Below are 68,619 nucleotides of genomic sequence, written 5' to 3'. Positions count from 1 at the left end.
GGGTAATGAGAATGAATGTAGGGGTACAAAGTAAAATTTCCTCATAATATTTTAACAATCAAACAATAAAATAATAATAAAAATGTAGAATAATGAGGATAAATGTAGGGGTACAAAGTAAAATTTCCTCATATTTAATATTTTAACAACCAAACAATAAAATAATAATAAAAATGTAAAATAATGAGGATAAATGTAGGGGTACAAAGTAAAATTTCCTTCCTCATATTTAATATTTTAACAACCAAATAATAAAATAATAATAAAAATGTAGACTAATGATAATAAATGTAGGGGTACAAACTAAAATTTCCTCATATTTAACATTTTAACAACCAAACAATAAAATAATAATAAAAATGTAGAGTAATGAGGATAAATGTAGGGGTACAAAGTAAAATTTCCTCATATTTAACATTTTAACAACCAAACAGTAAAAATTATCCGATAGATTTAAAATAAAAAAAATAAAAAAATGTCACCTAAGTCAACCACGTCATTAAAAATAATAATAATAAATTAAAAAAAAGTTGTCACGTCAATAATTCTCTGATGATTGGATTTCTTGAGGGGTAAAATAGGGGAATCTTCATATGTTTGGGGGCGAATTCAAACTTTTCTTTTTACAAGATTTTTTTCAAACCTCGCTCATATGATAGGGGACAAAATAGCTATTATCCTTATAAAAAGTGACCTAAAAAATCTAACAATGAATTATCTTAATACTCCGTCCAAATAAAATAATTTAAAAAACAATAAATTTTAATTGAATAATTTAAATTATTTTGAATTTTAAATTCAATTAAAATTTTCAATTACCTCGTCCAAACACACTCTATTTTTTCGTTAATAAATAAAAAGGAACACCATCATATCTCAACAACTTAAATATAGAGATAAGTTAAATATAGAGATAACAAGTTAAAAACTTAAAATTCTTTACCTACATAAATATTAGAATGATTTGGATTACTCAAACTTTCTGTTATAGCGGCAACTGAAAATGATTATAGAGTTTTGCAAACTAGCCTTTTCTTTTTTAGGTGTCCCTTGGTGCTGGTAGGCCAGTTGCCACATAGTTGAGAAACTTAATCCCTTGAGAAACCAAACCCCTTCAGTTATAATCAAGACTTTGCAGTTTAACCCAATGAAAGCAAATTAACACACATCTAAATTGAGTTAATTAGTGTATGAAGCCAAAAAAAAAAAGTTTGGTAGATTCTCAATCCAACTTCTATATCTCTAAATATGTTAAAATACCTTTCTGAAAGCTTGTTTTAGACAATGAGATATATTATTTGAATACCAAAATTTAGAACCATATATCAACAATATATTAATGTTTCTATACCTCTCCTACTTTTTTATTTCATATATTAATAAGAATTTTAAAAATACACTAATATATCATAAATTAAAATTACAAAATAACACATTTTTAAACATATTTTTGAGTGTAAAAATATCATTTCTCCTAGCTCAAAACAAAACAAAAATTATATTAAACTTTAGTTATCCTACACACATTAATGATTGAAGTTGTTGTCTCGATATGTATTTGTCATATTTTTCATATTTCAGTTCATATTTACGATAATATTATCAAATCAAAGAGAGAAAATATATTTTGAGATTGGCAAAAATTAGAACGTAAAAAAAAAAAAGAAGAAATTGACGAAGGATGCCAGAGCCAGGTTCTAGCAGACCAACAATGATCCTCGGGCAGTGGGTTTGGTTTGGGCGGTTCACATGTATTGAGATTGCCAAAAATTAGAACGTCCGTTAACAGAGTTGATGTGGCATTGCCAGCGTGGAAAGACGCTGACATGGATGCCATGTGGCATTTGATCCCCATTTTAATTTTTTTATATATTTTATTTATAGTGACAGACATTTTGTCGCAAAATTCGCCGCTAACATGAACATCATATAGAAGCCCAGAATTTGTAGCTAATTCACAACTAATTTGTAGCTATTTATTTTTTACTTGAGATGAATTAAATATGATTTTTTTTACGAGTCAATTTTCTATAAAACGGAAACAAGGAAAACATTATCATATGATTGAGTTTTAAGCTATTATTTTGCAAGGAGTTATATCATAACATATATAAAATATCTGCAAACTTTCATTTCATTTCGAATAAGTCTCGATTTATTTTGATTTTTTTGATCAAAACACATATATGTGTTTCGATCGAAAATTCAAAATAGATCAAGACCTATGTTAAATATCGTGAAACTTTGCAGATAATTTTTATGTGTTATCATCTAATTCATTGCAAAATATTAGCTAAAAAAAACCATATTCTAATATTGCGTTGTTTCAATTTCGTGGAATACTGGTGCTTAAAAAATTCTTATTTAATTAACCTCATGCAAAAAAATATCAATTTTTGTGGGAGAGATCCTTATAATTTGATACACTAATGTGAAAAAAAAATTAAACCATGTCAGAAATTTTACAATCAATAGGATTAAATTTCTCATTTCGTCACTTGGAAAAAAAATACATTTATATGTGTTTCGATCAAAAAATTAAAATAAATCGGGAGTTATTCGAAATACCATGAAAATTTACATATATTTTATATATGTTATGATATAACTCATTGAAAAATAATAGCCTAAAAATAAATCATATGCTAACGTTTTCCTTGTTTCCGTTTTAAAGAAAATCGACTAGTAAAAAAAATTCATATTTAATTCATCTCAAGTAAAAAAAAAAATTGTGAGAGATATCCTTAAAATGTGATAAACTTTATTAGAAAAAAAATCATGAAAAAAATAAATTCTAGGTCATAAAAATGATGTCTTTGAATTGACTACAAATTAGTTATGGATTAGCTACAAATTATGGGTTTTTATATGATGTTCAAGTTAGCGAAGGATTTTGCGACATAATGTTTGTCGCTATAAATAAAATTTATATAAAAAATATAAAATGGGGACCAAATGTCACGTGGCATCCATGTCAGCATCTTTGCCACGTTGGCAGTGCCACGTGACAGTGTTCCGTCAGCTCTGTTAACGAACATTAGCAGGAGAGACCAAAACTGTGGATGAAAAATTTTAGAGGGACTATCTTTGAAGGAAATATTTAGAGGGATTAAAAACGAAATCTGAAATATTTAGAGGGACCATAAAGTTTATTAACCTTAATAATAATGTTAATTTCGTTGATAGTAAAGATGTGTGGGATGTATATAGATATATATCATATCTATCCAATTATAAGGAACAATACTATTAGATAGCACATAAATTGTCCATCTAAAATATTTGAAGCATTAAATAATAACATTAAATTAAACAAAAATGATCAAATCAGAAAAAATAAAGAGAACAAAATCCAAATATAACTACAAAAAACCAACAATATAACCCATCACATAGAAGAAGGCATATACTAGATCTCAACCTGTTTGAATTACCATAAACATAAACATAAACATAAACATAGTCTTTCAAAAGAAGTACCAAGAACATTCCACCACAAGAGGTGGGCCAAAATATCAAACCACTAAATGATTCTTCAACCAAATGAGAAAAGTACAATAAATAGTATTTAGTGATGGAGTTCTGTCACTAATGCAATGATTTTTTGTCACAAATAAATTTAGTGACGGATTTTGTGACATCCATAAATTTGTATTAACTTTCAATGTCACAAAATTTTAGTGAGAGAATTTTCATTCCATCACAAATAGTAATGGAATAAAGCCTCCACTAATTTTATTAAAGTCTAGTAGAAAATACCTCTGAAACATTGAGAGATGTGTCTTGACAGGTGTATGCATTAGTTTTTTTGAAAGGGAGGAAACCTTACAAAGAGAAAATAAATACAGGTGACACAAAGAGTGTCAAGAAATAAAAAGCAAATAACAGAAAGCTAAAAAATCATGGAGAGATAAACCCCATAGAAGGAAGCAAGGAACGCCTAGCTAACAACAAGAAGTACCAAAATGGAAGAAAAAAACAAGGCTCGCAAGCACTAAATAAATGACCAACATAAAACAGACTAGAGCTCTAATTGCCAGAGTCACCATCAACAGAACATAAGAACTACTAGCAACACTGAAACCACTAGCACCAAAGGAGAAAGCCACATCAGTTGAACTGTTATTGGCTAAGGGACAAGACAAAACTCTAAATCCATTCAGCAAAGGTGGGGGGTTTTAAAGTCGAGCTATTGAAAAACCAAGTCCAAGCCAAAAAATGATCTTATCCTCCACCTATTTCATGATGGTTAATGAACCATAAAATATTTTATCTTTCTACACTAACCAGATAGTCCACACCATTACATGTCAAATTATGGAAAAATCTCCCCTAGACTTAGACCTCACACCTAAAGAGATAAAAAAACTAAAATAAGTCATCCATCTTTCTTGGAATAGCCATCTGAACCCCTAAACACCTCATACCAATCACTAGAAGTTATGCTACAAGTAACAAATAAGTGATAATCTAATTCAAGGCAATGCCCACAAAAAGTACAAGAAATCCCCCTATAACAGTAATGTCATTATGTTTAAAAATATTTTATTTAGGCAGAAATCTATCATGCAGGAGTTGCCAAGAAAAAACCACAACCTTAGAGGGAGTCTAACTATCTCAAATAAAAGGAAGAATTGGATTACCTCTATATATATGGACCTCTGAAAAAGGTCAGAGTCCAACTTGGATTTGATAAGCAGACACGACAGAGAACACACCATCTCTAAAGTATCTCCACAACCATCTATCTCTCTCCACATTGAACTATAGCTCTTGTAGGAACATGATGAATTCTGAGACCGAAATTTCCTCATGGACGAAGAAATGTCTCCTCCAGCCTAAATCCCAAGAGATCTCCCTATCTTCCTGTCTCCAAATATCACTCACAATATATAACGCCCCGCTTTTATTTAATTAATTTTCATAATTGATTTGTATGATTGGATGTGTTTGTTGTTGGTTTGTTGTGTTCGGAGTGCCCTAGTGTGTAGGGTGATAGCCTTGGAATCATGAAATTTAAGGTGTTTGGGGTGTTTGAGCAATAAAGTAGAGGCTGAGGATGGTAGGAGTAGAACTAGTATTAATAAATAATTAGAATTATTTTAATTATTTATATAGTATTATAGGGAATATTATTTAAGTAAATAATTAGTTGGAATAATGATTATTTTATTTAATTAAATTAATATTTAGTGGGATAAAATTTATCTTCATTATTTGGGATAAATTATAGTAATATTATAATAAGGAAAAGAGGGGGAATAGGGAGAGAAAAATTGTCAGTACGTGAAAAAGAGGAAAAAGGAGAAAGCAGAGTTGAGGCATAAAAGAAAGAGAAACTTCATTAGAGAAGCTTCGAAACTCAACAATTCAGGTAAGGGTGAGAATCTCTCTCATGTATGGGTTGTATGATAACATGTAGGTGTGGGTTTTAGTCACTATAGGATTGTATTTCTCTTTTCGATGTTCCGAGCAATAAATGCTATTATGTTGTAGTGTAATGAATATGTGAATGGTGTATGGTTATATGATGTGTTGTTACAATACTAACGTTGAATGCTTGTAACACATGAATATATGACCAGTGACTGTTTTGGTGTGGTACATTGGTTAAGATGAATGTCATTGTACGTATTGTTGTTGCATGTCATCCATAAATCATGCAGCATGGTGTTTGGACGATGGTCCGCTTTTGGTGAGCCTCAATCCTATGGTGGGATTGGGTGCGAGTAGCTGGTTCTAGGTGAGAATTGGTGAAGCGTTACCTATGGTAATGGTGACGATTTTTGGTGTGCTTTGATCCTGTGGTGGAGACCAGGAGCAAAACAACCTGGGAGTTCAGTTTTGGTACCATATGCATAGAGTTTGGTCTCATTGCATTATATTGTGTGTGTGTGTGTGTGTATATATTGTGTTATGTTGTTTGGAGTGTGTAGAGAGAAAATTGTTGGTTGGATAATCATATATGTAATATTGGTATGCTTACATATTATTATGCAATTCCATTATATGATTGTGATTTCTCACCCCTTTTGTTTGAATGTTGCCTCCACATGGGTAACGTGCATATACTCAGGAGTATAGGCGTGGAAGTTAGAGGAAGAGGTTACTCTTCCTTATGCGTGTGTTGAGCCGGTGTCTACTATGATATGTAACACTGAGGGAGAACACTTATTTTGTTTATGTTGGGAGGAAACTATATGTATACCTTTGTTGGATAGTTTTTATGTTTGATAATTATGTATGATCATGGTGGTTATAACTCATGTTTGATAAGTAAAACTATTTGTTGTTGATGTTTTCTGCTGCTAATAAAATATTGAAGTTCAGACTTGAATGTGTTTGGAATTATGTTTTAATTTTTATACATGTGTGTTACATATCCTGTTGTATGAGCTACTCGAAGATGAATGTAGCATCCTCATTATTTAGAGGTTCTAAATTACTTTGAATTTTATTTATAAATTACGCTATGGAATATAGGGTGTTACATGGTGGTACTAGAGCAGGTTGGTATATCCGTCCAAGTTGTTGAGTCTATGGAGTGTGACCGTTGAATATTGTCGGGGTCGAGGTAGTTTCTGCTAACCATTATTTGTTGTTATTATCGTGAAACAGGAAATGGTTAGAAGAAATATTGTTGTGATTGCTGCTGCTTTGTAGGTTGTCGCTTAGGCTGTGCAGAATCAGCCTAATGCTTGTGAGAACGATGAGTTCCATAATCTGGGAAATTTTCAAAGGAACAACCCGCCTACTTTTAAGGGTATGTATGATCCTGATGGATCGCAGACTTGGCTCAAAGAGATTGAGAGGATCTTCTGTGAGATAGACTATTCTGAAACTCGTAAGGTACGGTTTGGCACGCATATGCTGGCTGAGGAGGCTGATATTTGGTGGATCAATGTCCGTCAAGTGCTAGAAACTTCAGGAAAAATGATTACTTGGGTTGTGTTTTGTAGAGAATTTATGAGGAAATACTTTTTGGAATATGTTCGCGAGAAGAAGGCGATTGAATATCTAGAGCTGAAACAAGGGAGTTCATCTGTTACTGAGTATGTTGTCAAGTTCATGGAATTGGTGAAGTTCTATCCTCATTACAGTAAGGCAACTGCTGATTTCCCAAAGTGTATCAAGTTTAAGAATGGTTTGCGTTTGGAGATCAAGCAAGCTATTGGTTATCAACAGACCCGCAAGTTTCCATAGTTGGTGAATAGCTGTAGAATCTTCGAGGAAGATAGTATGGCTAAGTCAGCTCACTATAAGAGTATGAGCGAGAAGAGAGGGAAACAACATCTGAACCATGAGAAGCCTCATAGTGCTCTAATTGAAAAAGGTAAACAGAGGGTTGTTGATGCTAAGAGGCCAAGTGGGGGAGGTGCTCTTGCTCCTCTTAAATGTTTTAGGTGTGGTGAGTCGGGTCATCGTGCCAATGATTGTAAGAGTGATACGAAGAAGTATTTTCGACGTGGAAAGACAAGACACCTGGTTGCTGATTGCAAGGATTATGTGGTGACTTACTACAATTGTGGTGAACCTGGACACATCAGTACACGGTGTCAGAAGCTCAAGCAAGCTCAATCCCGGGAGAATGTGTTTGCTTTGTCAGGAACTCAGACTTTCAGTGACGACAGGTTGATTTAAGGTATATGTTTCATTCTTAATTACTATTACTGATAATGATACTACACGCTCATTTATTTTTTTGAATCAAACTGCATATATTAAAAGCCAACCAAAGGCAAAAGAGCAAGAACAGATACACGCTCATTTATTGCTGCTGATTGTGTAAAAAAATTGGATCTTATAACGTCCTCCATGGTGTATAAGTGGACACCCATAGTAATTTTTACAAACAAAACAGTAAGCAAGTAAATTTTATGTGAGATTTCAGTGAATTGCATGGCATATAATTTTTATTTGACAAGTATTAGTATTGTGGAAATTTTAAAAGTTAGAGCACCATTTTCCCCTTATAACAAATTCAAGAAATCCAACATTATAAAATGTATGTTCAGATCTAAATTTGTTTTTACAATTTTTTAAATTAAGACACTTTCAATTCACTTTTAAATTTAGAGAATTTCTTCGTAGACCCCTCAACTTTTTTGTCATCTGTGGCAAAAATTTAGAAATGCGTTTTTAAAATTATTTTTTTCTGAAAAAAGACTGATTTCGGAAGTGCTCTTCCGAAAACATTTTATTTTTAGGAAAAAAAATGGGTTTTCGGAGATGCACTTCGGAAATATACTTCCGAAATATTCCAAGGGGTGAATTCAGAAGTGCATCTCCAAAGTCACATTGTTTTTGAAAAAAAGAGTGTTTTCGGAAATGTATCTCCGAAAATACCTTTTTTTTCTAAAATTAAAGTGTTTTCGGAAATGCACTTCCGAAATCAACTTTTTTTTTCAGAAAAAAAATTATTTCAAAGATGCATTTCTGAAATATAGACGTATTTTAGGGTTTTCAGCGGGGATTCTCGCTCCCCATAAGGAATCTATCAAGAAATTCTCTAAATTTATAAGTAAACAAGTTTTCAATGGTATCATAAGTTCATAACGCATACGGATAAACAGAAATGGTTATGCATTTCAAATTATTTCATTTGTTAATATTAATATAGTGAGTTTACCTATATGAATTTCATTTATCTTTATTTTCACAGTAAACCAAATCATTTTGCATGCATGTATTTTTTCCTTAAGAATTTGATCATTTATCACTTCAATTTTTTTTATTTCCTCTTCAGTAAAAGTTTAGTTAACAACCTTTTACTTGAATTCCTTATATATTTCGTAATAAAATACTCCCTCCGTTCCTTTTTAATGGTTACATTTTAACTTTTTACACATACCAAAAAAATTAATAATAATTGCTACTTTTTAAGCTATAATTTTTCTTTTGTCTATAATATCCTTAATTTTTAATCATTTTAATATATTTTTTTCTCTTTCATAATAATTAGTTAGGGGCAATTTTGAAAAAAACTATAATGATTATTACATTGAAATTTGAAAGTAACAATTAAATTGAAGCAATTTTTTTTCATAAAAGTGACAATTATAAAAAAACAGAGGGAGTATTTCATTACAAAATATTTGAACCGATACTTAACAAAAATCTTTATAAAGTCAATCTCCTTATATTTGAACCGATACTTAACAAAAAATCTTTATTTGACCAATCATCACATTAATTTGAACTGATGTTAACAAAAAAAATTATAAAGTCAATCTCCTTATATTATGCGACATATTCGTTCACTTGCGGTCATGTCAAACAACTTCGCCATTTCTAGTGAAAGGTGGTGCATAATTGTTTGCTAATGAATTCAAATCATTTGGATAGAAGAATGATCTTGAATTGAAACTTGTACAACTTGTGATTGGGGAAATCGACACAACATATTCTTCTGAATTCTTCTTTTTCAAAGAATGTTTTGCAGTCTACTTTGAAATATAATTTAAGGCAAATGTTTTAACTAGTAATTTACATAGTATTCGTCAAGTGGAAAATTGATTTTTTTTTTTTTTGTGGTTGTGAAATAAATAAATAATATCAATTACTTGTATAAGTAGTATGCCACAAACATCACGCTGGTGAAGCAAGAAGTGAGCGCTAGCAAAGTTTATGCATCATGTAAGTGTAACTCTACTATCAAAATTTACAACCAAAAAGTGAGATGAGATATTGAAACTTTTAAATCTAGGGAACATTTTGGGTGAAATAGTTTTAAGAACCATGTGGTATATGCTTTTCTAATCTCCCAACCCGCAAACAACGTAGAATTCATTTCCAGTTTAGCTTTGTGCATTGTTCTCCTAGAATTGTGACATAAAGAATTTTTTTTTACAAAAATAATATAATTCAGTTCAATACCAAATATGTTCGGACTGTCCACAGTCCAACGATATTGGTTCAATTCAGAAGTCCAATGTAGTTAAAGACCCTCTTTCAGTCGGTGAACAAGTAAACCTCCACACCAAAATGTCGCACCAAAACAATGTCTCGTTTTTATCTCAACCAATGATAATCATCATATGGTCTTATACATTCCACATCGAATCAGTGACGGTTCTAACCATTCATTATATAAACATGATTTATATTAACATTTTTAACCTAAATGAAACATGAAGCGCTTGAAACCAAAAGACGGTTGAAAAAAAAAATTCTCTATGAAGAATTGCATGAGCATAAAATTATCTAGGTTCAAGGTTTATTTTCTTAAATATTAATTTGAGCAAAAAATTATATATTTGAATTTTTTTTTAATTATCTTCTCATCAGAAACAAATGCATGCAAGATCCGTATAGAATAATTTTGCACCCAACATTTGATCTTCCCTAAGATTCAATAATTCGAAGATCTAAAATCTAGATCTTTAGGGAATTTGATTTTTATCTTGATCTCTAGGAAATTTGATTTTTATTTTTATTTTAATATTTTTTGTAAACAATGTAATATTTTGGTAAACAGTGTAACAAGTTTTTAAAAATAAATAAATTATCTTATCCCTCGGTTTTCTAAATAAACTGAGATATTAGATACGCTAGTTTTGAAAATGATAAAAGTGTTGTTGTTGAGGATCGAACCCATGTGCGCATAATTTTACCCTTCGTTTTTTAAATCATCGAGGTGTTAAGTGACAAATTTTTATGACGCCCTTCGTTACCTCATTTCTTTAGCCGAAGTTAAATGTATTTCGCGTTTGAGGTGTTATGTGTTTTTTATAGTAGTGCATTCATCCCAACAACCTCTCCCTCCACCTTCATTTCAATCTTATGTATCAAAGTTGTCGCATAACCTCCAACAACTCTAAGGAACGCTATGAATGCATGGTGCTAGCAAATTCGTGAGTAGTCTCTACAACTTAGTACAACAAAAAAATATGAATCTCCTCAACAAGAGGCTCCTCCACATATAAAAGAACTAGTAGAAAATTCCTTCTCATATCGCAACTCATCTAGAGGGGTTGCAATACGGTCACTACGGAGCTACCCGAGGGCCACTCTTATCGATGTTGCGTCATAGCCAAAAAGAGTACCACAATTTCCAAACAGACATCATGATTGTCACCATGTCCACAATTCTCCTCCTCATGAATCTTGGGGAAATTGTTGAAGCCACACGCTACCTCCGGACCGCCATTCTAGGAAGTCTCCCTTTGTTCATAGCACAGAGACGTCGGCCAAATATCATGGTTGTTCTTAATGGGATCCATCAAAATAAAAAGGAGATACTTATAGAATACATTGACAAGTTTACTAAGGCAACTGTTGAGGTAGGTAGGAGTAAACGATGACCTAAAGTGTTAGATTTTTCATAAAAGGGACGAGGGTGGATTATATGTTCTAAAATAACTAAGTTGAAGGCGTATGAAGCATGAGTGACCTCCTTACTCTAGCACAACCATATATTAACGATAATAATGAAAATATGCATCGTGAAGACGTAGAGTATGAGAGAGTTACATTGATTATGAGAGCAACTCAAAAATAAATTATTCTACTTAATAACTCATTATAAATTGTAAATTTTACTAATCCAATTGTCTAATAAAAAGTTCTTAGCAAGTATATCAACTTTATAAATACTTATAAATTTTAAATTTATTTGATATGTCATTAATTTCAAAAATGTATAATAATATTTTTAAAATATAGGTAAATATTGATTGTTACATTATATATCTATAAATTTAAAATTTATGAAAAACTTTATTGTTTGATAATTAATATATTTTGATAATAATAAATGGTTGAATTAGTAAAACGTCAAATGGTCTAATTCTACTTAATTTTGATGGGACTAACTCATTTCTTTTCTTTTTTTCTAAGTGGACTAACTCATTTCTAAACTTAAGTAAACTTGAAAAAGGGAGTTAGGATCCTCACCATTCCACCTATTCCATGTGTTATTTAGTTGAGGTAGATCTTGTGCCTTTCCTTAGAGCATCTCCAATGGTGTAACCCATTTTTGGGTTCTTTATGGGTCCCACTAGCCATATCATCTTAAAATAATTTTTATAATTTTTATTTTAATTGTATAATTCTAAAAAGTTATTATTGGGCCCACAACTTTACCTCATAAACTAATTTGATTGGGTACTACAATTTTTTCTTAGAGCATCTCCAATGGTGCAACCTATTTTTGGGTTCTTTATGGGTCCCACTAGCCACATCATCTTAAAATAATTTTTATAATTTTTATTTTAATTGTATAATTCTAAAAAGTTATTATTGAGCCCACAACTTTATCTCATAAACTAATTTGATTGGGTACCACAATTTTTTCATAGTTGCATTGCAATGCAATGGTACTATGATGTGGCATGTCTAGGTGGAGAACTTATTAGAAGGAACTACCATTGGAGATGGTCTTAGTTGCATTGCAATGCAATGGTACTATGATGTGGCATGTCTAGGTGGAGAACTCAAAAGAAAATACCACCATTGAAGATGCTCTTAAGGATTATGGACTTGACGCAAAATAGCAACCATTTTATGCGTATAGGTATTGATTTGACAGAAATGTTTTTGTGTATTTATATAGATAGAGAGAGTGTGTTGATGATCTTTTACGCCACTCATACTTACAAGTTACATCATCGTTAAGAAAAAAAATATAATTAATAAAAATCAATAATAAAATGGGCATTTTTCACTTAAGGCACCAATATCATATCGTACACGCTACACTTTCATTTTCTAGCTTCACATATACAGAACATGTGATTTTTGAAACAATTTTAACATAATTACTAATTTCTTTTATTGTAATATGTACACTTTTTTATATAAAATTTGTCTAATATACATTTGATCACGTAATCATTGCTCATATAATTTATGTTTTCGTGAAAAATATTCGATCTAGTCATTACTAGTTAAAGGGGCTTTCACATGTGAGTTTTGGATATTGATTTCAGAAGCTTAATGTTTAAGATTTTCTTTTTATGTTGAATCACTTTTTTATACATAAAGACGTCATAAATATGGCATGAGAAAAAAATTGATGCCATGAAATTTTGGTACTTTAAAGAAATATTTCTTTATTGACAAAAAAAACATTTCTGTATTTATTTAGTCTCTAAAAATGTTCAAGGACAAACTATTGTTATTTTATATTTAAAATGGAATTTAGAGTGTATTTGGATGGGACAATTAATAATTTTAAGGAAATTTAAAATTCTAAGCAATTCAAATAATTCAATTGAAAATCATTCAATTTTAAATTCATTTGTTTGGATGAAGTATTAAAATGATTCATTGTTAAATTTTTTGGTCATTTTCATCAATTTAAAAATTTTTGGGCCAAATTTAAAATATGAAAAATAGGGACTAATTTACAATTTTTGAAAAATTTAAGGGACCATTTTGTAAATTTGGAAAATTATTAGGATTTATTTGCAATTTTATGAAAAAATTTGGGATAAATTTATAATTTTAACAAAATATAAGAATCATTTTGCAAAATTTTAAAAAATTAATAATAAACAATTTAACACACAAGTTATGGAGCAATTTCAAATTCTTTACTTTTTGGTGTCATTTGAAATTCTTTAAATTTAACTTAAATAAAATATTTCTTAAAGTTATATCATTTTAACAATTCTCCATATTTTTCATCCAAACAATGAATATTGGTCAAATTATTTTTAATTCCCTCAAAAAATTATTTTCCCTCATTAAAATACTTCATCCAGACACACTCTAAGAGTTAGAATGAATTAGACAGAATCTATTACTCATCATCACATTGTTTCAGCTTTTTTCTAAAAGTAAATTTTATAATATTAAATGTTTTTGTCGAAAAAAAATATGTACAATTTTGACTATAATTTAATTTTTAATATCTATATTTATGCTATTGCAGGTCAAATTAATCATTAAATTAATTCTAAAAAATAGTTTAAAATAACATTTTTATTTAAAAAAAGGTTTTATAAGAATTATTTTTAAATATATAAAAAAGAAATATTTTTTTAAAAGGTAAAACAAACAAGTTCATATCTCTAAATCTTAATCTACAAAACCTATCAATTAATTGCTTACAAATATCAAATTTAATTATTAGGAACTCAATTTAAGGTATATTTAATTGCTTACAAATATCAAATTTAATTATTAGGAACTCAATTTAAGGTATATGAAAATAAATTTAATTGAAATATACTGACGGTTTAAAAAGTCTTACCTGTGAATGAATTTCCATTGTTGATTTGTTAAAATTATTAGAGTTTTATTTCAATTTCTATTAAATCTATATTTATAATAGTGACAAGTGCTGACACTAATATAGTCATAAGATTTTGAAATTAAACCCAAGAATTTGTTTGCAAGTATTGTAGCCTTGTAGGGTATTTCAAAAGATAAAGCAACTTAAAAATTGTTGGAAACTGTTTAACCCTATCACACTCAACTCAACTTTCCAAACACTATAAATTCAATCCTTTTCTTCATTCTTTCATCCAAAAACAAACCAACATGGCATCATCATCATCATCCTTAAACTTCCTCAAAATGTGTCTGTCTTTCCCAATGTTGTTGTTCTTCCTCTTCTCCATTTCACCTTCATTCTCATCTCCAACTGCATCATCCTTGGGAAACTTACAAGCAGAAAATCTCATAAGAGGACTTAATCTTTTTCCAAAAGATTCCATTAACACACCACAGAATGATCCTCATAATGCTCCTGGAAATATCGTCGAGAAGAAGTTCACTTTTCCTGGTTTTTCTCATTCTGGTCTTTCTGTTGATGAACTCGGTCATCATGCAGGGTATTATCGTCTTCCTAATACCAAAGCCGCAAGGTAAATATTTTTTACATTGTCATCCCGTGTCATAATATCAATGTCTGCATCGACATGTTTCCGTTGAACAATTTGTTCTATGAATTGCAGGATGTTCTATTTTTTCTTCGAATCTCGGAACAAGAAAGACGACCCTGTTGTTATATGGTTAACCGGAGGTCCAGGATGCAGTAGTGAAATTGCTATGTTTTATGAAAATGGTCCTTTTCAGTTTTCCAAGAACCTGTCCCTTGTTTGGAATGAATATGGATGGGATAAGGTACCTATTATTTCTCACTTACTATGAAGTATTGACACCAGGACTATTTTGAAAAAACGAATAAAGTAATCGGACACATTTTTGTTCAGAGGTGTTGGTGCTGCAGAAGTCACTCATATATGCATTTTTTTTCTCTCTTTTGTAGGCATCAAATATTTTATTTGTAGACCAACCAACTGGAACAGGTTTCAGCTATACCACCGATGATACCGACATTCGTCACGACGAAGACGGTGTTAGCAATGATCTGTACGACTTCTTGCAGGTAATGCGATTTGCTCAATAATTAAAGAAAATAACCTCTTTTTGAACTAATCTCATAACAAGATCGACTAAATTTTACAATGACAGGCATTTTTCAAGGAACATCCTCAGTTCACTAAGAACGACTTTTATATTACCGGAGAATCGTATGCTGGACATTACATTCCAGCTTTTGCATCAAGGGTTCACCAAGGAAACAAAGCAAAAGAAGGAATTCATATAAATCTTAAGGTATTATTATTATTATTATTATTATTATTATTATTATTATTATTATTATTATTATTATTATTATTACATTGTCATATAATGTAATAATATCAATATAATGTAAACTAATTGGTAACCCTTTTGAAATAAACAGGGTTTTGCTATTGGTAATGGATTAACCAATCCTGAAATTCAGTACAAGGCATATACAGATTTTGCATTAGACAACGGATTAATTAATAAATTTGAACATGACAGAATCAATAAGTTGGTTCCACCATGTCAAAAAGCTATAGAGGCTTGTGGTATAACATTTTGAATTCTCTTTTTCCCTTTCTCAGTCATAAATTATACTAACTTGTTGCGCAAGTCACGTGTTATTTTTCTTCATTGACACTCTTACTTTGGACTTGATTTGTTAGGGACTAAAGGCGGAGAAGCGTGCATGACTGCAAGGAGAATTTGCAGTGGCATATTCAATGACATCATGGAAATCGCCGGCAACATTAATGTATGATATCGAAAGAGAAAAGGTACTATAAATAAAAAAGAAGTTTGATTTCACTAATGTGTTTTGTTATTTGAACTGCAGTACTATGACATTAGAAAACAATGTGAGGGAAGTCTTTGTTATGACTTCTCCAATGTGGAGACATTCTTGAACATGGATACAGTCAGAAAAGCTTTAGGTGTTGGGGACTTGGAATTTGTTTCTTGTAGTAGCACAGTATACAGTGCCATGATGGAGGATTGGATGAAAAATCTTGAAGTTGGTATTCCTGCTCTTCTTGAGGATGGAATCAAGTTGCTTGTGTATGCTGGAGAAGAAGATCTCATTTGCAATTGGCTTGGTAAATTCAATTAACTTTTTGGTCTTAACGCCTTCGGTTCATAGGAAATGGCTCGACTTGAACTCAGACTCTTTTGATCGATTCGTCCTTAACTGAAGCTCTTCAATTAAGCTCAGATGATTTTGAACCAAAATTGCTGGTTAGAATAATAAATGTGCTTTTAATTTGGTAGGGAATTCAAGGTGGGTTGATGCCATGGAGTGGTCAGGTCAAAAAGAATTTGAGAAGTCTCCTATAACACCATATTTGGTTGATAGAAAAGAATCGGGAAGTCTGAAAACCCATGGACCTCTTGCTTTCCTCAAGGTTTGTGTTTAAGGATGTATTCATACATGTATGCAAATGTTTAGGCAACACTAACACTTCAGATTAAAAATGTGTTTGGTGTTCGACAAATGTCGGTGCCTTGAAGCTATAGATTCACTTGTGCCTAACTCTCTTTTTTGGCATAATAGGTGAAAGAGGCTGGTCACATGGTTCCTATGGATCAACCAAAAGCTGCACTTCAGATGTTACAAGATTGGATGCAAGGGAAACTAGTAAGGACAAAGGGAGGAGATAATGTTTCTCCTATATGATGCTATGCACAAATCCAAAATCACTTCGAAGTAGTAAACAGAATAATGATTTTTAACTTGTGTACATTGGAATGGTGAATGAAATATAATTGTTCTTTTCTAGTTTTTCGCGTTCCTGCTTCTACTATCTCATAAATTGTGTTAGAAGATTTTGAAGTAAATCATCGACCATTGTTATCAAATCATGCATAACTTTGTACTCGATTTTCTTCAGTTGAAATTGAATTCTAAAACAAATATATTCAAAACAATGTCATGAAATGCTTCCAAGCCTTAGACTACGGGTATGCATGGCTGATTATGTGGGAAGTAGAAAATATCAAAAACAAACTGCAAACCAGCACTTGACCCTGATGGTATGTGTACAATCCATTCAAAATGGTTTCATATGTTACAATTATACAAACAAATCAGTATGGTAAGAGTTTACATTGAAGCACTTCGAAAACTATTATTCGTGATACTGCGAAGAACTTGAGTTCCGTTGAAATAGGTACCGGATTTTTTACCAGGCATGTCCTCACTCAAAACTGTAACTGGATCCAAGTAGATTCCTAAGTAAGATATCAAAGGGTCTGCCCTAGACTTGTCAACAACTAGCTTCAAATACTGAGATTTTAGTTTTTGAAACAGCAACAGCCTCTGATATCCAATTGTAGTGCCATTTACAACTCTCTTCCAAAAACCGTCTCGGTTCAGTGCCTCGAGATGAAACTGAATCACCCTTTGTCCCATATGAATAGGTTCTTGAAGTTTCAGAACACTAAAGGATACTAGTTCTTTGAGATTTATGTACAATATCCATTTAGATTGGTTCTCCTCAGGAGCCCAATAAGTTTGTATATCTTCTTCAAGAACTTTGTAGGGACTAAACCGAGAATCTCGGATTCCTCCTCTTGTGCTGCTTGCATTAAGGAAAGCGCTTGCAGCCAAATTATGGGAAAATATGGAGCGACGAAGTTCTCTGAACTCTCGAAGAACTTGGATATCCTCGGGGGAAATAAGACCTGAAGAATTTGGGGGGACGTTCAGTAATAGCTTACAGTTTCGACCGACCGATTTATAGTATATTTCGAGTAGTTTCTTTGCAGATTTTGGATGTTCTGAAGCATGCCAAAACCAACCAGGTCTGATAGAGACATCACAAAGAGCAGGCACCCATTCAGAACCAAATGGATCTCCTTGACTTTGGTATCTGTTAGATTCCCCAAAACATTGATAAGTAGTTATCTTAAATCCTGTTTGGATAAACAACTAAATTATAAGCGCTTATCATATAAGCCCTTATTTATAATAAATCCTCTAAATCAGAATAAGTTAAATCCTTTTAATTCAGGTGGATGAATAATACAACAAAGATTCAACACCATGACTTGTTTTATGAAAATGGATTAATTATATGATGATGATTGATAAGTGTTGGTATGAAAAGAACTCACCGAGGATCGTTGTCACCGCCGCCAATTTGAATGACGGAACTGTTGAAAAGAGACCAACAAGTGGATCCAGCAACTCCATTTTCATTACCAACCCACCTCGTGTCAGGACCGGAATCGGAGAAAATGATGGCACCTGGTTGAAGTTGGTGAATGAGAGAAAACCAACTCTCAAAGAAATATTTCATGTTCTTCTCTCCTCCTCCTTTCGCACCATCAAGAAAAACGTCCTTTATTTCCCCATACCTGGTTTAAATGCAATGGTTATTAAATCAAAAAATCAAATGTATATTATACTAACTCACAGTAATAATGAGTAAAAAAAAGATTCACTATTAACATGAGGAGGAGAAGAATCCATATCAGTCTAACCAAACCATTCATAAATATCAACTTCACGAATATAAAAAGAAATCTAGTTCTAAGAAATTCCTATAAAGCTAGCATGGTTCTAAAGTAAACAGGATGTACTCATTCTTAAATCGTTTCAGGAGTTAAAATCCCTGCACACCTAAACCCTAACCAAGTGGTTGGACTCGCGTTGTTAATGAGCTTCATTTAAAACCGAATCAATTAGGAACACCCAAATTTGATCCATTGCTAAAATCATTATTGGCTAAACTTTACTTATCTAAAGACAAACTCTGGATTACAAGAACAACCCCCTTTTCTTTAGGCTAAGTTTGGATATCTTAAATTGAACGGAGCAGAAAGGAATGAACCAAATGGAGATTCTATTCCATCGTTTGGATATTTTACGAGGGAACAAGATAAGTTATTCATCCCGCCCAAATCAGAGAGTAAGAACTATGGTGGTAAGTGATGAAATCATACCCCTCCATTCTGCTCCGTTTCATCCGATTTTAACTACTCCAAACAATGGAATTTAATTCAATTTCATTTCATACCCCTACATTCCATCCCATTCTATCAATCCAAACAATGCCTCAATAACAAGAATGTTAAATGGAAAACAAAACAGCTTACTAATCATATTAACACACACAACAATCATAGTAACTAGCTTGATAACCAGAAAATAACTAATTATTGTAACAATGAGGTTGGAATTTCTTATGATTAATTGATATCAGAATTCGATCTCGGAACCCCCGAGATCTATAATACTCACCTAGTAAGTAACTCATTCATTTGTGCCAAATAATGCTCATTATACCGCAAAGTATCCCCATAACACTCCTCATGCCGATCCCACGGCGAAAGATAAACCCCAAACCCAACACCAGCCTCTCTAGCAGCATCCGCAACTTCAGCCACCACATCACCCTTCCCGTTTCTCCAACCACTCGACCGCACAGAATAATCAGTGTACTCAGACGGCCACAAGCAAAACCCATCATGATGTTTCGCTGTTAACAGAACCCGAGAGAATCCAGATTCTTTGACAACGTGAATCCACTGAGACGCGTTGAGGTTGGTAGGGTTGAAGATGGTTGGGTCGGCGTGTCCGGAACCCCATTCGGCGTCGGTGAAGGTGTTGGTTCCGAAGTGGAAGAAAATGGACATTTGGTCGTTTTGCCATTGGAGCTGGAAGGAATTTGGGAGGGGTAGAATTGGAAGTGGGGGTGGTTTGAGGGTTGATGAGAAGTGGATTAGAGAAGAATAATAGAGAAAGAGGAGTAGTTGGGTTTTGATGGAGAATGTGAATCTTGGTTTCATGTTTCTAGTTCTGTTGGTGTTAGAGTTTGTTAGAGCTTGAGATTGACTTTACTCTCATTGTTACTATGACTTTTCTACTCTCTCTTTTTTTTAATCACAAAATTCTATATTTTGTTTAGGTGCTACTATTGGTTTTGGAAATGTATTTTTTGAAGAAAATAAATTTTCTCAATGCTTTTTTCTTTCTTTCTATTTTTAATGAAATTAGGATATCACCCGGGCGTGTGTTTAATTTATTTTTTATATTTTATGTAATTAAAATAAGTAAAATAATTTTTTAAATATTACTTTATGAATGTTAAATAAAATTATTTTTTAAAAAAATAAAATGATTTTATATAAATGATATATGAATATTAAATTATAAATTTTTATTATTTTAATGTTAAAAAATAATTTTTAAAATAATATAATTTTGTAGTTGTTAAGATTTGAATGTATGACCTCAAATAGGAACAAAATGCGTAAATTTGTCTTTTAAGAAGCGATGAATTTTAGAAATTATACTTAGTTAATTAAGTATATTTAGTAGGAGTGATTCTTGTGTTTGTTAGAATTTTTAGTTCAAAATGAGTTTTAAATTCACATTTTTAAAAATATTTCTTATAATAAGAATAAAATATTGTAATGAATTGAATCTCGAGTATGTTAGTCATATATAAGAAAATAATATATGTATTTTATTGTATTTGAGTTTTTTCTAAGTGATTTTAATATCAAATATTAAAAGTAACAATCGTGTTGTCATAAGACTATTATTTATTGTAAATAGTATAATGAAAGAGTAGTGTGATATTTTATTTTAAAAAGAAGAAAGAAGTTAAAATTATTTTAAATATATTATATGAAAAAACATGTAAATTTTGTTTATTAATTAAAAAATAATTACACGGAAAATAAACATATTACTTTATGAGAATATGTAAATAGTTATTATGTCAATATATTTTTGTATTTTTTAATTTTATAATTAAAAAAAATATTAAAAAAAATAAAAATATTGTTTTATAAAATTCATGAAAATATATAAATAGTTATTAGGTTACTAATATATCATATGAAAAAAGATATGTAAATTTTTTTATTTTGATTTTATTAATTAAAAAATAACTGTAAAGAAAATAAAAATATTATTGTATACGTTTTATGAGAATATATAAGTAGTTATTAGGTTGATATATTTTTTATTTTTTAATTTTATAATTAAAAATTAACTGAAAGAACAATAGAAATATTACTTTATAAGTTTTATGACAATATAGGTTAATATATTTTTTGCATTTTTTAAGATTCGAACTCGTGACCTCAAATACAATCTTGATATGATTTTGACATTTGAAAAGTAAAGATGCATTTAAGAAGATGCCACATGGGAGTATGAGTGATTTGGCAAAAATAATTTTATGTGGCAAATTGGGAGTCTATTTTAATATATATTATAGATGTAGGCATTTATCAATGTTTAAAAAATGTAAATACTTATTTTGACTTTCAATTTTTTTAAGTAAAATCAAAATTTAGGTTTTGTAGATATTTATCTTGACCTTCAATTTTTCTAGTAAAATCTAAAATTTAGGTTTTGTATATAGAAAAATATGATCGAAAGTAAAATTCTAATAAAGCGTGTACACCTTATGAATGAGAGACTCCTGCATATAGACGAAAATCAATAAAAAAACTAGGTCGGGAGTTGTTACACAACTAGAGGTACTACAGCGCTACAAAATACAATTCTCGACAATGCCACTACATAATACATGAAGGCTTCTAGATTGCTATGATACTATTGTCCTTAGGCCTACAACTCTCATCCTCACTCTGGAGGCGAATGTGATAGTGATATCTCTCTCGAAGATTGTTGCCATAAGAGATCCCCGTCACACCATTCCTAAAAACAAATAGGCAAGATGCTACACACCAAGCCCGTAACACCTCAACCAAATCACCTTATTGAAACTTCTATTATTTCATAAATTATTGAAAATAGTTGATAAAGGGTAAAATTAGGGATGACAAAACGGGTCGTGGTCCATTAGGCGGACCCGCACACCTGCCATAAAATGACAGGTTGGGTGAGGATTTTGAGTCTGCCGCCTACCAAAGTCCGCTCCGGCAAAACCCGCCGCCCGCCAAAGCCTACCCTACCTATTCGTTCATCCTGTCTCGCCTTAAACCCGTCCTTTTTAAGTTAATTATAGTCATTTCAATTTTTTATGATTTTATTTTATACATTTATTCGTGAATATATGCAACATTTTTGTAAGTAGAATTTGTTAAAAAGATGTTTTATAATTCTTGATTGTGACATTGATGATGGTGGTGAATTAGTACACTTTGCAATGTTTATAAACTTTGAGCTTGTGGACTTCAATGAATCTTTCAAAAAAAAAATGTATAGATGTTATGATGAAGAATTAAAAATAGTTTTACTCAAGAGGTGTAATTGATTACTGTGAAATCTTTTCACCACTAGTAAAACCTTGTGTATAAGTTTACTTTTAGAAGTTGTAAATCAATACAGTCTTGAGTTGGGACAATGGATGTCAAAATGGTTTTCTTACAATGAGACCATAAAAAGATGATCTGAAGGTTTCATAGAGGACAAGTTTAAGGTGTATCTTTTATAATAACTATTTGTACGAGTTAAAGCAACATCCTGGGCAATGGTATTGTCGTTTTGATGAATTTATTCTAAAGCATTGTTTATGAGAAGTGGTTATGATAATTGTGTGTATATATTAAAGAGGAATGAAGGAGTCATTATCTACCTACTTCTATATAATGACGATATCTTTATAACAAGATCTAGCAAGGAAGAGATAGACATGCCCAAGAAGACTTTGAATAGAAGAGTTTGAGATGAAAAATCTTAGTGAAGTTAAAAACATCCTAAGGATGGATATCATGTGAAGCCAAAAAAAGTTATGTAGTTAAGAAGCGTGATTTGGGAGTTTATATCCCTAAAAGATGTTTGAGGATACATTGTGATAATTAAAGTTTTATTCACTTGACTAATCATCAAGTTTATTAAGTAAGGACAAAGCGCATCGACATCTGTTTACAATTATACGGGACGCAATCGAGTCGAAGGAAATTGTGATTGAGAATGTAGCTTTCGAAGATAATTTGGCAGTTGAGTTCACGAAACCATTGCATAGATAAAAGTTCAAGTATTGTTTGGACTTGATCTATTTTGTCGAAGAGTAATTCAAGTAGGGAGAAAGCAACAAGGTAACTGATTGGAAAATTGTCAGCAATATCAATTTGAAGGAAATGTGGAGATTATTAGATGTTTTTCCTTAAAATTAATTTCTTTGCAAAAGTTAAAGTTTTTGGTAATGCCAGAAATGTGGGGTGTTTAAGTCGAAACACCCTAGAACTCTTTTCAAAATTTAAGTCATTTTAAAACAATTTTTTTCACTATTTATGCAAAGAATGAAGGTTTTCTAGAAAAACAAATTCAGTAAAACAAAGAGAATGATTGGTAAATCCTTCTAAACACCTTAGAGTTAAATGATTAATGCATTGAGAAGATGAGAGAGTGATTCATAAGACCCAAATCGACCCAAAGTGTCTGTGAGATATTGGATCGAACTCTAGTATTGTCAAAGGGTAGCTTCTTGGTTCGACAGTTCGACAGAGTTAAGCATGAAGTCGAAGGATTGTTCACATGCTGGTGTCGAAGTGTGCATGCTGTAGTCGAAGATGGGTCTAGCATGCAGATGTCGAAGATGCTAGGGTTGTTAGCATGTTAAATTAGGTTTTAGTGTTTAAACCCTAATTTGTTAAGTTAGCTTGTTTATTAAGTTGGCTTGTGTAATAGGCCTTGCTGAAAAAGCCCATTAGTTAGTATGTTAGGTTTTATTATAAATAGCATACTAGTCTCTCATCATTGCTAAGCTGCAAATCCTAATTTAGGGTGAGAGAGGTTATTTGTTATTCTTGTAAACTTGTAATCTTGTTTTAAGAGAAAGTGAAAGAATAGCAGTTATAACCAATTCTTGTGTTCTTCTTATCCTCTCTAATTCCCTATTATACTTTGTTATTGGTATCGTTTTTCACAACAAATTGGTGCGGTGAGCGTGGAGAAGATGCCTTCAACAAAGTATGAGATTGAAAAGTTCACCGGAGTGAATGATTTCGGTCTGTGGCGCTTGAAGATGAAAGCCCTACTGGTTCAGCAGGGTTGTTTGGAAGCGTTGAAGGGAGAGGCAGCCATGAATGCAGAATTGACGGCAGCGGAGAAGACGAATATGATCGAGAAAGCACACAGCGCAATTTTGTTGAGCCTTGGTGATAAGGATCTCCGACAGGTATCAAAGGAGACGACGGCATCAGGGTTATGGGTGAAACTTGAAAGTTTGTATATGACCAAATCGCTGGTAAATCGACTCTACCTGAAGGAAGCTTTGTATTCATTCAAGATGATTGAAGACAAAGTGTTGGCTGAGCAGTTGGATATGTTCAACAAGCTGATTCTTGATCTTGAAAATATTGATGTGAAGATCGATGATGAAGATCAAGCGCTGTTACTATTGTGTTCTTTGCCTCGATCACATGCTCACTTCAAAGAAACTCTCTTGTATGGAAGGGAGTCCCTGACGTTTGAAGAAGTTCAATCAGCCTTGTACTCTAAGGACTTGAATGAACGAAAGGAGCATAAACCTTCGACTGTTGGCGAAGGTTTGGCCGTTAAAGGAAAACTCTTACGAAAGGATGGTAAGTTCGACAAGAAGAAAGGCAAAAGTCAGTCGAAGTCTTACAGTGGCGAAGCATCTAGAATTCGATGCTACCATTGTAAGAAGGAGGGTCACACAAGAAAGGCGTGCCCTGAACGCCTGAAATATCATGGAGGTAAGGATAATGGCAACGCTGCCATTGTTCAAGATGATTTCGAATCATCTGATGTTCTTGTGGTTTCAAGCAGTGACTCTAAGAAGGAGTGGATTATGGATTCAGGTTGCACTTGGCACATGACTCCAAACAAAGACTTGTTCGAGGAATTATGTGATCAAGATGGTGGATCAGTATTGCTGGGAAACAACAAGGCTTGCAAGATTGCAGGTGTTGGATCTGTGAGATTCAAGCTCCATGATGAGTCAATAAGGTTGTTGACTGAAGTCAGGTATGTTCCTGATTTGAAGAGAAATCTGCTTTCTCTTGGTGAATTCGACAAGAAAGGATATGTTTTCCAAGGAGAGAAAAGTATCCTAAGAGTCATGAAGGGTTCGAAGGAAGTCTTGAGAGGCGTGAAGAAACAAGGCTTGTATACCCTTGAGGCTGAAGTTGTAAGTGGTTCGACAAATGTTGCATCCACGAAACCTTTGTCGAAAACAGAAATCTGGCACATGAGATTGGGCCATGTCAGTGAAAGGGGCCTGGTCGAATTAGGGAAACAAAATCTGCTTGGTGGAGACAAAGTCGAAAAGCTGAAGTTTTGTGAACCCTGTGTACTTGGAAAATCTTGCAGAGTGAAGTTCAACAAAGGCAAACAAAGAACACATGGATCCCTTGATTACATCCATGCTGATCTTTGGGGGCCTGCAAGGTGTCCATCACATTCAGGAGCAAGGTATTTTCTATCCATAGTAGATGATTATTCCAGAAAATTATGGGTATTCATCCAGAAGACTAAGGATGAAACTTTTGAGAATTTCAAAAGTTGGAAGACTCTGGTTGAAAATCAGACTGGCAGAAAGGTCAAGAGGTTGAGAACCGACAATGGCCTTGAATTTTGCAATGAGGCATTCGACAGTTTTTGTGCTGCCTCTGGTATTGCAAGGCGTAGAACTACTGCAGGTACTCCACAGCAAAATGGTTTGGCTGAAAGGTTTAATCGAACTATTTTGGAGAGAGTCAGATGCATGTTGACTAGTGCGGGGTTAACGAAGGTGTTCTGGGCTGAGGCTGTTTCGACAGCAACATATATGATAAACAGATGTCCTTCGACAGCGTTAGATATGAAGACACCTGAAGAAGTTTGGTCGGGACATCCACCAGATCTCGACAAACTGAGAGTATTTGGATGTGTAGCCTATGCTCACATTAGGCAAGACAAGGTCGAACCTAAAGCTCTGAAATGCATGTTCATGGGATACCCTGAAGGAGTCAAAGCTTATAGGCTATGGTGCCTAGAGCCAGGTCACAGGAGGTGTATCACCAGTCGAGATGTAGTTTTCAATGAAGCTGAAATGGCTTTTAAGAAAATTGATGATGTTGGTCGAAGTACAGAAACATCTGACGAAGAGCTGGAACAGGTAGAGATTCCTGTTGAGGTGGAGCATGTTGATGCTGAATTGCATATCCCAGATGAAGTCGAAGAAGAAGCAGAAGATGCTGAAGTTGAGGAAACTAACGATGACTACCTATTGTCGAGAGATAGGTCGAGAAGAGTCATCAAGCCACCTCAGAGACTTGGATATGCAGATCTTATAGCTTATGCCTTAATCTCTGCAAGTGAGGTTCTAGACGAAGAACCTAGATACTATAAGGAAGTTATGAGGAGTCGAAATAAGACTGAATGGCTGAAGGCCATGGATGATGAGATGAAATCTCTTCATGATAATCATACTTGGGAACTGATCAAGAAACCTGTTGGGGCAAGGTTAGTCAGCTGTAAATGGATTTTCAAAGTTAAGGAAGGAATTGAAGGAGTGACGTCGAAAAGATACAAGGCAAGGTTAGTTGCAAGGGGTTTCACTCAGAAAGAAGGTGTCGACTTCAATGATGTGTTTTCTCCTGTTGTGAAGCATAGGTCCATTCGAATGTTGCTTGCCATGGTGGCATAGTTCGATCTTGAACTGGAACAGATGGATGTGAAGACTGCGTTCTTGTATGGTGATCTAGATGAAACGATCCTGATGAGGCAACCTGAAGGGTATGTCGAAAAGGGGAAGGAAGATTATGTGTGCAAGTTAAAGAGATCTTTGTATGGGCTGAAACAATCTCCTCGACAGTGGAATAGGAGATTCGACAAGTTCATGGCACGCATAAGTTTCATTAGAAGTCAGTTCGACCACTGCGTTTACTTCAGATTTCGACCTGGTAATTCATTTGTTATTTTGTTGCTTTATGTGGATGATATTCTCATAGCAAGCAACAGTGTTGAAGATGTGATGAGGGTGAAGGCTGAACTCAATAAGGAGTTCGATATGAAGGATCTGGGAGCTGCTTCCAGGATTCTTGGAATTGACATTCGGAGAGATAGAAAGAAGTCGAAGATATGCTTATCTCAAGAGGCATATCTACGGAAGATTCTTGAAAAGTTTGGTATGTCAAATTCGAAGCCAGTTGTGACTCCAACAAACCCTCAATTCAAGCTGAGTATTGATCAGTGTCCCAGTACTGATGTCGAAAGAGCCTATATGAATAGCATCCCATATGCTAATATAGTCGGTTCTTTGATGTATGCTATGGTCTGTACTAGATCCGACATAGCATACGCAGTAAGTCTTGTAAGCAGGTACATGGCGAATCCTGGAAAGGCTCACTGGCAAGCATTGAAGTGGATTTTAAGGTACATTAATGGGTCTCTGAAAAGAGTCCTAATTTATGGTGGAGCCTTGGGTGAAGATAGTAAAGCAGTAATAGAAGGATATGTCGACTCTGATTATGCAGGTTGTATGGATTCCAGAAAATCTATTTCTGGATATGTTTTCACTATGTTTGGCACTGCAATTAGTTGGAAAGCAACACTTCAGAAGGTTGTTGCTTTATCAACCACTGAAGCGGAGTATATTGCTCTAACTGAAGCTGTGAAAGAAGCATTGTGGCTTGAAGGTTTTGCAAAGGAGCTGAAACTTCAAGGTCGAGGTATCACTGTTAAATGTGATAGTCAAAGTGCAATACACATGTCGAAGAATTCAGCCTATCATGAGCGAACTAAGCACATTGATGTGAGGCTGCATTTCGTCAGAGGAGTAATCGAGCGTGGAGAAGTCCAAGTGCTGAAGGTTTCGACTGAAGACAATGCTGCTGATATGATCACCAAGACATTGCCGAGTTGCAAGTTTTTCCACTGTATGCAGTTGATAAAGCTGCATGAAGAAAGCTAGTCTGTTCCTTGACGTTGTAGAGTTAGGTCCAAGGTGGAGATTTGTGAGATATTGGATCGAACTCTAGTATTGTCGAAGGGTAGCTTCTTGGTTCGACAGTTCGACAGAGTTAAGCATGAAGTCGAAGGATTGTTCACATGCTGGTGTCGAAGTGTGCATGCTGTAGTCGAAGATGGGTCTAGCATGCAGATGTCGAAGATGCTAGGGTTGTTAGCATGTTAAATTAGGTTTTAGTGTTTAAACCCTAATTTGTTAAGTTAGCTTGTTTATTAAGTTGGCTTGTGTAATGGGCCTTGCTGAAAAAGCCCATTAGTTAGTATGCTAGGTTTTATTATAAATAGCATACTAGTCTCTCATCATTGCTAAGCTGCAAATCCTAATTTAGGGTGAGAGAGGTTATTTGTTATTCTTGTAAACTTGTAATCTTGTTTTAAGAGAAAGTGAAAGAATAGCAGTTATAACCAATTATTGTGTTCTTCTTATCCTCTCTAATTCCCTATTATACTTTGTTATTGGTATCGTTTTTCACAACAGTGTCTTTGTGTAGAAGTCAAGTTGTGGACACACTCCAAATATTCACCTCCATTTTCTATACATGCACTTTGTGAAAGTTTCCTAAGTGGGTCATTTAGCATTTTTTTTCAACTAGAACATTAAGCACTTTTTTCAACTAGAATTATCACATCCCATATTGTTCCAACTTCCAACCCATTGCTTTAAATCAACGGGTGTGTTTTGCAAGCAAAGAGCCGTTATGTATAAATTTAGCTCATCTGTTGTATACACTAGTACAAAAATGTTAATTTACACCCATTTTTTATTAAATTTACACCCATTATTTTTAATAAAAATCGGGTGTATATCCACAGGGTGAGAAATGTATAACGAATTTACACCCGTTTAAAACGGGTGTAAATACGTTCGTAATTACTCCCTATTTTAAAAATATCGGGTGTAAATACATTCTACGTTACACTCTAAATTACACTCTGTTTTAATAAAAATCAGGTGTAATTGAGCGTAATTACGTTTTTAATCACACCCTATTTTAACAAAAATCGGGTGTAATTGGGCGTAATTACGTTTTTAATTACACCCTGTTTTAATAAAAATCGGGTGTAATTACGTTTTTAATTACACCTTGTTTTTAATAAAAATCGGGTGTAATTTGGCGTAGTTACGTTTTAATTACACCCTGTTTTAATAAAAATCGGGTGTAATTGGGCGTAATTACGTTTTAATTACACCCTATTTTAATAAAAATCAGGTGTAAATACGTTCTTAATTACACCCTGTTTTAATAAAAATCAGGTGTAAATACGTTCTTAGTTACACCCTTTATGAATGAACAAATTATATTATATTTAATTTCATTTACACCCTATTTCATATGCTAGAATACACCTAATTTTAGTTATCTCATTTCTTCTTATTTCTTGTACTAAGAATAATATTTTAAATACTATAAAATCTTACACAAAAAAATAAGGGAGAATTATGTATTAATCAAGAAAAGTATATCAACATACAACCCATAAATGTATTCACTAGTTGGCAACAACTAACAAAACTGATTAGATATTTGAAGCAAAGAACAACTAACAAAATCATATATTTTACATGAAGTCCAAACAAATTCACAAAAACCATCTAACTCAAAAGCCTGAAGTTAAGAAGAGGCCGAACAAGCTTGTTGTGTTCCAATGACAGCTCCACCAATTCCACACATTGTCTCAGTTCCACTGCTCTATCCCTACGGTACTACTTGAACTTACCCATTCATGGCATTTCAGAGCAGCCTGCGTAATGTCTTCAAAACTTTCGGTTGGCATTCCTGTAAGGCGACCAAGTTCACTTTCATTAGGACTAAAAATATCAACACAATCCAGTAATTCTTGTGGAATTGGTGCATCGATTCCCCCAGCATCAAATATTACTGGGACATCAGCATTCCTTGCAGACTGTATGTACAAACAAGAGCATAGTACGGTTTGGCTAGTTAACAATCTCATGGATTAAAAATATAATTCACATGAAACATATATGTTCAGAAGTACAAGGGGCATTGATATCTGAAGCAAATACACGACAAATTTATTGTCAATGCAGTCACCAAGTCATAAATCATATTGATCAGGTCAGACACTACTAAAATAATCTCTTCTTATAAAGGGATCCACAAAATCACTCCAAGTGTGCTTCAACTAATTGTGTTCGGTTTTACGGACGAAAATATCAAAATAGATTTTTGCCAAGTTGTGCTTTGATCTCTTGCTGTAAGTTCTCCATTTCTGATAGGGAGTGTTGCACATACCAGTTGTGCTTTGAACTCCAAAATGGTTATGCAAATAGATAGGGAGTGTTGCACATACCAATTGTGCTTTGATCTCTTGCTGTAAGTTCTCCATTTCTGATTTTAATTGATTGATGATACTTCTCTATGAAAACAAAAAGTAAATCATTATAAAAAAAAGCAGGAGACTGATTTGTATCCATACAGACAACTATGATACTGCAAATTAGAAACCCACTAACACGGGACTTAGAATAAACTACATTTGTCTTTCAAGACATTTGCACCAATCCTATAGATTACAGATATCCCCAATGACCAAATCATTTAACAGCTACAAATACCAATGTATCTAATAAATTGAGCAGATTCATCGGGAAAAAAATAGGAAAAGTGAAGCACCAAAACATCATACAATCGACACCAAGAAAGAAATGCTTAAACCATAACTAGTGAAACCCACCTGTTCTAAAGTAGAAAATTCTTCATGCTTAGCACCATGAAAACATGTCATAACCAATCTTTGCTCTTATGACTAACTAGTGAAGTGTATGAGAACTTTGAAACATTACATAATAGAGTAAGTATGTATGACTTATCTTTTCACGACGACACGGATGACATAGTCTAAATGGCATGCTGTGTAGGAATGCAACACCGCGGTGTAACCATGTCGGTTTATCCGGATTACCCGAAAGCTATTCCAATGGCATGCATCAGAATTTGGCACAGAGCCAGAAGATGTAGCCTTCTTGACCCGCTCATCGGCTTTCTTTTTACGAAACTCCTCCAGCTGTAAAACCCAAATAGTTACTCACTATGAAAGAAAAAAAAGGAAAACAATAATAGAATATAGACTTTGAAAATTGAAACTCACGTGTATGACAAATTTTTACATCCAAAAACATAACAAATTAATAATGCTAAAAGGCATAAACTATCAGAGGAAATGAAGATTAACATATATAAACCACCATTATCCAACAATGCATCACATAAACAATCACAAAACTACTATCCCTAACTCTATAATCAGAATCTCGAACAAAATCAAAATCAAACACATACCCGACGCTTGCCAGCTTCCACATGCTCTTGCTTCCGAGACGAAGCAGAGTTGTTCGGTAGCACCTGAGCCGACGCCATTGAAACAAAATAAAACACATAATTAGCTTTAGTCATATTCACCTAACTCTAAGCACTTCTTTTGACTTCTCATTGGATGCATGTCTCATGCATCATTAGATTTTTTTATAATGAGCTTAAGCATTTAGAAATGATTCTTAGACAAATAGACACACCTTACCTTATTGTATTCTTTCTCTATTATTGTTCTGCCTTTGGCTAACTAATGATCACCCAAAGTTAATGACAATATTTCTAGCTCCATTTTCTACTATGCATGTGATCGAGAATTTCAAGTTTCACAAATATCATACTTTCTGGTGATTAAGTAGTACTTTTTTAATAGTAATGAAATGTTGTTCCATTTTTTTAGCATATAAAATGTATTTATAATATCAAACTTCTCTTCATAATTCATCTAAATTTTAATAGCTAGCAAACTAACTAACATTTGCCAAGAAAGGTGCATCTGGTTCATTGCAATTTGCAAAGAACAAAAGCAATACTAGGAGACAATAATTTACTAAAATGACAAAAAAACCATGAACTGATATTGTCTAACAGTGACATGAACATCTATATGACATGTTTCAAAACCAAACTATAAGTTATACCAACCAAAGTATAAGGAAAGACAGTCACAACTTTAGTATCTTAATCAAGAAAGAAAAAAAGACAGGCCTACAAGGCTAAGGTAGTGCATGTCATATGGGCACTATGATTTTCAACATCATCATAAACACCACTGGCTTCATATTTATCATACAAAAATAAAAAGAAAAAACAATTAGCTCATTTTCCAAACAGAATATAAACAAACACTAACCTCGTAGAATTTAAGTACAAACAATTCTTGGAGGATAATAGATAAGTCACTTACAGTCTTTTCAAGGCCCTTCTTTATCATAGGGTCGCATTCAATAACGCCATATCTCGTACTTCCATTGCAACAGAGTCCCAACATGACATCCTAAAAGTAGTCAATTTTTTCCATTTTCAATCTCCAATACAATACTTGTCCATAAAAATTAAGTATAACAGCAGAAACAAAAAATCATGTAAATTTCAAGACAACATTATCTTACTTCAATCTTCAATACAATACTTGTCCATAAATTTATTTGATTTGTACCTGGGAAAAGATTATAAACATGATTAGCTTCGGAATTACAATTTCAACATAAGTCTCCAACTGAAAAGGAACAGAACAACATAATGAACAACAATATATATGAGACAAAAATATATATATTTAGATATTTTGAATACTATATAGTACAAGTCACGTGGTTTCTGTGTTTTACTATACCACATGAAAGCCTTTGTAAAATAAACCAAAACCACACGTCGACTAACAATTATAAGTGGTCCTCGCAATCTTTTTTTTCGCTTCCAAAAATCTTACCACCATTTTTAAATCAACCTTTCGGTCACTTAAATTGTCGGTAACAAAATACTGAGACTACATTTGAACTCCACAGAACACCCTCATGCATTACATCTTCAGTAGGATGCTAAAACTTTTTTCAACAAAATCTTATGAAAAATATTCAGAACTGAAATGTATAAATAAAATGATACAAAACTAACATATTGAAAATATAAGTTGAGCACATGATGGATTGTGTGCAAACTTCATAACAGAAGCGTGATCAGCACACAATTCAGGACCTTCTCCCTTCATCCCCATTCTCCCCTCTCCTTCCTAAGATAAATAGAGCAACTCATGTATACCACCAAGAAATCTAAGGACACCAACCTACTATTGTTTCTTGAGAGGCTGGGAAGATTGCTGAGCATCTCCTATAGACTGGTTTATACTAGCTTTGGCCTCGGCGAGAAATTTAGGATCAGGCTCATGTTTATCTCATGTGTCGAATTTCACATGATTGTTAAACAGCATGAAAAAGCTCTACCATTAATTTGAATGCAAAAACATCTAATTTCACATTCCAAGCATGTAGTGAGTTAGGATATCCATATTCTAATATTAAAATCAACAAATATTTGCATCTAGATTCCTTTCTGAAGTTACAATAAGATTTGATGGATTGAGAACCCGTGAAAAGTTATATAAGCAATGGGAATTTACCTCGGGAATAGATCTAGCAAAGGCGTCGCCCATGTATGGAAAATTGGATGGGAGACAAGAGCCTTAGAAACTAGGCTTTTTGTTATTAGAATTTTCAAATGGAATGAGAGAAAAAATGTGTGGGTATCATGCCTAATTTTTTCATCTATTTTCAATATTGGTGGCTTTGAATGTTCCTCTGACACCTACTACTGATGTGGGATTGCACAGATTTTATAATAACGCAATGTCGTTTTGAGCCTATTTCATCCCAGTTGTTTTTGGATTTCTAGGGCTCAATGCCAGTTAACACAACTTGACACTTGCTATATTGATAGCACGCAGTAGAAGACCCCCTCCTTGTAAAAATAGTAGGGCATTAGATTAAACTTCAATGTAAAACAAATTTAAAATTCATTTCATATACTAATTTCTAAACCTCCTCTTTCCAAAATATACAGTTTCTTCATAAATCTAAAAGCTAGTGCAAACGGATGAGGCAAGGGAATTTGAAAAATGCAATAGGAATCTAGCATAATCTCAAGTTGAATCATACAATGGGAATCTAAAGAAAACACTAGCTGCAATCAAGTTATGATGTTTCTACGAGCCTTTTTTTGTATGGAACACAAACTACATTCAACTTGACTAGACCACAATAAACAAGAAATTTTATAAAACTGAGACATTTCATATTTCTCTCAATAATAGCTTTCCTCCGGTTCAATAAATATATAAGGGGTCTATGAAGCACGGACATCGCAAAAACGACAGCAACACTGACATGTTGACACCGATAAAAATTTGAAAAATGAATAAATTAAATGTAATCACAAATGTCGGAGACAGTTTCCGAAACTAACACAAACATACCTTCTTTCAGAGGTGTCGGTTTTACAAAGTAAGGAATCAATTAAACCATTTCTTTTTCTAACATTCTATTGCAAGAATTACTACTTCAAAATGAACATCGAAATTCGAAGATAGATTCATTCATAACAAGCAGTCTAAAGGTTCACAAATCAATACACCAAATTCAAACATATCAAACAGTACAGAGTCAGTGATTGATGAAAAATCTCAAATCATATCAAATGGAAAACTAATTTGACTCAATTTATGCAACAATAGCAAAATTCATGAACAAATGGAAATTTGTAAATCATATCTACAGAAACATAGCGAAGAGATTCTACCTCTAACGATGAACAGCTTGGCTAACTGGCTCGCCGGTGTGAAGCATAAGAAATAGGTGTGAATAGAAGAAGGTACGAAGGATGAAGAAATGGAAGATGAAGCAAGGTGCAAGGGGATCAAAAATGGTAAGTTCTTTTCGTATTTAGGGTTTTGGTGAAGGAAATGAACTGAAACAAGGTTCCCTCGATTTTGGGAAGCTAGAAAACCTAGGTTTCGTGCACTGCGCGCGGAAACAAACAGAAACAATTCTAATACGACTTTGTTCTTCGATTCCATTTTTGGTTAAATTTGTTGAAAACACTGGGTTTAGAAGAGAGTCTGTTGAAAACTGAGTGTAGAACGAAAGTTTTGTTCAATACTATGAATTAGATTATTTTATTTAGTCTAATAAATTTGTTAGTATATATGATTAGATTATTTTATTCATCTAATAAATTTAGATTCATTAATATTTAGTTAATAATATTTAACTTATTTATTATTATTCCATATAGATTATATATTTTGAGTTATAAAATTAAATAAATATTTTAAATTTATATAAATTTACACCTTTTTTTTAGTTTAAAGGGAGTAATTGAGATTTGATTATAATAATATTTTAAATTTAAACCCGTTTTTAAAAATTGGGTGTAATTTATTACCTGATAATGTTTAAAATGATACTTTATTTACAAGATTGCCATCGTATTTCTTATTTACACCCGTTTTTAGTATATTGGGTGTGAATTTTAAAATTATATTAATCTTTTTGCATTAGTGATAGTAATATTTGAAGTTTGAAGATCATAGTAGTAGGTAAGGTAGCAGGTAGCTAGCTATCTTCAAATTTTAAAACCTTAAAAATTAACCAATCTTTACCAACCTCAACAAATTAATTGAAAACATCTAACTAGTTATTGTGTGTTTGGAAATAATATTTCCACGGTGGAAAAACGTGCGTTTGATAGAAGCTTGAACTACTAGCTTCTTAATTTTCACGGTGAGAATATATTGCACCGTGATTTTGTTGAGTTGCAACGTGAATCCAAACATACCTTTAAACAAGCAGTAAAATTCATAATTAATTTCTTTGTTAGTTTAACAATCTATCACCAATAATAACACTCACTAAACCACAAGATAAGTGCATTATAATTTCAAATCAGATAGTATAGTATATATATCCCTTAGTTCTAGCTAGCTAGCTAAGTAAGAGTATTTGTAATATTTATGAGGTGACTGATTGATTGTCATTTGGTCCTTTTACCATTCCCTACTTCTTATACCCACCAAGACCACCACGCATCCTTCTGAATCCCATCTACTATATTTCTTTTCTCTGCTCCAAAACTCATCTTAACTCTTTCATATATATAATATTGACCAACCAAACCCTACTCTATATCTTTATCTCAATATATATGCATATATGTCGCACATTCCTAAAATCATACAGTATAGTTTCCAAACTATTACTAAAGAAATATTCTATATCTTCACTTCACCTGAAGGTCTATATGTAGACCATGGTTTTAAATTGCTACACCCGTAATATTGTGGTTGCAGTAGTATCGCATCCGCATCAGACTGTAATTATCAATTATGTGATTGTAAATCACAATAAAAACTACATCATTATACTGCAACAGCCGCATCATAATACTGTATCGGTCGTATCAAGCCGCATCAGATCGCATCAGACCGCAAGAGATTATGTAATATTCGCAAAAATTATTTGATCTACTTTAATTTTTTAATTATATATATGGTAGATTTAAGATATATTTTAAAAAGATCTGTGAAATTCAAAATGATGACGAATTGTTAATGAGATATATATGAAAATTTAGAGAAGAAATAAAAGACATGTGAAATCGAAAATAAATAATAAAATATAATATTTTATATTCATAAATATTAATTCACGCCGCAACGACTGCAATTCTTATCGCAACAACCGCAATAACTAAAACCGCAGTGACCACAACCGCATCCGCAACCACAATTTATAACAACGATGTATTTTTAATTTATTATTATTGCATCATCCATCAGATGTCTTATACATTTTTCGAAATCTAGCCAAATCTAAGTGTTGCATGATATTGTCTCATAGTATGTGTGTCATAATATTGTCGCAGCTATTCTATACTATTAATTAGGTAGTTTGCTTCAAATATGACTATCTGAGTTTTAAACTGTTTGATTAGAAAACCAGTCATTAAAATATACCTATTAATTTATTAATTTGGCATGTTGTGATGTGTTCGTTCGATTCCATTTATTAGACAATCTGTTCATTAGGTGTGACTTTGTATGCAATTTTTGTTTTTCGTTTGAATCTCTTATTTCATTGTTTTGTGTTAATGTACACTAAGTTTAATGCCTATATACATATATAATGAATTTGAACACTTTATTAAATAGAATAATATTCACCATGTCATATGTCAAATGCTAATATTTGTGAAAAAAAATAATATCATCAATAAAATACAAATAAGATCATAAAACAAAAAACTAGTTACTACACCATCTTCCACGGACTCAATCATAAATTCTCTGCTCCCATCACACCTCAGCAAAATAAAATTGTTAAAACAAAAAATCGTACCTGCAAAAAATAGTAAGACATGTAAACTTCAACCTCCTGACTTCATTAAGGGATCAATAGACACCTTCGTTTTCAAACTTCAAAAATCACTCTATGAATTGAAGCAGACCCCTCATGCTTGGTTTCACAAACTTCACCCATTCCTCACGAAAATAGAATTTCAATATGTAAAAAGTGACATTTTCTTGTTCACTAAGGTAACTCCAACAATTACGTTTTACATCCCTGTTTATGATGATGATGTAAGGGCTTTGGCTAATATGCATAAGGATTTTACTTATGCACAATGCATAAGCCTACATAAGCCATCGGATCATGTTTTTAATCCAGTATTGAGTATTGAGTATTGAGTGGTGAGTATAGTATTGGATAATAACAATTGATGTCTAGAATTTGATCCAATGATCCAAGGGTCCATAATAATCTATGCATGGTGCATAGATTTTTATCTATGCACAGTAACTGCACCCATGATGTAAGCATCATAGGAAATTTTCATCAATCCATCAACAATCTCATTAAAGTCGTTCACACACATTTTTGACTTAATGACTTAGGAAACCTACACTATATTTGTTGATTCCAAGTTTAGAAACTATCATCCAATTCTCTTCTTGTTGCCTAACCCAAACCAAATATATTCAAAAACTTCTCCAAAAAGCCAATACGCTTATGTTAATCATGGGATTCATTTTAGTCCCTTAATTTCAAAAAGTTTCATATTGGTCCCTTACATCTTCAAAAGATATCATTTTAGTCCTTTCTATCATATTAGCGATTGATTTAGCGACCGATTTTTGAGTTTTTTGTTGTAATATTGCTATTATAACAAGGCGAGTTAAATTGTATATGAATGAGTAACTAGTTGAAAATGAGGCACATGATACTAATGTATGTGAGAAAAGTGAAATGCAGAGTGTTATAGAATTTATCAATATAGATAATGGGAGTATACATTTTACTAGTAATTAATTAGTACTATTGCAATAGTGACCCAAATATTTTTCTACCTTAATTTGCCAACCTGTCAGAAATGTAAGAACAAATCTCCTCATTAAAGTCAACTTAGCACCAGTAAGTTCAATTAATTAATCAATTAAATGAAATTTGTTTTATGAATTCCGTGAAATGCATGATTAACTACTTTTTAATCAATCATTGATGCAATAGTCTTTAGACACGATGGTGGCCCATATGTTTTTCTTCCAATTATTTCAATCAAAACAAATGGAGAACAACAATACATGAGCCACTATCAATTTTAATTCTTAACTTACCATTACCATGATTCATGAACATAGAAATTTGTCATTATATTAAAAAAATATTAATTCTCTACATGCTTATAAATTAGGTTCTGACATGATTGCCTGGGAGTCAATATCTCCAAGAACATATTACTGATAAGATCGATTCAACTTTATAATTTGACTATTTCAAATTTCTGTATATCACATTAAATGCTACATGGAATATGATTCCTATATTATATGCTACCATATTAATTCATATCAATATGTTAATATGTTACTAATATTATTCTATATAGTATACTCTAGCATGTCCCATATCCTGCAAACCAGATTGACATGCTGCTGCTTTTGAACTGCTTGTCACCACTTTATACAGCAACACATTATATCAATGACTACTAAAAAAAAATATTTTGGTTACACAAGCAAGAGATTGATTTAGTCCAATTCATAGCCCAGCTAAACTCATATATAGACATAGCTATATTATTTTTACAGAATAATTTTATTATTATATTTTCATCTCACTGTCCTTTTTTATTTCAATTTTTAAATAAATATTTTAGAGTATATATATATATATATATATATATATATATATATATATATATATATATATATATATATATATATATATATATATATATATATATATATATATATATATATATATTGGATGGTGAAAAGTTTCTTTCAAATGGACATTAAAAATGTCAGATATAGTGGTCAAATGTTATATAGTGTTACTGTAATAAGCACTATATACAGTTCCATAAAGTTGTGAGAACAAAAATGCAGGTATTATATATATGACTAATTACAAAAAAGGGTGGACTCTAAATTTAAGCCAGCAAATCTTCCTAGATCCCTGCCTACCGACTAAGATTAGTTTAATTTAATTAAATAGTTAATTACTATATATAAAGTTTACTTTATGGTTGTTACATTGTATTTGTTTTTAAGAACATGACTTTTGATGTTTTGTATTATAGACTTTTGATGAGAAGTTTGTTTTTGCTTTTACTACTTGTTTATAACAAAAAATAAGGAAGGTGTTTAGTTTAAATGAAGAGATACTTGATTTTAGGATAAGTTGAATATTCTTCAACTGATAGTAAATTAAACAAGGGTAAACAAATTTGAATGGAAGTCAAATAAATGTTTCTCAAAATTATTGGGATCTATTATAGTGGTCAAGACTATCTCCATAAATATACGTTCTATAAGATTTAATACATATTCAACCTTTTCGATAATGATTTGGGATAGACAATTGTCGATCCATAATTGTTTCCGCTAGCCATAGTTAAACAAATTTTTAAAAAAGTTTTTTAAATAAAAGAATTTCATTTGCGATCTATTCACCCCCTCTAAATCGTATTTCACAGCTTCAGTAAGGGTAATATATTTTGCTTCAATGGTTGATAACGCAAATACCATAGCACAATTCTTGTGCCACCCTATCTAGGTAGTGGAAACATATGTACCTCGTACTATTTCCTCACGCAAATCAATTTTGATCTTATCTTCTAATCTTCAAAGGCTTATGATAGTTGATGATGAAACATGCTTAAAAGGACCAAAACTTGAATCTTCACAACCTAAGTCTTTAGAGTCTTCAAAACTTGTTCATCCAGAACCTTGTCATCAGAGTCTTCAACACTTGGTCTTCAGAATCTTCAAAACTTGCTCTTCCAGAACCTTGTCTTTAGAATCTTTAAAACTTGTTCTTCCACAGCCTTGTCTTCAGAATCTTCAGAACTCGGACAACAGAATCTCATAGCTTAAGATGTCGTCAGAAGCTCTTCCACAAGAGTTACGATCAGAAGCTCTATCACTAACGCTCATGTGAACCTTTGATATATAAGAATTCTAGAACTTGACTAGGTCTTTTTAAACAGCCGTAGTTTCTCCCAGAGTCAGAGTGTGTTGAGTCTAGAACCTGATGATGCCACACGCCTTATCTTCAGAGTCAGAACCTGTTGGTGTTCTGCTCTGTAGAATTGTCTTATTGGCATCCATGCTTGGCTAAAACTTAATAGCAGCTGAATGTAATATTGTATAAGTCTTGCAAATATGAAAAGAACAAAACAGGTACTAAAGCAAGATGTTATATGGAATGTCATGACTTCAACCATAACATCGCGCCTGCAGAACTGAGGAAGAAAGATTCAGTTTGATTTAAAACAGATACAGAATATTCTATAAGAATATTATGAAATCCTATGTGGCGCATATTTAAAGGTCAAAGAATCAAGTCAGAATATTGAAGAATCAAATCTGGAGATTGAAGATTCAACGGTTTCTAATTTAGGAGATAAATTAGGAAACTTATGATTGAAGACCTTACTTGTAGCAGAAGAAATCTGCTGATTTGTAACAGCAAGAGTGCTACGATTTGTAAGCCCAAGTCCAACTGGGATCAGGTTATAAATAGAAACATTTGTAATCTAATTTTGTGTGCTAACATCCAGAGCTAGGAAGATGTAGTTTCTAGGGTTAGCCGTGTAGGTGAACCATCCGATGTGTGGGATGGTCACTGATTTGTGCCTCAAAGCCTGTAGGTGAGAGGTTTATTTTAATCACTCAGAAGCTGTGAAGCAATGAGTGAAGTTTTGTTCTTGGAGGAAGCTTGTAAGAAACTTCAAGTTAACGTTGTGTTTGTTTAAAGTGTTGGGAATTAGGCTGTCGATGCAGTGGCTGAGTTGTTGACTGCTAGACATCATTGCTATGATTGGGAGTGGAATGGAGATATTTCATATCTAGGGAGAACCTAGGTAGAGATTGCATTGGGTAGGGTTTAAGTGCGAAGTTGTAAACGGGGGAGTTTAACTTCAAATTAAGACTACTGATAATGGATTTCCTTCCTGGCTTGGTTGCCCCCATAGTAGGTTAGTTAGAACCGAACTGGGTGAACAATTCTGTGTGTTGTTTATGTTTTTGCATTGTTTATTTGTTTGTTCAGTTTGGATGTCATAACTTCGTACATGACATTAGTGTTTTGCTTAATGATTGTGCTGTCACAGAACCTTTCCAAAGCAGATTTATTTGTGTTAACTGAACTTATATGATCCCGACACTCATGGACTTCTGCATGCAAGAAGAATTCTAAATATGAGGGATCTCTATGTACTGCCTCAGCTAAGCTGATGACAGAAAAGGTGTCATAACATTGTGTATGACATTCTGAGTCTGTCTTGCCAGAATTTTCAGAACCTGTTAGTAAAAGCTACACACTAGACATAAACTATTAGAGTACTAAATTGTTCTCTAAGATATCATGTAATGTTATCATCAAAACATAAGGCCAGATGCAGAACCAAATCTTATTCTTACAATATATGTAAATTTTAGGCAAAATACCCTTTTTGGTCCCTTAACTATACCCCAAGGTCCATTCTGGTCCCTTATCTCTAAAAAGTGTCAAAGTGGTCCTTTAATTGTTCAAAAAGGACCACGTTTGTCCTTTCTGTCAGCTCCGTTAGTCAAAGTCAAAGGAATGGCGTATGTGGCATACATGTGGCAGACAGATGTTTATTTTAATTACCAGATGGTTTATTTTAATTTCCAGATGGTTTATTATTATTATTATTATTATTATTATTATTATTATTATTATTATTATTATTATTATTATTATTATTATTATTATTATTATTATTCAATTGAAGAATACACATGAAGAACACAAATGAAGAACGCCTGAATGTTCTTCGTGCATAAATATTGAAATTCACCCACCTACCCCAAATTATGGAAACTTAAAAACTAACCCACCTCAAATCATCTCATAAGCATCAATTTATAATTAGAATCCTCAAAAACCTGGATCGAAGCTTACAAACTTAGAAGAAAAACAAACCAATTCTAAATCCAGATGAAATCAAATCCAGAAAAAAATCCAGATGAAATCAAGTCGAAGAAGGTACATCCATTTCTCAGAACGAAGTTGTTACATTTCTCAGACATGGAAGCAACCAGAGTGATGAAAAATCCCCATGCGATTAGAGGTCGATTGTCGTAACCCTTGAATCAGAAGAACATTTAACTTTCTCCCATTTGCAATAATAATCAAGAGCACGATTTTAATTGATTGAAGTTTTCAGCTTTTGCATCACGTCACCATCTTGACCAAGCAGAGACAAAGATTGTAGAAAACAGTAAAACGAGATGAAGAACATTGGAAACTCCGAAAGCCATTTAGGGTTTTGTTGTTGATGAAAATGGTTTTTGACTGAAGAAGAAAAACAGAGAGAATAGCGTAAGAAAACAGAGGCATCCATGGAAACCAGGGGAGAAAGGACTGATTCTGATACCGGGACGGAGATCGAGAACGATAGCGCCCATGGTTGTGCCTTCGCAACGGCGTCTAGGTCTCTGCAACATAGTAGAGAGAAGCTTGAGGGTATTTTAGAGTTTCTGGGTTAAAAGTAATTTTGCTGAAAATCTATTAAATCAGATTTAAATGCAACATATAATCATTTTTTAAATTTCCAATTTATCTTTATTGTTTAACCATGGATCTTAATACTGAGAAATGTAACAACTTCATTCTCAGAAATGGATGTTTTTTTATGTTTTTTCAGATATAATAAAATTGATAATAAATGTGAATGAAATAGATAACATCAATTGTAAAGTGGTTTGTTGGTAAGTTGAGATAGCTTGCAAGCAAGGTGGCCTTGGTTCGATTCTAGACTTAATCAAAAAATTTGGAATGTTTTTTCAGAATTTTAAAGCCTTTGAACATCAATATGTGCCAAGTCACCTGCCACACGTATGACCAAGTGCCACGTCAAATGCCACACAAGCAAAAGTTGACACCGTTAGTAAAAATTTGACGGAAAGGATTAACGTGGACCTTTTTGAACAATTAAAGGACCACTTTGACACTTTTTAAAGATAAGGGACCAGAATGTACCTTGGGGTATAGTTAAGGGACCAAAAAGGGTATTTTGCCTAAAATTTAAACCTAAATTCGTGTATAGAGTTTAACATCTAACACATGAAAATCTTTGATTTAGTAAAGAAAAGTATATGTCAATATCATTTCAAAATCATTAAAACAAATTATAAGTAGCTAATTCATAACGAGCATTAAGAACAAAGATATTTATCAATATTAATGAAAAATGAGAACATATCTAACGCCATGATCAATATGAATACATGAGTATTTGACTAACTACATCCAAGCCTAATAAAAGAGAATTTAGCTACACTTACTCATGGTAGAATTATAATGATGATCACGAGGAAAGAGATGAAAAAGAATTCATGAAATTTTTCTCCATCGAACAAAGCCTCCACCTTTGATTCTTTGATATCTCTCTTGGGAATTTCTCTTTTAATTATATCTAGTGGTATAAAATTTCTAACTATCACAATATGGATTATATAATTAATAAAACAAGGAATATATTTATAATTCAACTGACTGAGAAATCTATTTATAGAGTTCTGTTCTAGTATCCTCATCCAACGAGTTCTGTTTTGCTTCATCATTAAGTTAGGTCCAACTTGTCCCACTTGTTCATGGCCGTCATACCATGCTTTCCAAACCTTTCAGCCCCAAGTGAGAAAACCTTTTCTTTCACCCATAAGTTACTTAACTAGGCCCTCCTAAATCGCCTTTGCTTTCTTGGCTAGCTTGTCACCTCACCGTGCTAGATGTCTTGCTTCAGTATTAAGTAACTTCTCTTAGAAGGAATCTCAGATCATTTGTGGTTGCCTTGCAAGTTTATCTTCTTCGCATAACAAGATGAAGTCTGTAGGGTGCCTCATTTTGCCCTGTTTTTCTCTGCCTATGGTTTGTATCAGTGAAGGCCTAAGTTGGTTGATGTTCGTGCAGTTTAAGCATAGTGTTTTGATTATGTAGAAAGGTATCTATGCATGAAAAGTTGTAGGTATAATTGTCCTTGCTCATGAATTCATGCTGGTGTGGATGATGCTTTTTGCCTTGTATTGAATTGAGGATTTGCACTGGGTGCATTGAGTTCTGCAGGGGTGGTTAAGAGGTATAACAGTTTTTGTACAACTTTAAATGGAGTTACATGGTGGTCTAAACATGCTTTTGGACATGGCGATATGGCATAGTAAATGAGATTTTCACATAAAACCAATTTTGATGATGACCTTGATGAAAAAGCTTTGAAGACCAAGATAAGAGTGCTTTTAGGAACAATAGGCCAAGAGTAATAATTTTTGTGTATTTTCTATGTACTTGTAATGAATTGGACATGGATTTGAAACGGGGTTTTGCCTTGACTTTGAATGTAACTTGTAATGCTTTTGAGATGGACCTTAACTTGTAATTGTCAATGAAGTCTCTTTTTTATTTTACAAATCCAAATGATCAAATGGGCCTTTACTTCCAATGCTTGAAATTTAAATCAATCCTTCAAATTGCACTCTTAATTTACAAGAACAATCAAACAGTAACTTGCAATGAAAGAAACAACTTTGATCGCCTTGTAATATAATTCACTTAGATGAATCAAACCAATAATTTGTAGTGGAAGAAAACACCTCAAATGGATCAAATCTTGTAATATACTTAATGAATCAAACTTATATCATAGCACCATAACAAGAATCATCTAGTAAAGTGTATGGGAAGTCAAAACCTAGTCAAGGATTTCCAAGAAAAAGGGCTTTGATTTTCGTTCATCTGACCAAATATGTGTAAAATTATGAACCTTATTGAGAAGAAAATCCTGAAATCAACTTATCTTCAAATGCCTTGGGACACAAACCGTATTTCAAATAATCTCTTGATTCAAAAAATCATGGAAATAAACCCTAGAAATAGAGATCCTTCAGCCAATTGATCAATCAGTCACATAAACTCTAAAATCAGGAATTATTGGCCATTAAGTGCCTAGTGAAATAAACCCTAATCCTCGATCAATGAGAATTTCAATTGAAATAAACTTGCTTGATGTAGCAACCTCAAACCATGTGGAACCCTATCTTTATCCAAGACCCTGTGACCCTTGATCTAATGCCAAGTATTTATCTAATGGATGAATGCAAGTTGTGAATGACTCAGTAAGGATATGCAGATGAAATGAGGACATAAGTCAATTAGGGTTAGAAGAAGGATGGAAAATTTTAGGGTACAACAACCGTCAAGAATAAGTTAAAACTATTGGAAAGATTAAGTTTCTTGAACAAACACAAGAAACCATTCAATTTTACGAAAGAGAGGAAAGAAGAAGAAATTATGATTGGTTATTACTATTTTACTATTTACTTTCTCAAATAGGGTTAAAAGATTACAAGTGAATAACAACAATCAATCCTCTCTCAAAAACCTAAGAGAACTATTCTATTTATATATTACTAAGCTAACTTTGGGGCGAGACGATACCTCCCTTGGGGCGACATTCTATTGTCGCCTCTCATAGGGAGGTATAAAGGCATAGGCCAAGGCAATAACTTTTACAAATATAACACAACATAGTCCCTCAAGCATGAGGCCTTTGGTAGAAGATGTTTTTCTTCTGGACAAAATTGGTTATATCCTAGTAGTGAACTTCTCGTGCATGTCATCCAATCCATTAGCGCACAAGAAGTGTTTTTCAATCATAGCTAATGGGAGTATCCCAAGAGTCAGTGCTTCCTCTAGCGAGGTCTTAGCTATTCTAGGAAATCTAGTTCCTTTGATCGTATCCATGTGCAATCTGGTTGAATAAACCCCACAGTGGGTGCCACTATATTGGTCCAAAAGTACATATGTGCATGTTTCTCCGTTAAGGACAATGAGACTCATAGGTCTTTGTAGGTTTTTTGCAAAATATGGTGTGTAAGGCTTGCCCACCATGGAGAGAAGTTTCTAGTATTGCGGTGTTTTTAGGTGATTTATAAGATCTAGTCACGTGAAGTGAAAGACTCTACTGATGACCGGTGATGCTTGATAGCAAGTGCATAACTATCGACAATCGTGTATTAAAGTTGTAGTGAGTGTTATGCTCTTTATATTGTAGAAAATGTGTATCACTTAGGATTTGTCAGAATGAGTTGTAATTTGATATCTCTCCTTGAGATGAGATATATTTATAGGGGCCTCTAGGGCCTAGAATTTTCTTAGAAAGGGTCACCGCCCGCTCAATTAATAGTGGATAGTTGAATCCTTATTTTCAAGGAGTCGTGAGTCAGTTAATGACCTTGACTTTCTTTCTTCTAGGAAGTGTTTTATTCCACGTTTTCCACGTAGATGCGGGGGATGACCATTGTGCAAGGTGATACCTCCCTTTGGATAATATTTTATCGCGACCTCGTCTAGGACGGTATAAAGGCATATCCCTAAGCGAGGCCTTTTACAAATATAACACACACATAACCATTCAGTTAACTTACTTGCAAACTTAAAATAGTTTATATTCATTCACCAACTCGAATGAGTGTTAAAAATATTAAAGTGTCAATATTGTAACCTATATACTTATTTTATAAATTTGAATCTCATTACACAAACTCATTAACTTTAAATTTATCTTTATTTAAACAAATTAGTTCTATTATCATAATTGCAACCCTGAAAAATATTAAAATATAATTTTTTTACATAAACTATAACACAATAAATAAAAAACAAAAAATAATATATAACCATTATTTTAAGTGGTGCGATTTTACTCTCTATTTTTCTCTTAATCTTACTCTATCATTAGGGGTGAGACAGTGGCGGAGCCAGAAAAGTTATAAAGCCCGGGCAAAAATTTAAAGACTACAAAATCATGAAGTTTCAAACTTTGAATCAAAATCATAAACATTACCAAATAAGCTAATCACAAACCTGTTAAATGTGGTTGTCTTTCCTATCTTTGCTGACGTTTATTTCTTTGCTTTCGTGCTCTGAAAACGGCTACAGTGTTAAAAGCATAAAAAATAGAGACGACTATAAATTCTTTTTTCATAAGTTAGTTAAGTTGGGGGTTGTACTAGCATTTTGTTTGCAACTAAAACCATACACCAAACTCAATTTTTTTACTAAAATAAAATTTATTACATATAACAAACTTCATACAAGACAACATAACTAGGTATAACTATTGGAGCATTCTTCAGATTCTCTGTGGCAATGATGACATTCCAAGCAAGCTGCCCTTTGAGAAACACGGTGATATGCCTCGTAATTTCTTCTTCCAGGGCATTATAAAATTATACTCCAGTATATTATACTAATTATAAAGGCATAAAAATTCTTGAAATACAAAGAATGCAGAAAACAGTGGATGCTAACAATTAATACTGACATAGAAATTCTTAAAAATGCACATCCAACTATCAACAATACTGTCATCACCTAATCAAAATTTATCATAAAAAACATGTCATAATATATATTAAATTCTCCTAATTTAAATAAATATGATTTTCAGAGCATATTTAGGAGAAAAAATAAACAGATTAAACTTACCAAATCAAACAAAAAGAATAAGTAGTAGTCTTTTAGTTGATGTGTTTGTTGCCTCCTCCTAGATTAAATATGAATAATAACAGACAAAAAGAAACAAACCACACTATATGCAGCAACAAAGAATCTAGTTACAATGAAAAAACAAGATAAAGGAAGAAGAATTTTCGTTCAGAACTTTTACCGAACACTTGGTGGGCATAGCGGGAAACGATAAACTCGGCACCAATTCTCCATCAATTCGTCAACCACAACCTGCAACAACAAGTCAACAACAAATAATAACACAACAACAATGTTGTAGCAGAAATTGAATAAAAATAGAAGAAAAAGAAGAAATAGTGGAGTCACGGTGTGCGTCTGTTCACGGTATGTTGTGGCAGAGGATGGGCATTGAAGATCTGATATGCATCTATTACGTTCTGGTGTGGCGGAGAATGACGCGGGATGGTGAAGCGTGGCTAGCGGAGCCTGGGCAACTGCCCTAGCTGGCCGGGCGGTGGCTCCGCCACTGGGGTGAGAATATGCTAGGTTAACTAACATAGACCTACGGCTTAACCTACATAGGTCAATGTCAGTTCAGACTTATTTTTAAGTAGAAAGTTTAGACTTTTTTTATAAGTCTATTTAATAAAAAAAAAATCTTGTAAGTCTATCAAACTGACCTATTTTAATAAATATGAATAAATTTATCTTATATTGTATTTTGTACTTCATATTAGAATACAAAAGTAATGTTTAGTTATCTTGAATAACTCGTGAAATAAGTTGAAAAAAATCTTATGAATACTATCATAAATTATTTTCATAAATTTTCTTAAACAAACAATCTCGCAAAACTTAAGCTACTATGTAAGCTCAAATAAATCAATGTAAACAAATATTTAGTCTCGTTGTACTTTTGATTCTCTAGTATATTTAAACATTAGTTGATTTGTTTATTTCCATATGTTCCAATGATATAGGGTTTTTAAGCAGACTAATAGGTTAATCAGGCATTCAAAAAGGCCAGACTCAGGATGTAAAATAAACCTATAATAGGTCAGACTAAGGCTTTAAATTTTTTAATAGATTAGACTCAAATTTGGCAAAGGCTAACTCGACTCAGTCTATTTCCATCTCTATCTATCGTCATTAAGAATAAAAAATATAATTAAGAAAAAAATAAAGTTAAAAGAAATAAAAAGTAAAAAAGAAAAAGAGGGAAACATGAAGAAAATAGTCCAAAATCTTTAATACCAAGATCCATTATAAATTGCATTTAACACACTAAACCATATTAGAAGTAATAGACACTAAAGCCATAGATCTAATTTCCATCACTCTTTTACTGGTACTACATATACTACCATAAATAGGGATATGTTCATTTATTATGAGATATAGGCATATGATGATCATCATCATCATCATCATCACACCATATCTAAGAAATTGAATAGAGCCTTTTCAGATAGACATCTTAGGTCCCTATTCTTATACTATGGCTTCACAAGTAGCTCTCTAGCAAGAATGTTATTAGTGTGAGTGTGACTAGGGTATAGTACTAAGTGATATTTAAATTTCACAATGTTGTTGAGGACAATGGCTAGGTAGGTGCAATATGATGCATCATCATGTAAATGCATTGTTGAGTCAATCCATACACCTGATCGGATGAATTACGGGAAAATAATGAAAGGTAATGATGATCAATTATCATATAATGTGCTTATAGATAATCGTACTAACGGGTGAATTTAGGCTTGTGCATAGGACATATCGAAATATAAAATTAAAAATGACAAAAATAAAATAAAGTATTTTATTTTCAATATAAGTGTATCTTTTTGTTGTAAAGAAATGCAAAACGATGTATTCATTTAATATAATAGATTAATTTAATATTCCAATTTTAATTAGGTATTTTTAACAGGCAATTAAAGACAATATGTTTAACTATTTTTTTTTTAGATTTATGTTAAAAATATTAGTTAATTAAAAATAATTGTTATTCATGGTTACAATTAATACTATATAATTCAATGATTATAAAATATGTTTAGAACTAACCTCAGAGTTTATTTGTTAAGGAAAAAAGATTTATGATAATGGTAGGTTAAAGAAGATACATTAGTGAAATGTGATGTTTGAGTGGAATCTAAAATATATAAAGTTGGAAAAAATCCGTATCTAGGTATAAATTTTGGCCAATTCAAGAGTTCAATCTAAAACAGGAGCCACTAGTCGATTGATCATGGTGGCATGAGAGTTGACTTGTAAATATAAATTGTTTTTGGAACACTAATCAATCTTGACTTGACTATCAAAGTCGAGGTGCTTTGTTGAGCCATTTTTAGTTAAGATGGAGAGTGAATTGGAGAATCTGACTTTCACAAGCGTTGTTTTGTTGTATAGAAAATTTGTCTAATTTTATAAATATGTGTCATTGTTAAAAATATCTATTGTGTCAAGTAAATGTGTTCACTCTCATATGGTGAGAAATAAAAAGATTTGACCGAGAAAACATAGTTGAGTAGTACTACACAGTCATATCTTTTGGGAAATATACTCCCTCTATGATAAGTGATAAATTATAAGCAAATTTTGCTTTTTAGATTTATTGAATAATTGACGTATTTGGTCTATATAAATATTACTTATTCAATAAATCTAAAAAAAAAAAAATTTGCTTATAATTTGTTATGTTGTGAAAAACGATACCAATAACAAAGTATAATAGGGAATTAGGGAAGAGAATAAGAACACAAGAATTGGTTATAACTGCTATTCTTTTACTTTCTCTTAAAACAAGATTACAAGTTTACAAGAATAACAAATAACCTCTCTCACCCTAAATTAGGATTTGCAGCTTAGCAATGATGAGAGACTAGTATGCTATTTATAATAAAACCTAACATACTAACTAATGGGCTTTTTCCACAAGGCCCATTACACAAGCCAACTTAATAAACAAGCTAACTTAACAAATTAGGGTTTAAACACTAAAACCTAATTTAACATGCTAACAACCCTAGCATCTTCGACACAAGCATGTGAACAACCTTCGACATCATGCTTAACCCTGTCGAACCAAGAAGCTACCCTTCGGCCATACTAGAGTTCGATCCAATATCTCACAAATCTCCACCTTGGATCTAACTCTACAACATCAAGGGAACACACTAGCTTTCTTCATGCAGCTTTATCAACTGCATACAGTGGAAAAACTTGCAACTCGACAATGTCTTGGTGATCATATCAGCAGCATTGTCTTCAATCGAAACCTTCAGCACTTGGACTTCTCCACGCTCGATTACTCCTCTGACGAAATGCAGCCTCACATCAATGTGCTTAGTTCGCTCATGATAGGCTGAATTCTTCGACAGGTGTATTGCACTCTGACTATCACATTTAACAGTGATACTTCGACCTTGAAGTTTCAGCTCCTTTGCAAAACCTTCAAGCCACAATGCTTCTTTCACAGCTTCAGTGAGAGCAATATATTCCGCTTCAGTGGTTGATAGAGCAACAACCTTCTGAAGAGTTGCTTTCCAACTAATTGCTGTGCCAAACATAGTGAAAACATATCCAGAAATAGACTTTCTAGAATCCATACAACCTGCATAATCAGAGTCGACATATCCTTCTATTACTGCTTTACTATCTTCACCCAAGGCTCCACCATAAATTAGGACTCTATTCAGAGACCCATTTATGTACCTTAAAATCCACTTCAATGCTTGCCAGTGAGCCTTTCCAGGATTCGCCATGTACCTGCTTACAAGACTGACTGCGTAAGCTATGTCGGGTCTAGTACAGACCATAGCATACATCAAAGAACCAACTATATTAGCATATGGGATGCTATTCATATAGGCTCTTTCGACATCAGTACTGGGACACTGATCAATACTCAGCTTGAATTGAGGGTTTGTTGGAGTCACAACTGGCTTCAAATTTGACATACCAAACTTTTCAAGAATCTTCCGTAGATATGCCTCTTGAGATAGGCATAACTTCGACTTCTTTCTATCTCTTCGAATGTCAATTCCAAGAATCCTGGAAGCAGCTCCCAGATCCTTCATATCGAACTCCTTATTGAGTTCAGCCTTCACCCTCGTCACATCTTCAACATTGTTGCTTGCTATGAGAATATCATCCACATAAAGCAACAAAATAACAAATGAATTACCAGGTCAAAATCTGAAGTAAACGCAGTGGTCGAACTGACTTCTAATGAAACTTATGCGTGCCATGAACTTGTCGAATCTCCTATTCCACTGTCGAGGAGATTGTTTCAGCCCATACAAAGATCTCTTTAACTTGCACACATAATCTTCCTTCCCCTTTTCGACATACCCTTCAGGTTGCCTCATCAGGATCGTTTCATCTAAATCACCATACAAGAACGCAGTCTTCACATCCATCTGTTCCAGTTCAAGATCGAACTGTGCCACCATGGCAAGCAACATTCGAATGGACCTATGCTTCACAACAGGAGAAAACACATCATTGAAGTCGACACCTTCTTTCTGAGTGAAACCCCTTGCAACTAACCTTGCCTTGTATCTTTTCGACGTCACTCCTTCAATTCCTTCCTTAACTTTGAAAATCCATTTACAGCTGACTAACCTTGCCCCAACAGGTTTCTTGATCAGTTCCCAAGTATGATTATCATGAAGAGATTTCATCTCATCATCCATGGCCTTCAGCCATTCAGTCTTATTTCGACTCCTCATAACTTCCTTATAGTCTCTAGGTTCTTCGTCTAGAACCTCACTTGCAGAGATTAAGGCATAAGCTATAAGATCTGCATATCCAAGTCTCTGAGGTGGCTTGATGACTCTTCTCGACCTATCTCTCGACAATAGGTAGTCATTGTCAGTTTCCTCAACTTCAGCATCTTCTGCTTCTTCTTCGACTTCATCTGGGATATGCAATTCAGCATCAACATGCTCCACCTCAACAGGAATCTCTACCTGTTCCAGCTCTTCGTCAGATGTTTCTGTACTTCGACCAACATCATCAGTTTTCTTAAAAGCCATTTCAGCTTCATTGAAAACTACATCTCGACTGGTGATACACCTCCTGTGACCTGGCTCTAGGCACCATAGCCTATAAGCTTTGACTCCTTCAGGGTATCCCATGAACATGCATTTCAGAGCTCTAGGTTCGACCTTGTCTTGCCTAATGTGAGCATAGGCTACACAGCCAAATACTCTCAGTTTGTCGAGATCTGGTGGATGTCCCGACCAAACTTCTTCAGGTGTCTTCATATCTAACGCTGTCGAAGGACATCTGTTTATCAGATATGTTGCTGTCGAAACAGCCTCAGCCCAGAACACCTTCTTTAACCCCGCACTAGTCAACATGCATCTGACTCTCTCCAAAATAGTTCGATTAAATCTTTCAGCCAAACCATTTTGCTGTGGAGTACCTGCAGTAGTTCTGTGCCTTGCAATACCAAAGGCAGCACAAAAACTGTCGAATGCCTCATTGCAAAATTCAAGGCCATTGTCGGTTCTCAACCTCTTGACCTTCCTGCCAGTCTGATTTTCAACCAGAGTCTTCCAACTTTTGAAATTCTCAAAAGTTTCATCCTTAGTCTTCTGGATGAATACCCATAATTTTCTGGAATAATCATCTACTATGGATAGAAAATACCTTGCTCCTGAATGTGATGCACACCTTGTAGGCCCCCAAAGATCAGCATGGATGTAATCAAGGGATCCATGTGTTCTTTGTTTGCCTTTGTTGAACTTCACTCTGCAAGATTTTCCAAGTACACAGGGTTCGCAAAACTTCAGCTTTTCGACTTTGTCTCCACCAAGCAGATTTTGTTTCCCTAATTCGACCAGACCCATTTCACTGACATGGCCCAATCTCATGTGCCAGATTTCTGTCTTCGACAAAGGTTTCGTGGATACAACATTTGTCGAACCACTTACAACTTCAGCCTCAAGGGTATACAAGCCTTGTTTCTTCACGCCTCTCAAGACTTCCTTCGAACCCTTCATGACTCTTAGGATACTTTTCTCTCCTTGGAAAACATATCCTTTCTTGTCGAATTCACCAAGAGAAAGCAGATTTCTCTTCAAATCAGGAACAAACCTGACTTCAGTCAACAACCTTATTGACTCATCATGGAGCTTGAATCTAATAGATCCAATACCTGCAATCTTGCAGGCCTTGTTGTTTCCCAGCAATACTGATCCACCATCTTGATCACATAATTCCTCGAACAAGTCTTTGTTTGGAGTCATGTGCCAAGTGCACCCTGAATCCATAATCCACTCTCTTCTCGAGTCACTGCTTGAAACTACAAGAACATCAGATGATTCAAAATCATCTTGAACAATGGCTGCATTGCCATTATCCTTACCTCCATGATCTTTCAGGCGTTCAGGGCACACCTTTCTTGTGTGACCCTCCTTCTTACAATGATAGCATCGAATGCTAGATGCTTCGCCACTGTAAGACTTCGACTGGCTTTTGCCTTTCTTCTTGTCGAACTTACCATCCTTTCGTAAGAGTTTTCCTTTAACGGCCAAACCTTCGCCAACAGTCGAAGGTTTATGCTCCTTTCGTTCATTCAAGTCCTTAGAGTACAAGGCTGATTGAACTTCTTCAAACGTCAGGGACTCCCTTCCATACAAGAGAGTTTCTTTGAAGTGAGCATGTGATCGAGGCAAAGAACACAATAGTAACAGCGCTTGATCTTCATCATCGATCTTCACATCAATATTTTCAAGATCAAGAATCAGCTTGTTGAACATATCCAACTGCTCAGCCAATACTTTGTCTTCAATCATCTTGAATGAATACAAAGCTTGCTTCAGGTAGAGTCGATTTACCAGCGATTTGGTCATATACAAACTTTCAAGTTTCACCCATAACCCTGATGCCGTCGTCTCCTTTGATACCTGCCTGAGAACCTTATCACCAAGGCTCAACAAAATTGCGATGTGTGCCTTCTCAATCATAGTCGTCTTCTCCGCTGCCGTTAATGCAGCATTCATGGCTGCCTCTCCCTTCAACGCTTCCAAACAACCCTGCTGAACCAGTAGGGCTTTCATCTTCAAGCGCCACAGACCGAAATCATTCACTCCGGTGAACTTTTCAATCTCATACTTTGTTGACGGCATCTTCTCCACGCTCACCGCACCAATTTGTTGTGAAAAACGATACCAATAACAAAGTATAATAGGGAATTAGGGAAGAGAATAAGAACACAAGAATTGGTTATAACTGCTATTCTTTTACTTTCTCTTAAAACTAGATTACAAGTTTACAAGAATAACAAATAACCTCTCTCACCCTAAATTAGGATTTGCAGCTTAGCAATGATGAGAGACTAGTATGCTATTTATAATAAAACCTAACATACTAACTAATGGGCTTTTTCCACAAGGCCCATTACACAAGCCAACTTAATAAACAAGCTAACTTAACAAATTAGGGTTTAAACACTAAAACCTAATTTAACATGCTAACAACCCTAGCATCTTCGACACAAGCATGTGAACAACCTTCGACATCATGCTTAACCCTGTCGAACCAAGAAGCTACCCTTCGGCCATACTAGAGTTCGATCCAATATCTCACATGTTACAAAGAGAATAATAATTAGTCATGAAGGCGTAACAGAGAAGGCGTGCACTATCATATGTTTTGAAACAAAACGCAACTAACAAGCTGTTGTAATCAAGTGTAGCTAAATATAGACACTAGAAATGTCTCTAAAGAGGATTAATAAGTTTTACCTTGCAATGAGATCGAGGAAGGTACATCCAATTTCTCAAATACTCAAGTTAGTAAGAGAATAAGAAATGCAAGGTATTGAAATAGATGTTATCTACTCCTTCCGTCTCATAATAAGTGTCTCATTTACATTTTTTCTTTGTCTCAAATTAATTGTCCATTTACAATTCCAATGCATCAATCATTATTATTTTTCCACTATTATACCCCTATTTATTAACTTTCACGTTATTCAACTACTATTAATAGGGGTATTCTAGTAAATGACATTAACTTTTTTACTAAAATCAACACATCCGATCATTTTCTTAAAAACCGCGCATTGCTCAAATAGGACATTTATTATGAGACGGAGGGAGTATCTTTTTCTTTTATACGAGGGATATTTATAGGCCGGTCAAGACTTTTATGGAGCGTCATCTTAATAGTGATAATCGTAATTGATGAGTGTAGCAACCTGCCTAAAATTTTAACTTAGAGAGTCGCCACCTATTCTGAAGGGCGAATAGGAAACCCTACGCAGATGTGAGATTCAGGGTAAGTTACTATATTCAGGTCGAGGGAAGGTGTTAGGCACCCTCAACCCTTTCCTATTGGCTTTGAATATAAGGCAAAGGTTTGATGGCTAAGAGTATTAAGGTAAGGTTTATGCTAAAGAATTGAATAAGGGGAAAATTGAGATTTTAGGGAGGGGGACTCGCCTTGTTGCCAAGTGCCTACGTATCTCCTTATGGAGAATCAGAGTCAACGTAGTTCGGGCACAGGATTGTACGCCTTAGAATTGATTATAGAGATTGTGTGAAGTTGTTTTGAAATTGTTTTGAGGCTCTTCGAATTGCCTATCGCGGTTTGAATTTGATTTGAAAGGGAATTTTGAGTTGCCCAGGATAAAAATCCTGTAGTATCGTGGTTTAGTGTGTTTTAGATGTTTGGGCGTACAACCCTGATTCGATATGGCACTATTAACCGCAATGATCAATAGATTCGATCACCATAGTTAACAGATTAGTAAAGGATTGCTGGCAATTCTAATCGATTGATTCGATTATCACTTTTAGCAAATTAAAGTATTTTAATTATTAATTTATTAACTTATCGTTACCCCTCATAACCGATAGTTTCGATTACAAATAATAACGAATTGATAAGGTATGCTAATCATCATAACCAATAAGATGGTTAAAACCATTTAGCAAAATAATGTTTATTTTAATTTATAGGATTTGATTAATTAAATTAATCGATTATTAACCATCGCGACCAATAAATTTAGTCGAAACGAATAATAAATTGAATCCTAATATTTTGGCTAAAAAGACTAATGGGATTGGACAAACCCTAAGGCCTTGATAACAATTTTCTAGGGTTTTTTTGTTATAATTAAAATTAACTAAATAATTAAATCGATATAATCGAAATAATCAGAAAATATTATAATCCTAACCTAATCCTAATTATATTATAATAGCCTAATCCTAATTTAATTATTAATCTAACTATAAATAATTAAAAACAATTAAATAAACCAAAAATGGTGTAAGAAACCTGGTTCTGATCCCATGTGGCTCTCTTGTGAAGGAGTATGGTATGCTGCAGTCCTTGGAGGCGTCCGATCAAATGCTGGTGGGATCCAATGGCTATACGATGAGGTCTATGGCAAGCTTGAGTGGCTGCAGTGCACTAAATCTGTAAACAAAGAGACTCAAAGGAAAAGTGAAGAAAATAAATGCAGGAGGTGAGACTCGAACCCCTCCCCTCATACTCGAAAGCCTTAAGCGCTTCTCTTTTACCATTATGCCATGTCTTGCTGGCTGTTAACAAAGCACGCGCGAGAATTTATATAGAGACGCGAGCAGATCAAAAATTAAAAAAAAAAAGAAACTTCCCCCGCGCCCAGCTCCTTCTTCAACCGTGAGTTTTTTCTGGGAAAAATACAGGTCTACAGCCACGGTTCCCTTTTGTTGCTAAAGCACCTGCAATTCTCAATTTCTTTATACGGATCAAATAAATTTCATATAAGAACATGAATCAACCAGAAATTTGCCTCTAAGTCCAATGGTGATCTCTATTGATCCTAATTTTGCCTCTACCATAAACCCCCAAATTGAGACCTCCGCGACCTAACAATGGCGGATTATTCTATTTGTACCAAACCTTGAATTAAAGGTGTCAGAAACATTCCATACATCCATATGAACACGAATATAACATCGAATTATGTTTAAGATGCATAAATTACATGAATCGATTAAAAAAAATGAAAAAAAAACCGTGAGTGTATGGAGGCGAGTTCGCGAGCTTTAATCGTCTTTGATGGTTCGGGTAACCTCAGGGAGGTCGCAGATACGTGTTCTAATTACGAACACGCCTTGGATCAAACTCCAATCCCAGAATCAATTTTGACTATTTCTTGATTTTTTCCTTTGAACGTGTTTTACGGTTTTGGAGGCAGAGTCCTCTTTCTGCAGATTCTCGGTCAACCCCCTCCATTGGCTAACAAAGTCATCCCTTTTATAATAAACAATTAGGTTTTTTTTTCTAATGGGCCTAATGCCCAATTAACTTAATAAACTACACCTAATCATTCTAATATATAAAAATAATCCTAATAATAATATAAACATCCTAATTCTAATAATTAATAATAATACTCCTAATAATAACTAATATTAATTAATAATCCTAAAAAAAACAACAATAATTAGTTAGTATAATTAAAAGATATTAATACTAAAATAAAAAACAAAGTGTTAGTGAAACACAAATAACATCCCCAAAAAATGATAGAACTTTTTTCTGTAATAATTGGCCCATTATTTGGATCCCAAAAAATACTTGCTATTCCAACCCCTATTTTATTTCAACCGATTTATAAGGGAATTTTATAAGAGGCCGAGTTTAATAATAGATATATTAAACCCTATGGCTCTTAGTTTTTAACACCCTTAATAAATTAGAAGATATGGATTAAATCGGGTAAATTTTGGGGTATGACAGCTGCCCCTATTCAATCTTCTTAAACCTAAAGAGGCAGATAAGCACGTCTGCCTATCGTGATCTAAAGGTAGAAGAGGATTGAATATTGAATGCCCCGAAATTTGCACTTGTTGGGAAGATGTTCTGGAGGAGATGGGCTTACAGATGCCACCCAAGGTGAATACCATTTTTCAGAGTGTGGAGCAAACGCTTTTGAAAGGGACAATTGATTGATTTTTTTGTAGCACGGCCTAAAAAGGCAACCTGAAATTTATGCAATGTTATGATGCATGCGATGTATGATGCAGTAAGCCTCTCAAAATAAATGAGAGCGATGTATGTATGTGCATCATGTATGAATGGAGTATGTAAGTTGAAATGATGCATGATTGTTAGTTTATGTAAATCGAAGTGTGTTAGTAATTCTGAAAAGAAAGAAGACACCTTTGACTGTTATTGAAGTTTTGGAGAATATCACTGCCGAGGGACTAACGCGATAAACCCAGTTGAGGAATCGTTTGAAAAATCTTGTATGCCTGGAAAGGCTCCTAGAAAGGATGGAATACGTCTTGAAGCAGACTTCCTGGAAAGGTTCCTGAAAAGGAATAGCGAGGACCTTCTGTTGGTTGTGTAATTGGCTTGCTATGGTCAGCAAGCTTCCGCAGTTTGTGAACCCCCACTTACTATAGTTCTAGTAAGTTTCCGTAGTTTGTGAACCCCCACTTACTATAGTTCTAGTAAGTTTCTGTAGTTTGTGAACCCCCACTTACTATAGTTCTAGTAAGTTTCCGTAGTTTGTGAACCCCAATAGGATTGCTTGCTATAGTTCTAGCAAGTTCACCTGCATTGACAGGGTTATCTGCGAATATCATCGCAGAATTTACCTGTACCACCAATAGGGTTATTCACGAGTGTTATCGTGAAATTTACCTATATTATCAGGGTTATCTGCGAATGCTATCGCAGAATTTACCTGTACCACCAATAGGGTTATTCACGAGCGTCGTCGCGAAATTTACCTATATTATCAGGGTTATCTACGAATGCTATCGCAGAATTTACCTGTACCACCAATAGGGTTATTCACGAGCGTCGTCGCGAAATTTACCTATATTATCAGGGTTATCTACGAATGCTATCGCAGAATTTACCTGTACCACCAATAGGGTTATTCACGAGCGTCGTCGCGAAATTTACCTATATTATCAGGGTTATCTACGAATGCTATCGCAGAATTTACCTGTACCACCAATAGGGTTATTCACGAGTGTCGTCGCGAAATTTACCTATGTAGAATTTGGATCATTTGCCCTGGTTTGGACAAATTTCACCTGCACCGAAGAAATTACCTGCCATGGTTCTGACGGGCGTACCTGCATAAGAGTAATCATTTGCTATAGTTCTAGCAAACTTACCTGCATGAAAAAATATTCACCTGTTTGGAGACTCACGACTCGAGGGTCGGAGGAAATACACCTTTCACAACACGAGGGTTGGAGACTAGGCTTTTGTAGTGTGATCTGAATTTTGATGTAATAGTCAGACGGGGACAGGCTACCACGCGAGAAATGGACTTTGCAAGGGTTTGCCAGGACGAGGACTGAACTTTGAAATGGTTTGGATTGCCAATAAAAATTGGGCTTTTTATGTATATGCTAATGCTCATGCGTATGTATGCATGTTAATGATGATGCAATCCCGAGATTTTATCTCCTTAAACCCATTGAGCTTGTTTACTCCATACTTGCACCTATACCCTGACTATGCTTATGCTGGCTTTGTAATGTTTATGTACGCTTATGCATATGCGTATGTTTGGTTGACGTAATGAGTGGAACGAAATAATGTCTTCTGTAAGATTACCTGAAAAGGTCTTTTGAATGGATGTGAATGTTTGTCTTAAAGAAGACTATCTGAAATGATTTTTCGACATGGTAGCAATTTGTCTTAGAGAAGACTACCTAGAAAGGTTTTTTAGAAAAGAATGTCTTGAAAAAGACTACCTAAAGAGGTTCTTGGAAGTGGTGATAATTCGTCCTGAATAAGACTATTTGAGGAGGCTCCTAGAAAGGATCGTGAGATTTATCTTAAAGAAGACCACATAAAAGTTACGGTGTAATGTATCAACCAATGTATGTAATGCATGATTTGTATGTATTTGTATGATGCTCCCATGGTAGGTTATTAATAACCAAAAGCGTATATAGCTTGCTGAAGTTATGGGTTGTTGGATGCTAGCGCGATTCCCCAATACTGTTTTTTTTTTTTTAGACCGTAGTTAGGAGAAAGATTTGTCGGATGTTGTAAAGTGCGAGAACGCCTTTTTCCTTTTGTCGTGTGTCTTGCGGATTTGATATCCATTGCCCCAGTATTTTCATGGAGAAAGATGCTTATGAAGGAAATGCCCCAGGGAATAGCCTTGTCATATGCTTCGATGTTTATATTGAAGGGTGTGCCCCTGATCTCCAGGTCATGGAAGGTTATCCATAGTGTTCTATCCTTTGAATTTGAATTCTTCCCATGTCTGACATGCCCCTGTTTGAGATTGCTTTGAGATGTGCCCCAAGTCGATTGAACCTTAGGAAGACTGCCCCTAGTTAATAGGATGTTCGATTGTATGCCCCTGTGCTCCTTGAAATTTTTGCCCCTGTTTAGGAGAACCCCCTAGATGTGGTTCCCCCGACTCCAGGGTCTTTATTAGAAATAATCACCTTTGATTAACCCATTTCGAGATTTCCTCGATGCTAAGTGTACACTCGTAGATGGTGTTGTACTTTTTGAGAAGTAGCTCCAATGGAATGCGTACGCAAGTTTTGAAATCGAAGTCCGTTATGAATTAGGACTGGATGGTTTTGAAAAGAATGCTTGAAGAAGCATGGTGATTAGAAGTAGTTTTAACAAACATAGGAGTCAGTATAACAAATCCTGCTTAATATGCTTTCATGGTTAACCTTGCCTCAATTAGGACTTTTAAATGTTGTAACTTGGCCTGGTTCATGTTTTGAGAAACAATGGATATAAGGCTCAAAATTTTTATTTATCCCACCCCTTTCTCCTTGATGTTCTCCAGATCCTAAAAATTCGCCTAATCCAATGAATGTGCTTTGTTTGCAAGAGAATCGTTTTAGTTTCGATGTTAAGCATAAGCCCTAGTAGAGATCCAAGCTTTGATGGAAATGTTGTGAAGATCCAAGCATTGACGTGAAGCTTTGATGATTTAGCCGTCACATGATTATCCTCTGTATTTCGCCTTTGTTTTTATCCCTTATTTTTGCATGAACCAACTCTCTTGGGTTTGATCCATCGGGATGCCCTAATTTTTGCCTAAGTCGTTCTTTTGTTTTCATGGAATTTTCCATTTTGACTTAGCGGGCGTTTTTCTCCTTTTTCTTTTGAATGCTCCTTTTGAAGTACTTGATCCTTGGATATTGCATGTTGTGACTGCCATGTCTTTGATTTGCAAGCTTCGCCTTTGATACTTCCTCGATCTTGAATGATGTAATGAGGAAGAAGGTGTTGTAAATGTTACCTCCATTGCTTCCTCAATCTTGGATGAATGCGAGGAAGAAGATATGCTTGAACCTTATGCTTGGATTGACTGATTCTCTTGACAACCAAAATACATCATTGAGTTAGTTGAAATCTACCCTGCCCCTGGTTAAAATCAAGGTTCTTTTGAAAAGTAGAAACAAACTCCAACTCCTGGCTCGAGGGGGTAACGAGGGATTAACATCCTTATATCTCCACTGTTTGGGAATGGAAACAATGCCTGTACATCCTCGGCTCGGTCTTACCTTGAAAGCATATGTTTAGCGAGACTTAGTTATATGTAATCGTCATTCTCCCTCAGGTTTGTTAATACTCTTAGATTTGAAATTGAAAATAGAATAGAAGCGTACGAGTGGAAAGTCGTAGTAATGCAAGAGCGGAGCGAAAGAATTGATTTCAAAACATGCATGATTATTGTATTGAATTACTATTCGAAAAGGTACAACGTTTTACATCAAATAGCATTTTGTGATCGTAGGGTTTACAATTTTGACATGATAAACATCTATTAATCCTAGGGACAATCTCCTTTGTTGATCCATTGACCTTGTTTCACTCCTTAGTTCTTTAGATTTGTAGAAGTGAGGGCAACCTCGAATTTTCTTTGGACACGTCAAACCGGTCAGGAATAAACTGTTAGCATGGGTTTCCGTCGTTTCGGAACTTCATGAGTTTCCTTAGACTGAACCTCTTTTGCTTTTTCTCAGGATAGTATCACACCATTTGCAACCTTCAGCGTTTGTAAATTAATGAAGGAAATCTATGACCCTTTCTCCCTTGGCATGGAGTTAACACATGTCGCCTTCCCTTCATAGTAGTCATGCATCTTTGTTCAGGATTTTGCCCCAGTTGGACTAATCCTTGCCCCCAGGTTATCGTAGAGCGTCCGTGTAAGTTTGTTATGTTCGTAGATGAACCCCTTATGATTAGATACATCTTGAGTGTGTCTATGAGGGAACTCTTTGTTGAACTAATCCTTGCTCGATGACAACCTTTATTGTATTCATAATTCTGTTATGACAAGGCATGGACATGCGGCTAGCATGGTGAAAGACATCCTCTTTTCTTTAGCAAGACTAAGATCTTTTATTCTCCTTGCTCCATAGTCTACGATCCTTTGATTTTTTTTTGAAGTGTCGGGAAACCGGCTAGCATGGTAAGTGCGGATGTGGGCGAAGATGCAAATGTAAATGCATGAATGCATGAAAATGCAAATGCACGCGTATGCGAGAGACTCCTTGTATTATAAATCCTTGTATGCAATGCAGACGTGTGACGTGTAATCCTAGGGATAGCCTTAAAGGCGACACTTAGACCCTTGTGGAATCTTTGCAAGATAGATGTTATGACACGCTAAGGGAAATCCCTTGGATTCGAGAGTATGTAGAAGATAGCGGCTAGTGACCGTTCATGACAGTTACTAAATCTCATGGCCATCGAGAGGCCAATCAACGTGTACCAATGAATTTGTCCCTCGTGGGAAGGTTCTCTATGCGGAACACAACCTATCTAAGGACGATATGGACGAAGAGAAATCCCTACAGGCTAGGGATGTGATGTGTAAATGGAGATCCAAACCCTACAAGTTAGAGGGTGCGCGGGAATAAGCATGGAGTGACCGTTCAGGACAGTCACTAGATTTCATAGCCATCAAGAGGCCAATCGAACGCATGCTAGTGAAGTTGTCCTTCGGGGAAGGACGCGTCGTTGTGAAAACACATGGATATAAAAGAAAGTCCCTATATGCTAGGGAGCACTTAGGTGTAGGCACGAGGTGACCGTTCGAGACAGTCACTGAATCGCATGGCCATCGAGAGGCCAATTGACGTGTGTTAATGGAAATGTCCTCCGGGGAAGGACACGCAGTTGTTGATACAAGGATACAAAAGTAAAATCCCTACAGGTTAGGGAGTGCGTAGATGCGGGCGCGGAGTGACTGTTCATGACAGTCACTTAGTCTCATGGCTATCGAGAAGCCAATCGACGTGCGTAAGCGAAGATGTCCTTCGTGGGAAGGACACGTATTTGCAAGAATACGAGGATATAAAAATAAAATCCCTACACGCTAAGGGATGCATAGATGGTGATGTCCTTCGTGGGAAAGACATGATCTTTAGAAATTAGAGTTCCTACAGGCTAGGGACCACGTGGGGATACCTGCAAAATCGAAACGCACGGATATTCGAAGTATATAAATTACAAACATATGAAGAGAACAGCAGCACAAAAGTCCTAGGTTCATAGGTTCAACGTAGCGGCTCTAGGGAGCCTACCCTTTTTTTGGGAGTGTTCTAGAAGGTCTCATGGGGTCGTTCGTAGCCTCCGAGACTTTTCGTCTCTTCGGATTTTAGAGCAACTCATTTTATCCATGAGGTTCGAATTTTTGGGGTAGGTTCTCGGAGAGATCAGCTAAGTATCCAGTCCAGCCCTCCACAAAGTCAAGCTTCGTTTCGGACCTTTCCAAATACCTAACCCACTCCGAGTGGAGTTATCAGTGAGACTCGTAAGGCGATTCATGTCCCCTTTTGGTCTCAAAGTTAACTCCCACACTTAGGTTTTAACAACAATATAATATACCCAACAGATGCAATATAAATAAAAGTATTCATTTAAATAAATATTTTAATTAAATTTCTATAAATAAATGAACCTTAGAATAAGTAAATAAATAAATAAATTTAAATTTAAATATTTAAAAACTAACCTCGAAATCTAGCCGCTTATAATTTAGACAATGTATTAAAGCAGCAAATATTTAAAAATATATATTCACAAATAAATGAATAACAAAAAATTTCAAAAATAGATATTTACAAAAATAAATAAACCCTAATTTTTGGCGTATTAGCCAAACCCTAAAAATTTCACCAAAAACCTAAACCGTTTGCCACAGACCTAAACCTAAACCCTCTCAAGCCTTAGGAGCATAGTAATTCACTGTTAAGTGTATCCCCAGCAGAGTCGCCAGCTGTAGCAACCTGCCTAAAATTTTAACTTAGAGAGTCGCCACCTATTCTGAAGGGCGAATAGGAAACCCTACGCAGATGTGAGATTCAGGGTAAGTTACTATATTCAGGTCGAGGGAAGGTGTTAGGCACCCTCAACCCTTTCCTATTGGCTTTGAATATAAGGCAAAGGTTTGATGGCTAAGAGTATTAAGGTAAGGTTTATGCTAAAGAATTGAATAAGGGGAAAATTGAGATTTTAGGGAGGGGGACTCGCCTTGTTGCCAAGTGCCTACGTATCTCCTTATGGAGAATCAGAGTCAACGTAGTTCGGGCACAGGATTGTACGCCTTAGAATTGATTATAGAGATTGTGTGAAGTTGTTTTGAAATTGTTTTGAGGCTCTTCGAATTGCCTATCGCGGTTTGAATTTGATTTGAAAGGGAATTTTGAGTTGCCCAGGATAAAAATCCTGTAGTATCGTGGTTTAGTGTGTTTTAGATGTTTGGGCGTACAACCCTGATTCGATATGGCACTATTAACCGCAATGATCAATAGATTCGATCACCATAGTTAACAGATTAGTAAAGGATTGCTGGCAATTCTAATCGATTGATTCGATTATCACTTTTAGCAAATTAAAGTATTTTAATTATTAATTTATTAACTTATCGTTACCCCTCATAACCGATAGTTTCGATTACAAATAATAACGAATTGATAAGGTATGCTAATCATCATAACCAATAAGATGGTTAAAACCATTTAGCAAAATAATGTTTATTTTAATTTATAGGATTTGATTAATTAAATTAATCGATTATTAACCATCGCGACCAATAAATTTAGTCGAAACGAATAATAAATTGAATCCTAATATTTTGGCTAAAAAGACTAATGGGATTGGACAAACCCTAAGGCCTTGATAACAATTTTCTAGGGTTTTTTTGTTATAATTAAAATTAACTAAATAATTAAATCGATATAATCGAAATAATCAGAAAATATTATAATCCTAACCTAATCCTAATTATATTATAATAGCCTAATCCTAATTTAATTATTAATCTAACTATAAATAATTAAAAACAATTAAATAAACCAAAAATGGTGTAAGAAACCTGGTTCTGATCCCATGTGGCTCTCTTGTGAAGGAGTATGGTATGCTGCAGTCCTTGGAGGCGTCCGATCAAATGCTGGTGGGATCCAATGGCTATACGATGAGGTCTATGGCAAGCTTGAGTGGCTGCAGTGCACTAAATCTGTAAACAAAGAGACTCAAAGGAAAAGTGAAGAAAATAAATGCAGGAGGTGAGACTCGAACCCCTCCCCTCATACTCGAAAGCCTTAAGCGCTTCTCTTTTACCATTATGCCATGTCTTGCTGGCTGTTAACAAAGCACGCGCGAGAATTTATATAGAGACGCGAGCAGATCAAAAATTAAAAAAAAAAAGAAACTTCCCCCGCGCCCAGCTCCTTCTTCAACCGTGAGTTTTTTCTGGGAAAAATACAGGTCTACAGCCACGGTTCCCTTTTGTTGCTAAAGCACCTGCAATTCTCAATTTCTTTATACGGATCAAATAAATTTCATATAAGAACATGAATCAACCAGAAATTTGCCTCTAAGTCCAATGGTGATCTCTATTGATCCTAATTTTGCCTCTACCATAAACCCCCAAATTGAGACCTCCGCGACCTAACAATGGCGGATTATTCTATTTGTACCAAACCTTGAATTAAAGGTGTCAGAAACATTCCATACATCCATATGAACACGAATATAACATCGAATTATGTTTAAGATGCATAAATTACATGAATCGATTAAAAAAAATGAAAAAAAAACCGTGAGTGTATGGAGGCGAGTTCGCGAGCTTTAATCGTCTTTGATGGTTCGGGTAACCTCAGGGAGGTCGCAGATACGTGTTCTAATTACGAACACGCCTTGGATCAAACTCCAATCCCAGAATCAATTTTGACTATTTCTTGATTTTTTCCTTTGAACGTGTTTTACGGTTTTGGAGGCAGAGTCCTCTTTCTGCAGATTCTCGGTCAACCCCCTCCATTGGCTAACAAAGTCATCCCTTTTATAATAAACAATTAGGTTTTTTTTTCTAATGGGCCTAATGCCCAATTAACTTAATAAACTACACCTAATCATTCTAATATATAAAAATAATCCTAATAATAATATAAACATCCTAATTCTAATAATTAATAATAATACTCCTAATAATAACTAATATTAATTAATAATCCTAAAAAAAACAACAATAATTAGTTAGTATAATTAAAAGATATTAATACTAAAATAAAAAACAAAGTGTTAGTGAAACACAAATAACATCCCCAAAAAATGATAGAACTTTTTTCTGTAATAATTGGCCCATTATTTGGATCCCAAAAAATACTTGCTATTCCAACCCCTATTTTATTTCAACCGATTTATAAGGGAATTTTATAAGAGGCCGAGTTTAATAATAGATATATTAAACCCTATGGCTCTTAGTTTTTAACACCCTTAATAAATTAGAAGATATGGATTAAATCGGGTAAATTTTGGGGTATGACAATGAGGACACAAGTCGTGATGTCAGCTTTTGTTCATTGCTAGCCTTTATAGGCGTGTTGAAGACGTTGGACCTAGTTTTTGTATTAGACTTCAAGATCATTTGAATGATGTAAGAGAGCACATCTGATGTATACACACTATTATACAGCCTTTAACCCGTTATGATGGACACCTAATTCACACTTAGTCCTTGGCCCTTTATGTGTAACAAACAAAAAGTAAAAAATGAAGAAAAATAGAATTCCATGGATCTCTAGGGCCATTACGATCATCATGTCTAATTCGTAATAACCTCCGTCGCATGCCAATATCGGAAAGTTTTCTTCCTAAAACTTTCCGGTATCTTCCTGTTTTAACTTTTATTTCATTTGAATATGTCTTAAATCCTCGAATTCTCTTCAAACTCTTGAAGCAAAGTAAAAAATAAATAAATAAATGAATAAAACAAGATTTTGAAACAAAAGTAGGTAATACACAGGTAGTATGTTGTCTATATAGACTACAAATGTGGTCTTGAGTTTGAGGTCGCCACTAGTCCAATTCAAAACAAATTTTTTATATATTTAGCTATCAATATATATGATTATGTGTGCCTAAAATTTCAACCAGCCAACACATTAAATTATCAATAACCACCCCATTTATCTAGTGTGAAACTCATTTACTCACACACACCAACAATGTATTCATCATATTGATATTTTTCTTGTAAAGTTTATAGACATGGTAGTAT

General features: G+C 34.1%; 4 protein-coding genes across 4 annotated transcripts; 2 read left to right on the top strand and 2 right to left on the bottom strand.

The window, feature by feature from the left end:
* The first annotated feature begins 6,491 nt into the window (after positions 1 to 6,491).
* LOC131651308 (uncharacterized) lies at positions 6,492 to 7,203 on the top strand. Its single transcript, XM_058920974.1, has 3 exons — positions 6,492 to 6,509; positions 6,619 to 6,624; positions 6,676 to 7,203. Exons 1-3 carry the CDS (start codon positions 6,492 to 6,494, stop codon positions 7,201 to 7,203), a joined length of 552 nt encoding a protein of 183 aa, XP_058776957.1.
* Positions 7,204 to 14,450: 7,247 nt separating this feature from the next.
* LOC131653862 (serine carboxypeptidase-like) lies at positions 14,451 to 17,077 on the top strand. Its single transcript, XM_058924180.1, has 9 exons — positions 14,451 to 14,813; positions 14,904 to 15,072; positions 15,218 to 15,337; positions 15,424 to 15,567; positions 15,701 to 15,851; positions 15,969 to 16,057; positions 16,139 to 16,397; positions 16,570 to 16,703; positions 16,853 to 17,077. Exons 1-9 carry the CDS (start codon positions 14,488 to 14,490, stop codon positions 16,973 to 16,975), a joined length of 1,515 nt encoding a protein of 504 aa, XP_058780163.1. The 5' UTR covers positions 14,451 to 14,487; the 3' UTR covers positions 16,976 to 17,077.
* Positions 17,078 to 17,215: 138 nt separating this feature from the next.
* On the bottom strand, positions 17,216 to 20,160 carry LOC131653861 (alpha-L-fucosidase 1-like). Its single transcript, XM_058924179.1, has 3 exons — positions 19,544 to 20,160; positions 18,415 to 18,657; positions 17,216 to 18,170 (listed from the first exon to the last, which is right to left on the bottom strand). Exons 1-3 carry the CDS (start codon positions 20,089 to 20,091, stop codon positions 17,402 to 17,404), a joined length of 1,560 nt encoding a protein of 519 aa, XP_058780162.1. The 5' UTR covers positions 20,092 to 20,160; the 3' UTR covers positions 17,216 to 17,401.
* A 9,524-nt stretch (positions 20,161 to 29,684) lies between these two features.
* LOC131648230 (ribokinase-like) lies at positions 29,685 to 35,099 on the bottom strand. The gene is made up of 5 exons (XM_058918006.1): positions 34,831 to 35,099; positions 32,649 to 32,695; positions 32,444 to 32,533; positions 31,507 to 31,569; positions 29,685 to 30,106 (listed from the first exon to the last, which is right to left on the bottom strand). Exons 3-5 carry the CDS (start codon positions 32,525 to 32,527, stop codon positions 29,879 to 29,881), a joined length of 375 nt encoding a protein of 124 aa, XP_058773989.1. The 5' UTR covers positions 32,528 to 32,533; positions 32,649 to 32,695; positions 34,831 to 35,099; the 3' UTR covers positions 29,685 to 29,878.
* Between the last annotated feature and the right edge of the window lie 33,520 nt (positions 35,100 to 68,619).

Source organism: Vicia villosa, linkage group LG2, assembly GCF_029867415.1.
Source record: "Vicia villosa cultivar HV-30 ecotype Madison, WI linkage group LG2, Vvil1.0, whole genome shotgun sequence".
In the NCBI taxonomy this organism is placed as follows: Eukaryota; Viridiplantae; Streptophyta; class Magnoliopsida; order Fabales; family Fabaceae; genus Vicia; species Vicia villosa.
The sequence above is the reverse complement of the archived record's forward strand: the minus strand, read 5'-3'. Positions and strand labels throughout refer to the sequence as shown.

Coding starts and splice junctions, on each gene's coding strand:
- LOC131653862 (XM_058924180.1), top strand. CDS start 14,488: ATGGCATCATCATCATCATCCTTAAACTTCCTCAAAATGTGTCTGTCT. Junction 14,814..14,903: donor CCTAATACCAAAGCCGCAAG/GTAAATATTTTT, acceptor TATGAATTGCAG/GATGTTCTATTTTTTCTTCG. Junction 16,058..16,138: donor AAATCGCCGGCAACATTAAT/GTATGATATCGA, acceptor TTTGAACTGCAG/TACTATGACATTAGAAAACA.
- LOC131653861 (XM_058924179.1), bottom strand. CDS start 20,091: ATGAAACCAAGATTCACATTCTCCATCAAAACCCAACTACTCCTCTTT. Junction 18,658..19,543: donor ATGAATGAGTTACTTACTAG/GTGAGTATTATA, acceptor CATTTAAACCAG/GTATGGGGAAATAAAGGACG. Junction 18,171..18,414: donor GGCGGTGACAACGATCCTCG/GTGAGTTCTTTT, acceptor GGAATCTAACAG/ATACCAAAGTCAAGGAGATC.
- LOC131648230 (XM_058918006.1), bottom strand. CDS start 32,527: ATGTTGGGACTCTGTTGCAATGGAAGTACGAGATATGGCGTTATTGAA. Junction 31,570..32,443: donor AGAAGGGCCTTGAAAAGACT/GTAAGTGACTTA, acceptor GCGTCGGCTCAG/GTGCTACCGAACAACTCTGC. Junction 30,107..31,506: donor TGGAAGCTGGCAAGCGTCGG/GTATGTGTTTGA, acceptor TTGTACATACAG/TCTGCAAGGAATGCTGATGT.